The sequence below is a fragment of the Coturnix japonica genome, chromosome 1 (genome assembly GCF_054131305.1).
Source record: "Coturnix japonica strain WE chromosome 1, WE-NBRP24, whole genome shotgun sequence".
In the NCBI taxonomy this organism is placed as follows: domain Eukaryota; kingdom Metazoa; phylum Chordata; class Aves; order Galliformes; family Phasianidae; genus Coturnix; species Coturnix japonica.
Genome location: NC_140663.1, coordinates 19,722,972 through 19,775,810, shown reverse-complemented (window position 1 = coordinate 19,775,810; position 52,839 = coordinate 19,722,972). Strand labels below are relative to the sequence as shown.

The 52,839-nt window shown below is 37.6% G+C and overlaps 1 protein-coding gene across 7 annotated transcripts; it reads right to left on the bottom strand.

Annotated features, from left to right (window-relative positions):
- Positions 1 to 11,765: 11,765 nt before the first annotated feature.
- SLC13A1 (solute carrier family 13 member 1) lies at positions 11,766 to 40,098 on the bottom strand. Of its 7 annotated transcripts, none has more exons than XM_015852992.3 (15): positions 39,963 to 40,094; positions 38,832 to 38,960; positions 38,042 to 38,178; positions 34,446 to 34,633; positions 33,828 to 33,885; positions 33,431 to 33,497; positions 32,762 to 32,925; positions 28,312 to 28,431; positions 27,053 to 27,151; positions 26,862 to 26,963; positions 20,119 to 20,222; positions 19,218 to 19,327; positions 18,423 to 18,584; positions 16,895 to 17,032; positions 11,766 to 16,762 (listed from the first exon to the last, which is right to left on the bottom strand). In XM_015852992.3, the coding sequence occupies exons 1-15, from the start codon at positions 40,059 to 40,061 to the stop codon at positions 16,619 to 16,621; spliced, it is 1,821 nt and encodes a 606-aa protein (XP_015708478.2). In that variant the 5' UTR covers positions 40,062 to 40,094; the 3' UTR covers positions 11,766 to 16,618. The 7 variants fall into 7 exon arrangements, with proteins under 7 accessions (XP_015708478.2, XP_015708488.2, XP_085379944.1 ...); XM_015853002.3 differs by having other exon boundaries at positions 32,762 to 32,922; XM_085523818.1 differs by lacking the exon at positions 32,762 to 32,925 and having other exon boundaries at positions 39,963 to 40,098.
- Between the last annotated feature and the right edge of the window lie 12,741 nt (positions 40,099 to 52,839).

The following is a 52,839-nucleotide window of genomic DNA, read 5'->3' as shown; positions in this document are numbered from 1 at the left end:
TGAAGTCAGATGACTGAATCAAAAGTTCTTTCAACTTTTTTTTTTGTTTGTTTCTATTAGTGCCTTTGAGTAGGCTCATTATGGGTTGAAAAGTTATTTCTGAGAAAATATATGTGAGTTAGGATGAATGCCTTCATTTTGTTGAGTTGCTTTCATGTTGCTTTCAAAACTGATGGAAATGTTCAGAACAAGTTTGGACCACAAGAGCTGTGCGAGGATGTACATGGTCTGTGTTTTCTCTCCACGGTGACAGTGACCAGATCACAAAAACTAATGGCAATACTTACAATTTTGATATCTTGCTCATGTGAACAAAATTCATGAGTGGTCTATGTTTTTTCTTTTTAAGTTGACCTATAGGGAGAAATTTTCTCTTACTGAGCAAAATAGAAAATATCCTAGGGTTGTTTTTTTTTTTCTTCATAGCCTTGCACAGCCTGAAGATCTTTGTAATTTGAACCAGGTGACAATGATCACTTCAGGAGCCCAGGCTCTTTGGAAATTGCCATACTTTACTGACTGACAGTTACTTCTCCTATCTGTCTTAAACTGCAAAATGCCCTAAAGGAATTGCTGAAAGGGAAGCATAAAAACTGAGTGATAAGCTCTGTATCACTGTAGAATTGCCAGGAGAGTATTTATAGCCAAAAAAGGAGAAGTTAATAACCAGTAGCTATCAGGCTACTCATACTTGCTCCCAGACCACAGCCATGACCGTCAGTACCGATGGGTCATTGTCTGCACAACCTCTGCAACCTGCTCGTCCTAGAGGGAAACTTTGGGTCCATGACATTTGCCACCAAGTTTAATGGGCTGATGTTTTGTGGTTTTTTGAAATAAACAACTTGGTGCACTATTTTGAAGCAGGCTAAACCTTCAGCCATCTTGCTGCTAGATAAGCTGAACCATCCTTTTGCCAGTCTCTCCCCCTTCCCTCTGGATGGAGCCATTTCAGAAAGCTGAAGCTGCAAAATAAAATGAACCTTCTGGGGAACTTTCCCTCTCCACCTTTCTGAAATGCTTTCTAATTCACCAGGCTAGTGAATTAGTTGTAACACCTACACTGTGGCTGGCTGGAATGTAGTGAGAAGAATTAAGAGCAGAAAAAATTTTCACTCAGTTTTGATACCAGCTCCTACTTCAGCCTGTAATTTTGATTGATGAACTTCACATTTTGATTTCCTTTGAACAGCAACCATGGCTTTCAAGGGCAAGTATTTACCTTGTACATGTAAAGAAGGGGCCAGCGCTGAAAAGCAACCACAAAACTATTCTTATTCAACTCAGCTGAATCCAACGGCATGCCTGTAGTCTGTCTATATAATTTTGCACAAAGACACGAAAAAAAGATAAATTAGATGAAATAAAGCTGCCTTCTGGCAGTTTTACTTTGCAATGGAATAGATGGTTCAACTGACTGGTATATTGCAGACAGCATGGTTCCTTGCTGCGTGGCAGGGATAATACTTATTTTCATATGGATGGGATGTTCTCAAATAATTTCTTTGTGATTGAAAGCTCAGGTAGGGCTCTGGCGACACCACAACAGTAACTGTTAAGGAGGGCCACACCATGGTTATCTAAGCATGCACTCAAATGTGTGATCTTTCACTGCATTGAATGTATTGCAGCTCAGAGATAATGCTCCTTGCTGCTGAGGGCTGCAGGAGGAAGCTCAGGAGGAAGCTCAGGCCTTGTAGGGCTGTGATTAGGGCAGAGAAGAGGGTCTGTCCAGCTCTGCTCTGAAAATGTGCGGAGAGAAGAAAAGAAGGGAAACAAAAAAAGAGCCACAGTGCTGCTATGCCGGGAATGTGGAGAGGTGGATGAGCAGAAAATCATGAATGGCTTTGCAGGCTGAGGAGGTATACGGAGCTGAAGCTGAGTGCTGTCATCTCTGAGGCTACGTGAGGTGCCTGTGGGAGCCTGGAAGCAGGAGGAGTGCTCCACTGAGGGCATCACTTGTGACCAACATCCAACAGAGCCTGGAGAAGAGCTCCCAATAGTTGATTCCCATGCATATTGATTTTTTCTTTAAAAAATATCGTCAGTATTTATGAAATCATGTGGAAAATGCTCCTTGGCAAACATTAGCCACTTTTTAGAGTTTTCTAATGGAAAAGCAATCTGGACTTTGAAATTCATAAAATGTAATGTGCATGTGCAAGATCCACTTGTTTCTCTTTGAAATCCAGCTGAAAAAAGTGGCACTGTCGCCTCCAAATTGAATCTGCAAGAATACCCCTTTGGGGGTTATTCCATGATTTTATATGAATTCCCCTGTTTATTTCAAATTGCTTTCCTGAATTCCTACTATGAAATGTAGTGGGTGGAGGGAGAGAAACACTCAGCAGGGCATATTGGCCTCTAGCTCCAGATAATTAAATATTTAAATATTAATTCAGGGTGGGGTGTTATTGTTTTATTATTAAGTATATTATTTGTAATATTTGTGCAAGCAGCCCAGAGGCTGGCCAAGAACAGAAGCAATATCAAAACACACATGAGAGACAGGGAATGAAAGAAATGGGAAAACAGGAGAACAAGTGCCTCTGGGCATCATTTTACATTTTTTTAGATAAGTTTTGAAAATGTATTGACTCATTTTCCCCCATACTTATGTAGCTGCAGTCTCTGTGACTGTGTGGAAAGGGAAAACAACTGAGTGACACAGTCTTGGAGATGTAAATGTTACCGATACTACCGAAAGAGAACATACCATTTTACAGTTACCTGTCAGGTGGCTTTTTTTTAAAGCATTCATCCTGTCTGGCATTTGGCTCTCCTACAGAACAGGTGAATTTTAAAAGAACAAATATCACACTCTTCAAAGTAAATCTATTCATTATAAATTGTGAGGAAAACACTTGGATAGGTTCTCAAATACAATGAATACATTAAGTTACTTTTGGGTATGTCTAATTTATGTTATCTGTAAACTTCAATGGTACAACTGCAGCACTGAAAGCTGAATAGACTTTATCTTGTCTGGTATCATTGGCAGCTGTCCAGTAAAGCACTTACACATGGCTTAATTTTAAGGACATGATGCCCTGGTTTCAAGCCATAGTACCCACCAGCATACTGGAATAATTCAGTGATAAGCATTTTGAAAAGCCATGCAGCAAATATGAACCTGCTGCTTCTAAAAGACACCTATATGCAGCTGATTCAAACACCTCATTATTTTACCAGTATGTGTTGAAGATACACCTAGAATATTCCTTTTCTTTCCAGCTTTTTTTCCTTTTTTTCTCAGTGCTACAGAATTGTTTGCAGCTTAACATCATGATAAATAATAATTCACTTCTTTTGAATCTGTATTTGATAAAGAGAACAGGATAAAATGGAGGGCTAATGTGCATTTCTGAGATGTCAATTTTTCCTTGCTGTTCTTGCTGAAATGTAGCCACATCTTGTCAAATTAGGATTCCTGGAGATTCTGTGTGTGAATACATGTTTAATTCTTTCACCTTGTTATGAACATATTATTAGAGTTTCATATCTGTCATTTACTTACCGCAAATGCCAGCAGTTGCTTTTCCTCCCCCAACTATCTTTTATTTTTTTTAGCAAAAGAATATTTTGCTCCTCCAGCTTCAATCCAAATGACTAGAATAACAATAAAAATGCATCTCCTTGCAGCTTTTGAATTTATGTCCTGCAAAACTCATGATTTAGAATATCTTCCTTTATCTCAACAGAACAATGGAAGAGCCACACCTTTCTCATGATTGATAAGGTTAACAAGCATTAAGCGCACTAAAGGATAAATTCCTATCTCCAAAATCTGTGAAGGCAGGCAAGACATATTTACTTTTTGGCCTTAAATTCCATAAGTCACCTTCCTGGTGCACAAAGTCACTGTTTCTCTACAAAATGCAACTATTCGTTTAAACTGGATTCTGCAGATAAACTGCGTTTATTTACAGAAGTCTTAGTTGGTCACTTCTGAGATCTTTTTGGATGATTGTTTTCACAATGACCTATTTCATGTGGCACCATGTCTTCAGGAGCTGTTTCAGGAAAACAGTGTCTTCAGTAAGTGAAAACTCTTTTTTGATCTCCACTTGCTGGCAATTCTGTGTACGGGGGTTTGTCCTGATACCAGCTGGCATGGCTGGGGGTCACATGAATAGAAAAGTAGTGATGACCAAATTAGCTGCTAATAGGAATATTGGAAATCGGCAATTACAGACTGTATGGCAATTGCGTATAATGTAGCACTCCAGTCTTGCAGACATTTGTGCAAGATGGGTCATATGCCAAACCAGGCTCCAGAGGGATGTCTGGACAATTGTTTCCTTCTTTGTGCATGTGTATGAACAATGCCTTTAAAATAAAGGAAGTGAGATAATACAGAGGACAGGTTTGTTTTTATGAAGAAAATAAAAATAGGTTGCAAAATGAACTAGCTAGGAAAGGCAGCCAGCAGAGAAGAAAAAACATTTCTTGTTTTAGGTGCTAAAAGGAGATTTCAGGTTTTGTTCATCTATGGTGTACTTCTGAAAAGCTTCTACATTCCACCCTGAAGTTGGATGCTCTTAAAGCTGGACAGTGATGCGATGTTCCACACTGTATTACCCAAACAAGGAAGAATTTTTATTTTGCATACAGATTTAACAAGAAGATACTGAGAAAGTTTCAGCATACCATGTATTTTATTACAAGGTTCATAAATCTCATTTTTCTTTGACTTTTGTCCTTGATCCAACATAAATATTAATTCTAATCCTAATAATATGGAGCAATTTATTTTCAATGTCAGCAATCTTCAAAGAAGAATGTGTGTTGTTTTTGTTTTTTTTCCTGTTATCTTCAATGGCATTTATACAGACTGAAAACAAATGACACAGGAAGGCTGAGCTTGTTATTGGCATGAGACAGTATCAATACAGTGAAGGGATGCCCGTGCCGTTTACATTTTAGCCAGTACACTGAACTTCTGCAACTGAATGCTTTCATTGAAAGTTGGGCGATGAGTGCCATGTTGTTAAATGAATTTAATTTATTAATGGGTCACAAACTTGTTAAACAATTTCTGATGTGAATACAGTTATAGCTGATTGTGTGATGTTGCATAGCCTACTGGACTGTGATTATCTGAGGAAATGCTAATCAAAACTGAACTAAAAAAGTTTGTCAGTGTTTATGTAGTCTGATCTTTCTTGTGTGTTTATAACTGCTGCTTGCAGTACAATTAAAGGTATAAGCCACTAATCATTTCCAGGTCAAATTGTATAACCTTTCTTAAAAATAAGAAGGAAATGAACTAACAGAATTGGAAATATCAGCAAGGCAAAGCACAAGAATCCTAATAGATTTACTGACCTTTACTCTTCTGATGGGTTAATGGTCATTATAATGCTGTAAATGTTCCCTTAAATTATTCAGATGCCATTGCTTGCTTATTGGTGGCACTTCATCAGGGTTCCACAACCCAGCAAAGCATGGATAAATGTTGCAATTCCTCAAAAATAAAATAAACAAAATTGCTGCTCTCCTGCTTCTATATGACTTTGAAGTTCTTGTGGTTTAAACTGGCAGGCAGCTTAGCACCACACAGTTGTTCATTCACCCCCCATTCCCAATGGGGAGGGACAGGGAATAGAAAGGGGGGGGGGGGGGGGGGAGGAAACAAAAACAAACCCAACACCAACTAGAACTGGAGGGCTGAGATAAAATCTATTTACTAAGGTAGAAAAGGAAGGGGAAATAAGATAATAGTAATGAAGAAGTGATGCAGAAGCAATTGCTCACAACATGTTGACCAATGCTCAGCCAGTCCCTGATCAGCAGCTGCTTTCTTGGCCAGCTCCCCACCATTTTTCAAGTGTCTTTTTTTTTTTTTTTTTGCATAATGTCATATGGTATAGAATAGCCCCTAAACTGAGCTAAAGTACATCCCTTTTCCTTTGAAAAATTGGTGACAAATCACATCCATTTCACAGCTGTCTGCACGTGAAGCTCCTTCATGGGACCTAGATGCATCCTCATTGTTTCCTTAAGGCTTTGGACTCCCTTGTTTTTTGCACTGTCAAGGTCTAGGAGTTTAGGTCACTGATAGCTCCACAATTCTTCTGCCTGACATGCACAGAGCCACCAAGGTAAGCAGAAGCCACGGGCTTGGACTACTCACTTTTAGCTACCTGCTTACTGGCACCTGCCTACTCCAAATATTTCCCAGCCAATATTCAAAATGTATTGCAAGTAGTAAAGAACATAAGACAAAAAAATTGTTTTAGGCACTGGAAGGAATCTAAAGAAAGCATGGGACATAATCACATGGAAAGAGGAGAAATTAGTGATGACACTGGGAAGATGAAATTTCTGGTCATTTTAGTTTTGTTTTAATTTCAACGCAAAAGGCCAATTGTGACCTGATGCTAAATGGACTGAAATTATTTAGGATTAAAGAATGATTGAAATTATATTTAGATAGATAAGGTGTGCTCAGATCCGTGACAATTGATTAAATTTGCCCTTTCAAGTATTTACAGAATTTATGTGAAACAATTTCTGAATAATCATCACCTGTTTGTGAGACCTTATAGAAGTTGATGAAGTCTATCAGAATTAAAGAAATATCAGTCTAATATGTCAAATTCACTTTTATGTCCACAAAGCTACCAAAACATATAATTAAATAATCAGTGTTAAGTATTTAGAAGTTAATAACTTGATAAGAAACAGACAGCGCTAATTTGTCAAGAGCAAGCCATGTCAAAGAAGTAAATTTCTATCTGTGAAGACTCAGTGGCTTTGAGAGGTTGAGAAGCAATAAAAGAATATATCTTGGTTTTGGAAAGGCTTTGGTTCCAATAAATCCTCCACAAAAATTAGGGAGCTATGACATACAAGAAAAGTGTGGGCATGCATCTCCATGCAGTCTGCACTCAAAAGCAGTGACTACTTGCTATAAATTTGGCAGCATATATCCAGTAAATTACCTTGGATTAACTTGATTCCAGTAGATTTATTTATTATCTGATTTAATTCATGTGTAAGGAAATGCTATAATAAAATCCGACAATAACAGTAATGTCCTATGGGTTGAGATCTCACTGGGGACAGGTTTAGAATTCACTTGATAAATGATCAACAATTGAAAAAAAAAAAAAAAAAAGAAAGAAAGAAAGAAAGAAAGAATGAATGATTGATTTAGTTAAGGTAAATGCAGAGTACCTGATTTAGCAAAGCAAATCCAGCTGAACAACTGAAAAGATGAGGACTTTCTTAACTGCCTCTTAACTGGGCAGCAAGTTTAAAGTCAGTGTCTTTGGATCAGAAACAGACTGAGATATTTCTCAAAAAAGAATAAGGAAAGAAAGAAAGTCTTCATTTTGTCATTTTGAGGTCTAAAGAAATTATTGCATTGCAAACAGAATTGCTGGGGCCTTAGCCAGGCTCACCTGCTACATTAGCCTATGTTGTTTGGTCTATGGTGGATCTACATCCATATCTGTGGGCACCCCCATGGGGTGTGATTTGACAAAAAAAAAGGTAAAATGTTTAGAAAATGTTTACTGTAGGGTTAAAAAAAAAAAATAAATCTCACTACCAACAAAAACCAGACAAAATTTCCTAAGGTGATTTTATCAATGCAGAATGGCCAACTGTTGAAAAACCCTCCATTCAGACATCCTGCTGAGAGATTTTCTCAACCAGATATGTACCCACACTTTGCTTTAAACGTACATGGATTTACTCGCATGTTTATGGCAGTTTTCCCAGATGCTTCAGACTACTGAATTTCAAAAAATGCTACTGCCACCATACACAGATAATGGAGTTAGTTAGTAGCATGGACAATCAGACTCACCTACAGTGTGCTGTATAAATTTTCTCTACCCGTGACTGGCCATTGACATTATGTCCATAAAGACATGGATACGGCTTAGTTAGACTAAAAAGTAGCAAAATTTTGAATAAGGGACAAAACGTCAGCTTTATGTATCTAAAGGAGACAAAAAAGCTACCTGTACAGAGAGCAATGATCAGTTGGCCACCATGTCCTCAGGGATTAGCTGAGATGTGTCTACTTTCTGTGAGGAAGATCTGTATTACATATCAGGAAATAGAATCTGTATTACACAACTTCTCATAACTGTACTTTGATCAGTGATTCTGTAGATGAACTTAGCTGAAGTCAGATCTCCTTTCTCATTAATCTCTAGGTGGAGTGGTTCCTCCTGAGCTTAGCAGTGGCATTATCACCTGCAAATACTAAAACGTTAACCAAATTCGAACCATATAATTATTTTACGGTACTTTTTGCATTTAAGAGTATTGCTAACGTGGTTTCAATACTGTCTCAGCTATAATCAAAATTACAAAGCAATATTTCCCTTTTACATTTGAAGTAATAAATAGCTGCAAAATCGTCAGTTTCTGTCCTTTGAAGGCTTAGTAGCCAGAGGGAAAAAAAAAACAAAATATGAAAAACAAACAACCAAACCAAACCAGTTCCTCATTCTAATAAATCTGTAGCTATTTTCACAATTAAGAAAGAAAGCAATATAATGTTGGCAATGAATTATGCAGTCCTGCTGCGATGCTGAGTTTTATCTTAGGGGAGCACATTTCTTAGGAAAAAGTTCTATATAATTTGAAACCATAATCAAGTGATGTGATTTTATTTATGTAGGAAAAGTGCATGTATTTTATTTACAAATGGATTTCTGCAGGATATGGCTCGCAACACTGAAAGGGCTTAACCATTCTTAAGAGTAAAATGAGTGGGATTTCCTGTAGCTCTGATCCACTGCTAACTAGTTCACATCCTCCATTAATGTTGTATGCCACCAGTTTCTCAAAAGGTTTTTATTTTCACTTGCTTTGCTAACCTAAAGCACCTTTCTAATTATGCTGAGTACCTACATAATGCAACAGATAGCAATAATTATTACCACTGTTTTCTTTCAATATTTTTTTACATTTGAGTTAACACTATCTCCTTGTCTCCTTGGTTTATAATCAGAGGTAGCTTTGCATTTGTCATGTGAATGAGGAAGAAGAAGCAAGATGTACCTAGGGGAGATTAGCTCTGGAAACTGCTGAAGCAGCTGAATCTAGTTGAGGACATACCCTTGGACTATAGACTGCCAGTAGTGGTATCCACTATCAGAAGATTGCTTCCAGATTTCTTTCAAGAACTGTGCTTCCAGGTGACAGAGCAAGTTAAAGTCCTTGGGAGAGGCTGGGCTAGGGGCCAGCTGTAGCTACCTTTGATCGTAACATAGAACTTATAGACAAGACGCTTGCTTAGCTGGATAGAAATCTGCTGTCCCATGTTTTGCCACTCTGAATGGGGATTCAGAGAGCAGGTGGGAATCTCCATCTCCTAAAGAAAAGGGGAAGGTTTAGATTTCCTGTGATTTAGTCTGCACATGGCTGTGTAGCAGAAGCAGTGAACTGTCATACTCACAGTAGCTTCACGTATCTTTTATTGATTTTGTCTGCATTATGCATAATACAAACTGTTTTATCCATGTGCTCTGTAAAACCACCCTGGAAGTGTAACACTGGTTGAGACTGAGGTGGATGCAGGAAGGGACTGAGAAGTTTGACTCTAACCAAAATACATTATTCATAATCTATGATTACATGAAGTGTGTTCCACACTGAAGAATTTCAAGAGTTTTGTATAAAAACACCGTCAGTGAGGTATTGCTTAAGCCACAAATTCTATAACTGCTACATAGAAATTGTGTCATGCAAACACGAAGGGGTTAATGGCTTACTAGAGTTGAAGAATTGTTCTTAATGGGTGCAAAACTCCATCCGCTTTCACAGTGTGAACAGAGAAAATTATGGAACTATCTATCCTACCCATTTCCTTCTCCTCTGATGCATTAAAATAGCATCTAAAGAAAGCACAAGCCAGCACACAGTTTCCTGTATTATGCAAACTGAACTTTTCAAATACACGAAGGATGTCAGCAAAAGTTGTCAATCTTGTACATGGATCATTACCAGTTTTGAAAGGTGAGACTCAGAACTGCAAACTGTAGGTTACGTTCTTCTCTGTCTATCCGCATTCCTTCCTTTACTTTTTACCTGCTCCTTTTTTTCATTTTCCTTTCTCATTTCTTCTTCTTTTTTTTTTTTTCTTATTTTCTTTTCTTCCTTTTATTTCTTTATTTCTTTTTCTTTTCTTTTCAGTAACAGTGTCTGATAAAGGACAGTTGTTCAGAGAGGTTATCTAGGAGAGTAGAACATTCCTTTGCCATTTGTTAGGCATTCAAGCAAGTACTATAATAGACAAGCTACTTTTATTCTGTTTACCTCTCCTGAGTCAAATATTAAAAGCTATCAAATGTTTGAGGCTTAGCTACACATGCTTGAAATGCTTACATTATGTAGCTTTAGTACATAAGCTTTCCTCTTTATGTCTGCTTTGCTGGCTACACTCATGATGTGCACAGATGAAGATGGGTATAACATAGTATGAATTATAATATTCAGGGTGAAGCACAATTCATCTCAGCAGCGCTCTGTGCAGGGCCCAGGCCAAGCCTCTTAGTCTGATAAATCCCAGTGCATCACATGTTAAAAAGCCACCTACAATAAAGAAGTTTGTGTCCTAGAAGTCCAACTTCTCTATTTAAATATAAACTTTGGACTTGATTTTTTTAAATCATTTCTTATTATTATTTTTAATGTGTTTATGTATCCAAAGGCAAATGGAAACTAGAATCTGCCTGCCTGCTTTGTGCTAGAAATACTAAATCATTCTCTGAATCTACTCAGATTGGTTCATAATGCCCCTATGCCCCTGTTGTTCTCTGGGGTGTGGGACCAAAATTCTGCCATAGCAGGATTTATTAACTGTTAACTCCCAAGTAACAAAGTTCACTCCCCACTCCTTGAAGGGTTATAAGTAGGAAAAGGCAGTAGTGTGATCTGATGCCAGCTGCCAGACCCAGACATTCCCCTCACAGCTGTCCATGGTTCTGATTTACAGCTATACTTTTCGGGCTCATTACTTCTTTCTTGCCTACACAGGGTTTGTCAGGAGGAAAATACATCATATAGCCTGGTAACTTTTGGGTCCCTTCTGGGATGTAAAAAACTGTGGGTTCAAAACTCTCAGCATTTGAGTAGGGGGCACAAAAGTAGTTTTCATGCATCGTGTCTTGTTAGAGGATACTGGAGACAGAAATCGCTAAGTGAATGAAGCAGATTTCACAAAAAATGCCCTACAGCACTCTTGGATCGATGCCTAAGAACAGAATTCCGGGCACATGCTTCTTCTCAGTTCTTTCTTTTGGGTGGTTTTGGGGTATTAGCTTGCTGGTTCTTCAGTCCTCATGTGGTAACTATTTTATTCTCATGCTTTGAAGAGCTTTAAGAACTTATAACAGCAACACATGAACTTTAGTCCCAAGTTTCCACATCTGTCTCAGGGATGTGGCAGAACCTGAGGCTATTCATCAAAGAATAAATACATGAAATGGCTAGAAGTAATTCTTCCAGCCATCCTGGTTGGTCTGCACCTCACCCTGACCTAAACTGATACACTCTGACTTCATGGGGAACTGAATCAAGTACTGCAGCAACCAGGGGCTGTTTTGCATAGGTATGTGTGTCGCTTTCTGATTTTTTAATGAGGCACTAAGCATTTAGAAACTGCTGGAGGAATTTACCAGAAAGGAGAATTTATTTTCTAATTCTTTTAGAGGTTTAAATTATCTTCATCAAGTACTCTTCTCCACAATATTTATCAGATGTTGAGATATTGTAACAACAGCAACAACAAGAAAAGGTTTAAGAAATCTCAGGCACTTTTATTGCAAGACAACACACTGCAGTTTCATATCCTGTTAATTTATCACTAAACACATGATGGACTGTTCAGCATTTGGGAAATATTTCTTTCAAAATAGTGAATCATTCTTGTAAAGAAATGACATACAGTAATTGAACACAGCAAAAGTACAGTAACATACCACAGCTTCTTAGAACACAAGGCAAATGTATTAAGGAATAACACTTATGAAGAGTTTGGCAATTGTTAAAAACAGAGATCATCAAATTAACTCAGTACAGACAAAGAACTAAGCTGATAACTTAATTATTTATCACCAAGAGTGGCACAGCAATGTGAAATCTGTGCAGACCCGACCACTGAGGCACTTCCCTGGCCCCAATAAGCTCTGTGGCTGCAGTGTGTTACTGTAAGGCAGCCAGCTCCCAAATGCAGGCTGCTAGCATGGGATGGGAGAGGGCAGCAGGAGGGGATTTCTGTTTGTCTAAGGGTAAGGGATCACTGACCATGCAAGCAGCCTTTAGGTCATGCGAAACTTCACAAAAGATACAACTTTAAATTGTTGTCATTAGTATGAGAACTGGTATCTACACCTAATTAAAAAGTTGAAAGAAGCAGCCAGGGTATATGGTGTTTTTTTCACTCCACCTTTCCTGAGCTGCTGAGCTGCTTTGCTCCTCAGCCAGGCCTCAGGCTATAGGCTGTTTGCTTTTAAACTAGCAAGACCCTTACAGTAAATAATCCCAGGTACTTCTTTTTAAAAGTACATAAGGGAATTTTCACTGCAAGGTTGATCTGACCGATGTGCACTGTAACAACAGTGCAGAAGCTTTTTCCAAAGTATATGTGTTATGTGGTTTCTGATGATCTAAAAACACATCTTCCAAAAGTGAAGTGAAACTATATTAGATATAACACACCTATAGAAAAGGAGAACAGAGATCTGGCACAACTTCCCTAATGAAGCACATAACAAAGGCTCTATTTAATTTAGCAGGACTGAAACCATAAATAAATAGTAAATCATAAATATTACTTACATACTAATACAGTAGCCTAATTAGACTAATCTAAGACATAGAAAAATACATAATTTAATATGATAATTATGTGCAAAGTAATTTACAAATAGCTGACATAGTCATCATATATTAATCAACGCTTAACATAATTATAGATTAATTTGTACCACTTGCCACAACACTGACAAACTCTGGACCAAGCAGTGATTCTAAGAGCAACTAACAGAGAGCCTCTTTTCTGCTTGCAGCCATCACGGTGTTCTGTGCCTGCACTCAGAGCCAATTCCACCCAATGGGTACCCAGACAGCCAAGCACTCTGAGCATATATTATTCCTTCATCTCAACACTTTCCAGTGAGAAATTTCTATCAGTATTAACCTCTGCACTACAGAGATAATAATTTTGACTAAAACAGATTCTTAAAAGGTTGAAAAATAAGTTATCAACAATAACAGCTCATCTCAAAGATTGTCTTACCCCTTCATTACACTTCTAGGAAAACAAGAAAAAAATCCTAGTGAAACGCTACCTTTCCACTACTGCCAACTAATTTATTCATGAGTGGTCTGCCTACAGCATACAATATGTAAAAACTTAATGCTTGTTCATTTCATTTTTGTCACTAGTTTATCATATTGTGACAGCTAATATGCTGGTCACTGACAGTTTGTGTATAACACTGCATTTAATTTTGGTAAATTATAAACACATATGGTGCAACGAAAAGATTTAACTTTCTTTACAAATCCCTTCCTTCTCTCTTCACATATTATTCATTGCATGCACAAAATTGTAGTGAAAATAGTGTTTAAAGTGCGTTATTCATTAAATAATTTAAATCTTATTTTCTTGTTTACTGAGCTACTTCAGTGTTTCGTATGATTCTGAAAAACTAACTGACTTAGTTTGGAGGAAATTCTGTGATCTGCATTATGTAGGAGTTCAGATTCTCACATGGGCCTTTCTTAGCATATTGTCTGTAGTCCTCTGAATAAGCCAAGTAGTACAGCAATGGAACAGCTGAGAATTATCCAGCTTCAGTTTATGTTGATAACTGTGTCACTTACTTACAGAGTTGACATATTCTGCAAGGTTTATGAAAATAGTTTAAAATGACTATTTTCATCCATAGAGATATTCAACTCGAAGAGCAAATACTGACATCAAAGTATGATTACACTGTGCAGCGCATTCAAAGGTCTCTGTGAGCCTCAACGTCATATTTGAGGCTAAGGCTGCATCTTTCAGTTCTGTGCTGTGAACATTAATAAAACTGGGGACAGCTCAAAATCACTTAACAAAATTCCCCTCACTGAGTAACAGTTGTCACAGGATAAAAGTACCATCAGTTATTTTCAGAGAAGACCACTGGACACTGAAAATATCACTTTCAATAAGAGTAGTAAATGTAAGGCCACAGAGAGGACTTTCCACTATTTTCATGTTTCATTAAAAATAAGAGAGTTTTTTTTCACATAGAAAATAATATTTCCCAAATAAAAAGTAGGAAATTAAATATATTCCACTAAGATGAATACAGAATGTTTGTTCTTTTGTTTAAAGAAAAAAAAAATAGTCACCAAAAGAACAGAAAAGCACGGTCTGAACTCAGTGCTAGTCTTGCTTTGGGCAAGAGGCTGGATGAGGTGGTTGTCTGATGTCCCTTCCACTGGAAATATTCTGATGCACTGTTCCAGCTCTTGAGTAATCAGGAAATTAATGATACAACTGGAACCTTTAAGTAAAGGCACTCTCCCAGCTGGTTCTCCTCTCTGTGTCTGCAGAATCAGGGGTCTACATAAACCAAGAGCTCCTTGTTTCTGTGCTGCACATCCTTCTGCACAGACAAAAGAAGTCTTCTGTCTTGGATTAGTTATTTGTAAACACATTCTCCTCTAGTGCCTGCTGAGTTAGAGGCTGCATTTAGCCAAGCACTGCATGTCTGTAACCACAATCATTATTGCAAATGGATCAGTTAACATCTGTGTTGTCGTAATTCCTGATTGGTCTAGTCACTGACATAGCTGTATTTTGCTAGGCATTCTATAAAGAATACAAAAAAAAAAAAAAAAAAAAAGGAAAAGGAAAAGGAGAAGGAAAAGGAAAAGGAAAAGGAAAAGGAAAAGGAAAAGGAAAAGGAAAAGGAAAAGGAAAAGGAAAAGGAAAAAGTAGCCATCCTAAAGAGACTGCAGTGTCAGCCATGTTGACAAAGTGTGTTGCCACGTACAGATAGTAATTAGTACATAGAACTATTACCATTAAGAAAAAGTGTTTCCTTACTCTAATAATTTATTGCAGTGAATCTGCAACTAGTAGCTAATGGAAGAAAAGTATAGAAAAAATAATCCTTTGCACAGTATTCTGGCCTTAGAGATGTCATAACTGATCTCTCTGTTCTAAAAATGCGCTATCAAAAATAAATGTAGTAAAAATTGATCATTTATATTATCTGTAAAAGACAGATTAAGGCTTATATCCGTCACTGAGGTGCCCCAAGGAAGGACTCGGATCAATACATGGAGATATGGAGATTTGGTTCAGGCTATTATCTAAACACCCTTTATGAATTGCCATGGGTTTTTCACCCAAGAGGTGAAAAAAAACAATGACACAGTCCTTACTGTAAAAAATGTATTACAGTAATATAAAACATCATTATTCAAAGACATCTTTGAACTGCAATGTTCTTCTGAGTATACTACACATTTTTCTAAAATTAATACACTCTACTTAAACTAAAGTAGACTTAAACTACCACCTGCCCTGTAGAGATCATGCACCTCCTGATGAAGATCATGGAATCACAGTATTGTTTGAGCTGTGGACCCTTAAAGGCCATCTAGTCCAACTCCCCTGCAACACAGACATCTATGGCTTGATTAGAGTGCTCAGGACACAGCCCAATTTAACGCTGAATGTCTCCAGGGACAGGGGATCCACCTTATCTCCGGGCAAAAAATGAGCTACAGTCTTGCTTGATGGACTGAGCATTACATTTGCAGCGCTCCACCTTGTGCTTTTATTCATCAAGAGGATATGTCTCCACTTTTAACAGAGAAATGCAATGATAATTTAGGCTCCGTTCACAGAGACTGACTCAGATCTATCAAGTCATGTTTATCCAGGAAAATTCTAAACAACATGTACAACTACACACTTCAATGACGTCCTGGAAGGAGGTAGATTTTAAACATATGCTTAAGTATGTATTTTCCTTCCAGACTTCAAGGTGCTTAACAGATAAAGTGCTTTGTTAGTGGCTACCCTGCTCTTCTCCATTTCTTTGCACATTTGACAGTTCTGTAAACCACATGTCCAGTTCAACCCCCAAAGTTATCATTTTATCTTTTGTTTATGATCAACACCTTTTCAAACAGTATTTGAATGTAGAAAACAAAACCAGTAGGTTCTTGGACAATACCCAAATGTCACCAAAGATAACAGTAAGGATAGATATAAGAAATAATAAAATCTGTATCTCATTATTTCTCTACCATGAGCATGGGGGCAAACTGACAGCGTTTCTTTCAAAACATGGAGTTATAAACATTCAGACTAGCCCCAACTAGATATAACTCAGTGACATTTAACAAGTATAGCACTCTTCCTGATTGATTATACCCTCAGACCAGGTCATTGGTCTTTTGGTCTGTGAAATACAGCATTTACAATAATATGGTTCTCTATTGTTGTAGTGACAAAAAGCATTTTAACTGACTCACCACATGCCAGTGGAAAAGAAAAGAAACAAAAACAGTTCAAGCCAATTTGCAGCTTTTGTTGTTGTTGTTTTTGTTATTGTTTGTTTTGTTTGTTTGTTTGTTTGTTTTACAGCCCAGTGCTATTTGAAAAAGAAATGTTTGGTGCCCAACTTGGATAAGTATAGAGATCAAATAGAGGCACTATCCACGTCATTATTGCAAGCATAACTACAGCAACTCCGATGATGTTAATACCCAAACCAGCTTTCACCTAAAGGAGAGGAAAAAGAAAGAAAAGACTCATGTCAGGACTGTGAAGAAAGTTTTTAAAATGGTAAAAATCAGATAATAATGTTGCAGAGTGATTATCGGAACCTTTAAGGGTGTCTTGCTTAAAACTCACCATGTCCATTACAGTTAAATGGCCGTATGAAAATACAATGGCATTGGCAGGATTTGCTACAGGAAGAAGAAATGCAAAGGAAGTACATAGTGTGGCAGGTATCAAAATGAAAAGTGGGTTCACGTGAATGGCTTCGGCCTGCAGAAAGGAAAATAAAAGACAGAGAAGTGCTGTCAGTGGACACAACTGCTAAACGAAATACATAAATACAAACTTCTTATATTAGCACAAGCAAACTGTGAACTGACATATTAAGTAGTGAAAAATAACCTTTTCTGGTAATTCCTTTATAAGATTATAACTGGGAATGCCTCAGATGAGAAAGGTATTTCTAACACAGGACAGTTAATGAACTAGAGGCACAAAGATGAGGGGCCTGGAGTATCTCCCTGTGAGGAAAGGTTGATAAACTGTTCAGCCTGGAGAAGAGAAGGGGATCTTATCAGTGTTTATAAATATCAAAAGAGTAGGAGTCAAACAAATGAGGCCTGGCTCTTTTTTGTGGTCCCCAGCAAAAGGACAAGAGGCAGTGGGTACAAACTGGAACACAGGGTGTTCCAACTGAACATGAGAAAAAAACTTATTTACTGTGAGGATGACAGAGCACTGGCACAGGCTGCCTACAGAGGCTGTGGGGTCATCTTCTCTGGAGGTATTAAAAACTTACCTGGACACTTTCCTGTGTAACTTACTGCAAGGAATCTACTTTTATTGGGGGGTTAGACAAGATGATCTCCAGAGGCTCCTTCCAACCCCTAAAGTTCTGTGATTCTGCAACTCTAAATTCATGCGTGATTTTTCTCTAATTGCAGTTAAGTCACAAAGATGAAAGATTCTTGCAAAGATTTTGAGCAAAGCTTAAGCACTAAAAATTAAACAGTACAAGAAAGACGATTATACTGAATTGGTATATAATGGGTTGGAGGAATTCAGTGAAGAGATAGATAACTGAATTTTCTTCTGTGAGTGAGAAAGAGAATTAGTATGTGTCTAGGCTGGCCAAGAGGCAAAGTTACAGACTACAAGATGACCACGGTAAGTTTTGAAGAGGATGAATTGGGTGATATGATAAAGATGATAAAAAAGAGAAAAGGAGAGAAGAAATGAGGAGTACATCTAAAGTACATCTATTAGCCCTTTCCTCTCTTTGATGATAGCTTGAATGTTGTGTTAGCCATTTCTGTCACAGATGCTATCCTGAACTAACAATGACAGAGCTGGTCTTTTAAGTCTTCATTATTCTCAAATAGGAATAACAGCTTCTATTTTTGAGTGTTACACTTTTATTTTCATTTTCCTGAATTTATAGCATCTCTTATAATGAATTCTCAACAACCTACTCAGTATATACTTCAACACACCAACAAAACACAGCAACAAAACAAAACAAAACAACTTAACAAAGCAAAGAAACAAAAACAACAAACTATTTTATAGAGACTTCTTAAAAACTGATTCTTTGAGAAGCTATATTATTACATGGATGATAAGGCACATTCTGGTTAAAAATAACTTCTATTATACTCACCAAAGGAGACAGTATGGGCAAAAATATCGTAATGGTGGCAGGATTGCTGGCCACTTCTGTCACTGACGTGACAATAAGACATGATATGAGGATAACCAGCCACAGGGGTAATGATCCTAGAGGGGTCAATTTATTTGCTACCCAGGCAGACAGTTTTGAAACCTGCACAAGGAATGTGACAGTCTTAGTTTTACAGAACAGTGAACAGAATTACAGTTAAAACATATATAACAAGAATTTACTCATCTATTAATTGTGATGTATTTGTAGATAAGAGAGAAAAAAATCTGAAGTATTTTCCATGTTGATACCACATGTTTTTAAGTATGTTTTTCTACGTCACTGTTGTACTGAAAATAATCAAACTACTTCCCATTTATTTATATTCACACTTTTGAGAATGTTACAAAAGATGTACTCAGAAGATTTCTAATGTGCACACACTGGGCTTCATGACCAGAGCCTGGGCAGAAATCTGCTTGATTTACCAGAATAGGCAGCAGTGCTGCATATAGGAATCACCTTAGGAAACTGGACAACTCCTACTGCCATCAGGCTTTAATTTGAGCAAATAATAAATAGTAATCATCACTGTGTGTAGCATTTGAAGACAAAGAATAATTTTTATTTATAACTCTGCTTTCTGAACATCTTGCATATTCACAATTATCCTATTCAATATCACTTCTGAACAATTTGCTAAAATAAGCCTATAATCTTGAATCCACGGCATGACTGAATTCCTTCTGATGTGGGTCATGGTAATTTCTCAGTACCATCTATAAATTGCATTACCTCACAGCCGTCTGCCAATGCAAACCCACCACCAACAAGAATAGCAATTTCCCAGGGCATGCATGACTGAAATTCCTTCCAAGTAATCAGTGGAGTATAACCAAAAGCAGCTAGAGAAAAACAACAACAACAACAACAACAAAACACCAACATTTAAAAACATCTTGCAAAATATCTTGTATAATTTCTCCAAAGGAATACTTGGGAAACTCTAATTATTATAACTTGAAGAAAATCTTTGAGAGGAAAAACAGATACCTCCTGGTACCTGCTCTAAACTATCTCAGCTTGACAATGACAATTACAACAGTTTCCAACAGTAGAGCATTGGCACTTCTGCCTGTAAGACAGCTATGGGGTAACAGTAAGATTAACTTATTCCATAAAATTGTACTGTTCAGACAGATTACTGAGCAAACTCTCTTCCATTTAGGGTCTGGACTTATTTTCTCTGGGTTTCATTGATGTCAGTATTAGAACTTAATGCATAAAGAAGACAAGACAGAAACATACATTAATGGAAGTAAATTCCATTTAAGGGGATAAAAATAGGAACTGATTCATTTTCCATTTGGAATTTTACAGGGTACATAAAATAAGCATAACACTTTCGAAATAAACACAGCCCTGCCCAGTGTAGCCCTATTCAAAGCTCAAAGCAGTCAATGGAAAACTGGTTTCTATTGTAGTTGGAGGTGCGTAGGCAGCAGGCTGCTATGCAGCACCAGATCTTTATGCTCACATTGCCTGAGCATTACTTTGGGCTTCTTCTAGGACAGAGATGCTTTAAGGCATTATTCTGCATTAACATTAGCATTTATGAACATTCTTTGACATAATGCAATTAATTACATTTATGGTTACCTTATTGTAATAAAATCCACATTGAAATTTACTTAACTGTTTTCTCCATTCGACGTCTTAGTCAATGTTTTTGCTGGAATAATAAAGAAGAGGAGGCCAATCACTAAGGCAGTTGTTGAATCCGTAGCATAGCCTTTATATCTAAGTTAACAAGAGTAACACAAGAAAAAGATGTGTAAGTAGATATAGGCAGAACAATAGTCTGTTATATTGTGTGTTTGAGACCAGGTGCTGGCAGTGGGCATGCAGGGGTCTCTCTGAGGAGAGGGTGGGGCTGCCCCATGTCAGATGCATGGACCCAGCTGTCAAAATGGCGCCAACTTTGTGCAAGTAGATTTAAGGAAGGGTAAAGCACCTCATAGAGTGAGATGTGAAGGGAAAAAAAAGGTTGTGAGATACAGCCCTGTGAAAATTGAGGTCAGAAAAGGGGGAGGTGCTGCAGGTGTTGCAGCACAGGTTTCCCTGCAGACCATGGAGGAAAGCATGGTGGAGTAGAGAAAAAAGTATGAGGAAAGATGAACATAAAGGAGCTCTTTCAGACATCAACATCAATTCCCCCTCCCCCTATGCCACTCAGAGTGGGAAGTAATGTTGCCAGGGGTGAAGGAGTAAGTTTGAGCCTTAGGAAAGGGAAGGGTGAAGGTGCTGTTTTAAGATGTCTTTGTTTCCCATTATCCAAATCTGTTTTAATTTGTAGCAAATTAAATAATTTTTCCCTGTGTTGAGTCTATTATACTCATGGCAGTAACTGGCATCCTTGTCATTATCTGCACTCATGAGCTCTTCCACAGCATTTTCTCCCTCTCTCTTGTTTAGCAGGGGGACAGAGAGAGCAGCCAGGTGGGTATCTGCAAGCAGGCCAAGGTCAACACACCACGTCCACAGAATTATCATGTCAGACCTGTAAATTAATCTGCTTGTGTCCTGAGGAAATGTGTATTATTTTGTCATACAGAAAAATAAGCTGGAGGAGGGAAATATTTAGTAATACCTGGTGTTTAAACTCATTTTCATAGTTCAATGATAAATTTAATGATTTTAATATGCTCTGTAGTAGATCCAGTCCAATAGGCCTGGAGCACTGTGCCTACCCATGAAGGATGATGCTTCTGTAGCTAAGAAAAAACAGCAGAGCTTTATTATCATCCTCCCTTGTCTGTCACCTCTAGGGTCATAGACACAAGCACCATGTTTACTTTGATAATTTCCTGTGCATGAAAACTCTTTGCACCAGTTCTTAAGTTGATCCAATTTCCTTCAAACTTGTACAGAGTAGCCACAAGGTCAGGCAAAGTGAAGAGCTGACATCTAGAGCTGTTTTAGCACATCCATCTGATTCTATTACAAATTGATAGATGGCAAGAAATACCATCTTATTTAGTTAAGACAGTCATTCAACAAAATATAATTTTGCTGAAGAAAATTAAATCCAACACTTTTTAAGGTCTGTATTTTTTATATACTTTCTGTAAATTATTATTTTTCCTGAACAAATGTATTTGTCCTCTCAGCCTGATATCATGTACCTTGCTGCACATGCAGCTGTAATAGGTATAAGCATAGCTTCCCAGAGGATTTCAGCCTTTTCACTAAATAGGAACGATCATCCCCTATTACAGGTTACAAACATATAATCTAATAGTTCTTTTTGCTTCAACAGTGTTCAACAGAGATTCACAAAACCTTAATGTGCATAGCACACTGACTCATAGGGGGGTAAGGCACCAGCAAAGGCTGCCCAGAGAAGTTGTAGATGCCCCATACCTGGAAGCACTTAAGGTCAGGCTGGATGAGGCTTTAGGCAGCCTGAGCTGGTGGATGGCACCCACAGCAGGGGGTGTTGAAACTGGATGATCGTTGAGGTGCCTTCCAACCCAAGCCATTCTATGATTCTGTGAGATATGAGATCACAGCCAGTACAGCTTTAGATAAAACTGTCTCAAACGGAAACTGCCAAGAAAGGTGAAGTGGCTCTTTAATACATTTTGTCTCCTGTTTTCTATTGTCTGCTAGCACTGAGGATTATTTTAAGAAAAACAGTTTATTATTTTGTAATGGTACTTTAAGGCAGAGGGTTCTGCTCATATGACACCTTTAGCCTAGGTCCAGGTACACTGGAGCTAAAAAGCAGAAAATACCTTCTTCTGGCATCCTTGGTTGGAGTCATGGAAGAAAACAGGATTTAGACAGAAACAATTCACGCTGCCACATTCTTCTCTGCAGCTGTATTCCCTCTGCATAGTTCCATTACTCAATGAACCACAGAAGAGATGAGGGAAAGAAACTCTGAGTCCATCTGCTTCAGCCACCTCTCAAACAGGGACACCCAGAGCAGGGTACTGAGATCCATGTCCAGGTACATTTTGAAGTCAGTAGACTTCACAACATCTCTGGGCAACCCATGCCACTATTCACTTATCCTCACTGTATACAGCATTTTCTAATGTCCATACACTTTTGTGTTTCAGTTTGTGTCTATTGTCTCTACCCCTGTTGGTCAGTATCACTAGAAAAAGCCTGGCCCCATCCTCTTTGCACTTGCCCTTCTGATCATATCATAGTATCATAGAATGGCCTTGGGTGAAAAGAACCTCAAAGATCATCTAATTTCAACCCTGCTGTCATGGGCAGGGTCACCAACCACTAGATCAGGCTGCTCAAAACATATATGCATTGATAAGATGCCCTGGAGCCTTCACAGCTCTCTCAGATCTTCATCAAAAAAAAAACTGCTTCAGTTTCCCTGTATTTGTGGCCCTTTGATGGACTCTCTCTAGTAGCTGTATGTCTGTCTTTTACTAGGGGGCCCAGAATTGGACACAGTGTTCCAGGGGTGGCCTCACCAGTAGAGGACAAGGATCACCTCTCTCAATCTGCTGACAATATTTTGCCTAATGCAGCCCAAGGTACTATTGGCCTTCTCAGCAAGGGTCCATTTCTGACTCACATTTAAGTGTCTACCAGGACCCCCAGGCCCTTTTCTGCTGAACCATCTTCCAGCAAGGCATCTCCCAGCATATATTAATGTATGGGGTTGTTTCTCCTTGCATGCAGGACTTTGTCTGCCCCTTGTGCTGTTTTGTTTACTCACAAGAATTAATCATTCTTCATGCCATACAGTTCACAGAAAGCCTGGGACACAAACACAATATCCTATCCTTCAGTCTTACTTTTTATGGAGACACATGTGACAGCAGACAGCAGCTCTTCTAAGATAACTGAATTTTCAGGTAAGCATTTTTCAAGGTCCAGTTTTTCCAAGATGTAAAGCAACTGCATGTACAACATTTACCTGCTTGTATAACTGCAAATTTAATTGCCCAATAAGGAAGTAAAAAAAATCAACTGGTTGGGGAAAACTCTGTGTTACTCTAACTGATACCACTGTAGAGGAAAGGACTGTTGGCAAAAGTATGCAGTGGTCGTGTATTAGCAGAAAAGAAAAGAGGAAACCGTAGGAAAACTTTATATACCCTCAGGCACTAATGTGAGGAAGAGTGAAGGAAGATCAACTTGTGTGCATCAGGTGCAGCCCAGAGTTGAAATTTTTATTTCTGATGAGGTTTGTAAAGTGTTAGCCAAAGGCCAACTCGAAATTCATCTAATTGAAGCCAGTATCCCACAGCCTGGAATTAAGCCAGGACATGGTTGGAAACCGCTGTAGCAGAAGTGATGTGTGACCCTTGGCTGTCAACAGATGGAGAGAAAACAGGTATTTTTACCCTGCACTTCCCTCTGTAATATTATAAACATAGATTAAATCATCCTGCTACCTTCCTCCAAAGAGAGGTAACTGGGGCTCAGGGCAGCACAGCAATGTCTTTGATAGACTTACAAAATTTCCATGAGAAAAATTAATTTATAAATGTTACATAAGTTAGAAATGCACTGACTTAGTATGACCAACAATGCTTCTTAAAAATGAGCTCTACTCAGTGCTGATATAGCATAAGTATGGATAAGAAAGGCCTGATGTTTCAAAAACTAGACCTTAAAAATGGAGATGATAACATCATTAAATATCAACCTTTCTGCTGGGTTCCAAGAAATCAGTGTCTTTAATTTAAAGGGGTATTCAGTAACTTGTGAGGATGAACAGAAGGGGCTGAGAACATGAACATGAGTGATTAGATTGGCGTGAATTTGATTCTTAAAGCAAAACTTAGAGCATTCCATGTAGTTTGTCAAAAAAAAACTCGTAATATGATATAATTAAACCAGGTAAGTATACTCCGAAAGTACCTATCAGAAGATTTTAATCTAGCAGAGAAAGAAAAGAACAGATGGCTGGAAGCTATATTCAGACATAAAACAAGGCGTAAATTTGTCTTGTTTATTTTGGCAACAGCAATGATTATCCACAAGACCAAACTCAAAGAAAGCAGTAAACTCCACAATACGAGGAACCTATATTTTTCCACCTGGAAATCAAGCCTGGTTGCTTTCTTGGAATTCATGTTCTGATAAAATAAATCTCTACCAGGCCTGACACACAGAACAATATAGCTGCTTCTGACCTTCAGCATGTTATAACAGGTGAGATGACAGTACTGTTTGGCTCAAGTTCCTGGGAGTGTGGTGAATACTACCTATGACCCATCCATTGGCCCAGAGGGTATTTTAGCTCTGACATTGCAACTTTGTTCCTCCAGTCTAATAAACAATCTCATAATAAGGCCAAAGCTCATCTGTGCAGGTGACAGAATTTCCCTGAGACAGGCTCTAGACTGGGATAAAATCCTGTGGAAAATAAGTACTGTAATAAACGTAAGGGAAGAAAACATTTTGTTACAGTTGTTTTCTTTAGCATGTAATTAAGAAAGTTCTGCACATACTTGTCACTATACTGAAATCCAAAGGTTAGTGAACAAATACATGAGAAATGTAAGCCACAGCTCATGCACTGTAGAAGCCCCTGGACGTAACAGAGATGAGTGCAATCCATTGATATAGGTCGTTTGCCCCTCTTTTGCTGTGTTGAAACATGATGGCTCTCTATCACTATACCTGTGCTGGCTCTTTGCATCCTAACTGGGAAGCTGCCTGGTGATCAGAAAAGTAAAACCATAAATTCCAGATTGGATGCCTATTAATGCAAATGATTGATAATTTTAAGCTATCTAGAAATGGGAAGGCCTGAATAGTAAGAAATACTTTATTTATTTTTTTCCTCTTAAAGGTTTTGTTATAGATTAACACAGGTCTTGTTTCTCCTCAGGTTACCTCACACAAATATAAGATTATGCAACATGGCATGTACTTGTATTCCTTCTCAAGGAAGACATTAGAGGCATCCACAAAGTAACATCCCCATGCAGTAACCACACTTATTTTATAGATGTTCCATTTCTTCCCTTTCAGTGAACGGAATCCTTTGACAGAGGTAAACAGACAACTTCAAATAGGGAAAGTGTCGATTTCTGGACTGGAATAATCCATTTGAGTCATACAGCCCAAATCTGAGAGGTTGTTTACAAGGTCTGTTTGTCAGTATCAGGAGAATTTCACTAAATGGTGCTCAACGAGCACTGAATGTTAATGTGAAGCAGAAAGGGAGGCAAAGCCAGCCTGATTGCCTAGCTGACAGATTGCTTGATTAGGTCAACACTAAAAACCCTTTAAGAACCCCATGATTCATATGGGACGCTGATCATCAGTTCTATTGTCGTGATGTTGAGATGAGGGAAAACCTGTTCCTGTTACTAAAAAGTAAATCATTTTAAAACAATCTTAGCTTTTATGCACTTCTTAATGCTGTTTTCACATAAAAATATTTTTTTCACTTCATTTTAAATCTTCAAAGGGCTGCAATTATTCCTTGTAACAAGAGAGAGAACCTGAATGATGGGAGAACGCTTGAAGAGGAAAGGGATGATGGACACATGTGATATGTCATTCATAGTGGAGACACAGAAACACAAAATGGAAAATTACCATCCAAGTCTATTTCTGGCCTTGGACAGAGTAACAAATGCTGACTCTGTAAGGTCCTAAACAGCACAAAGTCCTGCTCCTCCCAACTACTTCCCACTACTCTAGAGCAAAATTCAGACCTTTGTAAAAGAAAGACAGCACCAAAATTACAGTAATTACAGCAAGACATCCAGAACTATAACAGGCATCACAGCATTACAGATTTATGTAAGACCAAACAATTTCTTAGTGGAAAAAAAGAAAAAATCTAAAAGATCCTGAGAAGGGGACAGCGTAAACAAGCTGCAGCAGAGGGAAAAACAAAACAAAAAAAAGAAACATAATAGCACACAAATAGCTCCTGCTTTTTGGCAACGATTTAACTGTGACTTTTCACAAGTTGTATATGAACAAACAGAAATTTATATTAATAGCAAGAGAGCTATCAAAGCAGAGGATGTTTGCCTGTACTCACAGAAGTTGGACTGCCAGTAATGGCAGTAGATAAAAAAACCCTATCCAAAGGTATTGTTCTTGTAACTGTAGATTCGATGAGGAAACAGGAAACAAAAACATCAGTCATTATGCCTTCTCTATCACCAGATCAAGTCTAAGAGGTGGGCATAATTACTTTTAGTAGACATTTTGTTTCATCTTGCAATGTGTTTGGGACATTTCAGATGCTGCACACATAGATCTATGAAATCACTGGAGTTGTACCTTCTGCATATATACTACCAAGGTTTTTTAAAAATTGGAATCTTTCCAGAATGTGAAAAGCATTATTTTTAATATATTGTCAAGAAAATAAGCTACATGTTTAAGACACGGTGCTGCTCATGTTAGTGTATTAAAAAGATGACTTACTTTGGGAAAAGTGAAGACCATCCTGGAAAGAAGCCAGGATCTCTGGTAAACCACAGCAAGGTCATTAAGATGAACAGGACAAATGTAACAATTTCTGGGTAGCTATAGCAGAAAAACAATATGTTATACATCTTCTTGAAATCATATTTGGATTTACTTGTTCTTGTTTGCTAATTTATAGTGTGACATACCTCATTGGTCCAAGCTTCTTGTATTCATCCTGAATCACCTTTGCTGAAGCCTCTTCTCTGGCTGTTTTTTTCTTGCCGCACTTGAACATATTTTTAAAACTGGAATGTTAATCAACAATATTAGAGGAAGAATTACGAGTGTATACAGAAGAAAAAATGTTCTCTCTTTTCAGCTAGTAACAGCACTTTATAAAATAAGTTTTTCACTTTACAATGCAGTTTCTCCCATTTAATAATCATATACTAAACTAAGTATATTGGAATTAATAGACAAAGTCCACTGGGAAATTGAAAGAGGCAGCAATTAAATGTGTCCTGCTATTGACTAACTCATTTGTTTTCTCCTGTAATGGGTTTAGGACATTTCAGATACAGCACACAGGAAGGATGAAGCTTTAATCATGGGAACTAATTGAAACAATTAAGTGCATAACCTATCTATGAAATGAAATTCATCCATGATTTTGTTCTACTCTGCTTTTTGATGAAAAAGTTAGCAATGTATAAGTAGCCGGAATACTGATCAGAAGAACAGTTACTACAAGCTAGGTTTTCATTCTCACAGTGTTAACAAGAACACTATCAAATCAGTCAAGAAAAATGAATACATAAATGTTCAGATATGGAGCGGTAGGTTTGAGATAACATTATGTCTGCTTAAGAGTAGGCAATCTCAGTCTTCATCTCTTGTACCATACCTATTAGTGAAGCTGTGGGAGAATCAGCCAGAAGGGAATAGTCCTATATCAAACCTTAAAAGCACAAACTTTAAAAGGAAGAAAAAACATTCCATACATATACATCTTAGAAAAAAAGGAACTTCTTTCCTTTACATTCAGAACTGTAATCATCCAGCTTATAAAGCTGGTATTGCTCAAGTATTCATGTCAATCCCTGATTCCAGATAAGAGCAATGTCTGAATGTCTTTACCATCTTCAGGTCCCAGACTAAAATTCATATAATTTCCATATTCATTAGCTTTGCATGCATACACTACTTAATGATGATGTGTGTGCTTGAGGGGAAGAGATATAATTTGCAATATGGACTTTTCATACTGGGCTGAGTAGTCAAGGATCTTTATTTTAGAGAATTCTTGTTTCCTCCAGAGACTCAGCTGTATTAATCAGAAAAGCAAGAACACTGTTGCTGAGTTATATTTCTATAAGCCAGTTAAGCTTAGATACAATATATGATACTGGTACAAGATAACTTATATCATACACCTTTAGCTTTATTGACTGCAACATTTACTTACTCAAATCCAAGGAAAAGCCACTGGAGCCAGACCCAGCACAGCAGCAGAATAATAACTGCGATGGGGATAGAAAAGACAAACCAAGATCCAAAATTGATGCACTGGCAACCTGGATAACGTCTGGATTAAAGCAAAAAAGAAAAACCCAAACTACATTTAGTTCAGTTTGGCAAAGGAATATAGACATGTGAGAAGTACCAGAAAGCCCTGCTCCAAGAGAGTTCTTTTGGTTGGCAGCTGCCTTCAGAATGAGGTGGCCTCTGGTATCATCTTCCTTCACCCTCCCATTCTGTTCCTGATCATCATGACTACTACAGGAACTGACCCTGCAGCTATGCCACAGTTATTTAAGCATCTTATCAGCAACAGGTCTGTGCATCTTCCTCTGATCTAGGTGTGTCTCACCTGAGTTGAGAAGGCAAGGAAGAGCCAGTCACAGTATTAAGGGTCTTTGGGACTGCAAAGAAACAGAACTTGAAAAAAAATTGTTCTCTGAAAGAAGACTTTTAGCACAAGCAAATATATTTGAATTAACAAATAAATTTGAATGAACTTAGAAGAGAGCAATAGAGACAACACTGAGATATTTATTATTAAAGGTTCCATAAGGGATTAAAATCTCATTAGAAATGAATTTATCTCTACTACTTTCCAGGACAGGTGAGAATCTTTATTTGTCAGTTGGATTGTTTCTCAGATTGTGTTGTCTCTATGAGGCGGCCATCATGTACTGTTTACAGATGTGCATCTTACAACCAGAACTCACCCTGCCAAGTGTATTTAAAAAGAAAGAGTAATGGGCTTAAGTTTTCTGAAATAAATACATTTACTGTTTAAAGAGATAGATGCCAGGAAGGCAAAAGGGCCAGTTAAATGAATTCTGCTTTAGTTGGCCAAGTCACTCTTTGAACAGTTTTCTCCATCTTTGAGCACCTCCAGCTCTGCTGAGAGACTTTTCTGCTAAAAGTGAGAAAATTCTAGCCTTCGTCCTTGGTTCAAAGATTGTATGAAAAGGAAAAAACAATGTCCAGAAGGAGCCTGCAATGACTATTTCCAATTATTATCCAATCTTCTATATTTCATGCCTTGCCATATGAAAAAGAATTGTGATGGTCACAGAAGTCATTGAGGTGATACTTATAATGGATAATGTAATAAGTAATACTTATTACAAATGTTACCTCATATGTTGTTCAGTTCATAATATTTATCTATATTTTTATGTTTACATACATTGCAATTAAACTGGCAGCTGAGACTGAAGTAAAAGTCCTACCCACTTCTTGGGATGGGTGTTCTAAATTCCAATCGTTGATAGTGCTGACAGTGAAACTGGAACTTGAGAAGACATTAAGCTATTACATACAATTTATTGATTATAATTTTGAAAGCAAATATTCCTGGGGTAGATCAATTTAAAAAGTATATATTATATAGCACTGGTTGGATTATCTGTTACAGTTAGATTACAGGTCTTGCTTGAGGCAAGGATGGAAAAGACACACTGAAGTCATTTCATTGTAGGATTTGCTCTTCTTCAAGGAGGAGAGAGCACTGTTTTCTCCATTATGCTATATTTTCTGGTGACTATTTCCCCCCAAAACCTTCTCTCAGTTTTCCTCTTTCTCTGCTTCTAGGATCCCTGGTGCCACTCTCACATGGTCCAGCTGCACACCTTTACCTGTAGCTCAGGAGAAACATCTTGGTCATGTAAAAGAGCTTTGAGAAAGTCTGTACAGCAAGACAAGAGAGGTAAAACTGCTGCTATGGGATAACTGACAGACTTGAGCAACATGAACAACTCCAGAGGAAAAGCACCAGTAGGGAAAATGATAAAATAATAAACAGCATTAAAATATGGAGTCAGAAAAAGGGACAAAGCACAACCAAAGATCTGTTCAGAAAGCAATGAGGTCCAATCTATCTCATTCCCCTGGCAAATAAAAGCGTCTGGGAGTCTTATGGAGGTGATGAGCAGGCAAATGCTTAACTGTTTAATGGGCATCTTCTCAGTATCATAGTCAATTTTTTGTGTCTCTGTGTACGCAATTAAAGAACTGCAACAGATACAAAGAATATAATAACACTAATGGAGAAAATCCTCAGCCATAGAACGCTCTTTTTTCAGCAGCCATCAACATCAGCTGAGTATTTTCACTAACCATGAACAAAAATCTGCATGATGCACTTGTAAAATTCTGAACCAAAGGAGGCAACCCACTGTTGCTGTCATCACTGCTGAAATTCACCACCTACCGCCTCACTGCGCTCACAGCTACTGTTTGGCCTCCACCAGCAAGTGTCAGTGAATATCAGTGGGTACCATATTTTCTGCATGGAGGAGCTTAATGACACACTTCTGCTTCACGTGCACTTCCATGTGAGACACCATTTTGTCAAATTACCCCTTTGCTGCCATCTGTCACACAGCAACAACATGTAATGGGATATCGGTGAAAAGGTTCAGTTTCTACTGCTGTAGAAACTACCACCAACATCCACCTCTGATGTCCTGGGCTGACATCATACAGAGCAGCCTTCATAATATATATATTCTGTAGTTAATTTACATAAATAACAAATCATATTTTAATTTTTAATGTTTGTTGTTAAAACATATACAAAAGAGAGCAACAAAACCATAAAACCAGTGAGATACGTGATCCTGTTTTTGTGAAACTACGGAACTGAGCTGGTTTGATGGCAGTGACTGCCATTCTCATTGAGCTCTCAAGTTGTTCATCAAAGATTTTTGATGAAATTTTACTCTACCTGTACTTCATCCTTGAAAATACTTATTCAAAAAAGCACATCCACCCAAAAGCCGTGACATGAGTGAGAGGTGACATCAACATTGCCACTGTGTGCTTCTGACCTGTGGAACATGGCTTCATTGCTATCCTTGGTGTGTACAGCTCTCTTGCTAAATTGTCTTCCTTATGATGCTCCTTACGATGCTTATGAATTATTGTCCTTATAATGCTTATGATGCATAAAAATGGACTGCAAATGTGTGCAAGTCACACTAATGGGTCAATTCCCACTTCATTCAGGACATAAATACAATTGAGACCTCATACGAGAGAGGTGCAAGACAGTTAAATAGAAAAAAATATTTGCACAGTGAGATGGTAGATACAGCTTCAGTTAAGGATTAGGCTCAGTGGTTGTGTAAAGATTAAACAAAAAGCTGGGGGGTATGACACTGGATTACACACAGTGCTCCATGTACACCCTATATTCCTAGCAGATTATGAAGACCCAGTCAGAGAACAACAATCTGCTTATTTTTTTCTTGGAGAGGTTGTTAACAGTTAAGACAAACTGGAAAAATTACAGCTGCAAGACAGTTTGTGTCAAGTTCCCTAAAACTCAGGGCAAATGAGCATGAACAGTTCTTAACCCTAGTAATCAATTCTGGATTCTGCTGGGCTGGTGAGTACGAAGCCAGCTTGAACCAGAAATGACTGTATGTTTAAAAGTTTAAGTCTGAAGACTTATAATGCCACAGTCTGACCTTTTTATTTGCCTCTCCCCCTCTCCCCCAACAGGCAATTTCCGTATTGTTTCTCTTGTTGCTATCTGCACCAAAGCTTCTCATAGCACAGACAGATTTACAGACCATACTTCAGATCTCTTTAGAAGTTCGCTGAAGCCAAATTTAATCCATTCACAGAACACAGATTGGAAGAAAACCTGTCGGTGCCTTGTCTTTCAATGTCTCACTGTCCTTAATACAAAAAACGGGCAGAGGTTAATAACAAGATTGTTGTTTCCTTCTTTTTTCCCCTATGTTAGAGTTGGAATTCTTCTGACAATAAGTAGTGGAATAATTAAAAATAAATAAAGCAGTCAAATAAGACCTACTGTTTTTTCAAAGCATCTGCCAAGTTTTACTGAGAAAAGGAATGTTAAAAAAATAGTGATCTAAAACCAAGGCGTCCAATTGAATACCCAGTTTCTGATTGGTTTGAAATCATTTCCTTTTTCTTTGACTGACTGACCTAAATTCCTCATTTCAGCAATGCACCGAGCATGGCCTCCTGAAAGTCTCCTAATATGTTTTGCCAAGAGGACATGAACTGAGCTCCTGCTCCACTTAGAAATGAATAACTTTCCTAGTTAGTGTCTCTCATACTCATGTTAAGGTAATGCCTTCATCTTTTTTGCATACAGCTATTCAAAGATCAGAGTACCACTCAAGCAAAGAATGGCCATCTTTTCTGTGCCTATATTGGATGATCATTTACAGGCTTTCCCAGGGTAAGTTAAATACAACCATGCAATCTCTTTAACAAAAAATAATGAAAAGAAAGTAATAGAATAAAGTGCTGTGAAATCAAAGGGTAAAGTTTCTAATGCATTTTAGGGGAGCCATGTGAGAGCTCAGGAAAGAATAGTTGAAATTCTGGATTAAGAAGAATACAAATAATTTAATGTAGTCTCTTACGTATTGAAGTGCTCAGCAAAAATCAAATTAGTCGATGTTCCTGTGATTGTTGTCAACCCTCCAATGGTAGCAGAATAAGCAATACATAAGCACATCACTTTGAAAATCCCACTGTTTTTGTCCTCTCTGCTTTTTCTCCCTGTTTCAGCAGGTGGTAGGTTCTGCTTAGTAAGAATATAATAATAATAATCAAGCACAAAAATAGGACTCAAAGATGTCCCAGAACAGTGTGATTATTTCCTGGTAATATAGCCATATGCTATGTGGTTTGGTTTGCTATTACTACAGTACTCTACTACAATTATTCATGCAAAGAGACAGAAAGGAGAGTCAAATCCTGAAGTCTTTTGCCTGATCTGTCTCACTCTTTTATGCAGGAACTTCATTTATATATACTTTATACTTCTTTTATATATAGCAAGTGATATATAGAGTCTCTTTACTGTAATTACGTAAAATACATCCACAGCACAAAATCACCAACAAAATAAATAAATAAGCAACTGAACGTATATGGGTAACTACACGTATATATCTTGCTCACATGAAACTAACTTAATCAATAGCAGCGCTATGTAAGATGGAATGAGATTTGGGTTAAAGCCAATTTGCACATATTGGCAGCATAAAAATAAATAAATAAATAATTAAAATAAACAATTTAAGTACCTGTTCCTTTTCTTTTTCATTTTCCTTTTCAATTGTACAAACAGTGCTCCCCATATCGTTGTCATACCTGGGAAAGCAAAGGTATTAATTGTAATAAACAGATATTCTATGATGGCTTACTTGAAAGTAATACCTCCTATTTCATTATGTCAGCTTGCAACATGAGAGGCTGATGTTGGCATACAGGCTTTTGTTCATCCATGGTGAAAATACTAATAATAGTGACTACACTGAAAAACAGTTCTTAGTAGTTGAAAATTTGCTCTATCAAACAGTGTTACTGTGCTCTTTGTATCTGTTGTAGTTTCCATGGAAATAAATAGGAGGCATTACTTTCAGTCTGATCAATGTACTTAGAAGAATTCTTAAAAGAGAATTTAGGAAATGAATAACCTACCCATTCACTTGTTTTCTCTTCTCTTTCCAGTCACTGTTTTCACTTTGTCCTATATTTTCTGTAAGACATTGACAGGAAAAACAAATAAGTGCTTAAGGGTACCAAAGTGGAACATCTCCATCAGCATGTCTCTTTCCATGCAACTTTTTATCATCACATGAATAAATCTGAAGTGCAAAACAGTTTCTACATGACTCTTGTTACTGCAGAGTCTCAATCTTCTAATGATGAGGAATCTCCTAAATTAAAATTCATCTGTGTAGTTTAGATTTATTTGTTCTTCAAACATTGCCCTAGAGCTGAAAATGCTCTTTTCTCTTGCAAACACTTAACCTCCAGTGCATTTATGTTCTGTAGTCATATGTCTTACCAGACTTAGTTTTACTAGTCTGGGCAAACCACCCTCTTGTCTCCACTTCTCCTGCTGTATTCTGCACTTGGTCAGTTTGAATTCAGGTTGGTGAATGGGAGAAGGCTCATACAAAGCAGTCAAAGAGACATCTCTCAACAAAATGCATAACGATGCTATTACTTCCCTAGCCGTTCAACTTCATGTTAAAAGATGTCTTAGCACGCTGCAGAGTGAGAGTGGGCAAACAACCTGCCCTGCATGTCTACCGTCTAGTTCCAGTGCCAGGTTGGTGGAGCCATTGGAGCAGGACATCTCCAGCATGTCAGCTTCTGCTTCAGCTCGGGTGATCTGCTGAGCTACAGCCTCCACAATTGGCATCACCATGGCAGCAGCCGAAGTGTTGCTGAGCCACATTGACAAGAAACCGCAGCTAACCATGAAGCCCAGAGTAAGCCTGGAAGAGGAGAGAAGAGTCTGTTACTGTTACAGCAACATCTCTTTACTGTAAAAGGAAATCTTTTTCAACAGAAAGCTTGAGTTTAGGAAACGATAAACATCTTGTAATTGACTGCTGTGGAAATTGATGAATTAGAATGATTTTGATCAAATACATGTTTTCTCTGAAATATATTTAGTAATATGAGTCAAATACATTTATAAATGGAAATGGAAGCAGTAATGTTTATTCACAGAATGATGCTGTGTACAAATAATCTCTGAAGAAAGAGCAAATAATCTCTGAAGAAAGAGCACCATGCATATCACAAGCTCAAATGAAAGTTAAAATGGCTATACCAGCACTATTAGTGCTGTAGTGTAGAGGCTAGCTCAGAACTCTAGGCTTATCCCTTAGGTTCCACCCTCTGGATACCAATACAGATACTGCAGGGATAAGTATTAACAATTTAGTAGCTGGTGCTTAGTTCTTAATCCAGTCCCAAGACAGCTATAGGGATTATTTGTGCTTCAGTAAATGTTATATTAAAAGAGGAAGCAAAGGTCATTTTAAGTCCCAGTCTTGTCTTGGATCAGCTTATGCTAAATTAACTTCAAAATAAGAACTGCACCAGATATTCGTAGTCATATCTGGTGAAGTTAGGTTGATACAGACCAGAAATTAATACAGAAATACAGAGCACATTGTCATTTTTAGTGCATCTCTTGGAGATGTAAATGAGAGTATTTCTCCTGACTTTCCATCCCAAAGTGTTGGCAGCATCATTAGAATTCTGCCACAAATCACCACACTAAGACAGCAACTAGTAGCAGGGGACTGTGGCGTCACAGTATTCTCTGAGAACTCTGTGCAGTTTGCAAAGATCCTTTCATAGTTTCATAGTTTCGTGCGGGTTGGAAGGGACCTTAGAGATCATCAAGTCCAGCCCCCGGGATTCGAGCCTCTGTGTAGCAGAGCGGCACTTCTACCACTTGCGCCACAGGGGGATTCGAACTCCGGGCCCCAGTGTTGCAAGGCGGTGTTTTTAACCACTGCGCCACCGGGGCACACATCCTTACTAGACCAAAAAGCTTCCCAAAGGCTGCACAGGATTCTGCACAAAAGTAATGTAAGCAATGCATTATTACATAAAAACAGTTTTCAAAATGCATCTCATAGCTCTCCATTTCAGTTATTGAACTTGTTTGTTCCTCAACAGGGGCACAAAAAGTTCAGTACCTTTACAACCTGCCTTTTCTCTATGCACTTTTAGTTGCTTAATGATGAAATGAGCTGCAGATCTGCGACTGGTGGGCCTAATTAACAAACTGTCAGTGATAGTGTGAATCCTGCTAACTTTATTCAGCTTTCAGTTACGCCCTCGGGTTAAAGCTGGGTAAGAATTTTGTTTTCAGGAGAAACATCTGTGTAAAAAACACTGGTCAGGATAAGTACAGTGGGTATGAATGTTTACTTTGTAGAAAAACATGATTTTAGCACAACTTGAAAGACATTTTGAAACAAAAATGAACAAAGCATTTGCTAACATCTGGCTTTGAAGAAATGTTTTCAAAACATCATAAATTTCCAACATCTGATGGATTGATGGTCAAGTGGTCATTTTGTTGAGTGTGGTGCACACTAAAACAGCTTTAAAAATAACAAAATATATCTTAACCTGTTAACCCACACTTTTTTTTTTTTTTTCTCTAAATTATTCTTGCTGAGAGTTTATAAAAGATATTCTGCACAAAACCTTGGATAATAACTTCACTGATGCTCAGCTCTGCTGTATAATGCACAACCACTGTTCTAGTTCTGGTTTCCACAGGTTGCAGAAGTGTATGGCTTATTAGTCTGCCGACCATTTAGCACAGCTCACATGATGGGAAGCCTTTTGGGACTGCTGCTGCCCTACACCCAATACTGCATTCTCCATATCCTCTGCTACAGAAGCCTCCTACATCTCCTTCCTGGTCTGGATACTTTAGTGAGCACAGGCTGTGTGGGAGTTCTTGCCTGTGGCAGTGCAACAAGAACAGCATGCAGCTCTTTGCCAGGGCACACTACTAACAAGCAACAGATGCCAAGAGACAGGAGGATCCTCTCCTTTAGAAAACACCTTATCATAATCTTTATCATAATTAGGAAACCTGAGATACGAAGGATGATGCTTTCTCAGGACTACAAATTGGAACTGCTGCAGGTTTCCTCAGCAGCTGGACACAGATTTCAGGGTCCACAGCACGATCATCATCAGTGCTCAGCACACCATCTACTTGTGTTCTCCTTTTCAAGATTTGAACCAAAATATGGGAATTCAGAACTGATCAAGAAGAGAGTGTGTAGTAATTAAGCCTGCCTAGCTGAAGAATAGAGTTAATGTCATACAGCTGAATAAGAATATAAAAATAATTTAAAAACAAACAAACAAAACAAAACAAAACACAAAGCTACTAGCTGTCAAGAGATGTGGGAAAAATCAAAGTACATGTTATAGTTAAAATTAGGAGAGACAAAGTTATGATGGAATAGAAAGAATCCAGCATTTCTAAGAAGTGTCATTATATCACTCAAGAGGCACTTCATGTTTTAAACCCTGCTTTCTACTTTTCTGACTTTTTACTTCTCATCACTGTCTGTTTCCTGACAAGGAGTCATAAGCATTGTTTGTTGTGGGAAGCCAACTTTGCTCTACAGATCTTCTCCAAAGCCTCACTGATGTGCTGTCAGATGAGTCGGGGTGCCTAAAGCTTTCCTGAGTGCTTGTAAAGCAAGAAAAGTTTTCACTTACATACATATATGCTGACAGCAAGTCAGTAGAGTGCATAATTTCATTTCCATCATCACCTCATCCAGAGGAATGTTCCTATCCCATTGATATTTTCTTCACAGGTAGACAAAACAAAAACAACAACAAAAATACCCCCAACAAAACAATAACAACAGAAACCCCATAGAGACATTGCATTGGGTGTGTTTTTCATTTGCCACCTTGACTTTCATGATGTTTTATTTTCACTTCTTGAATTATTTCTGTGTATTTGTGAAGCTTCCAGAATTGTGCAAACAGTACTTAAATATGGATACATAAGAAACACAGCTCAGATATTTGGTTGTAGGCATCAGGTGTACGAACCATCATTAAGATACAGAACCCTTATATTAATCACAGACTCATCAGGTTTTTGTTCAGAAAGATCCTTATAATGAACAAAGTCACTATAGGGAGCTTTCAGTGTTGTAATTAGTATTTCAGTGAAATAATAAAGGTGTCACCTACAAATCAATCATATCATTTCAAATATCTGTGTTGTTTCAGTAGAAAAGAATGGCTGGATTACTACTGCAGAATGAGCAATATGCAATTATTTCTGGAATTCATTGCTTTTGACAAGAATGATTGTCCTTCTGCTTAGGACTTACCATGCAGGGTTGACACCCACCAACATCACCATTTTTAAAGCCACTCTTTTGTGGAAATTCCATTTTTCTATTGATGTTGCCAAGCAAATCACTCCCATCAGCAGTAGATGAAAGTCTTTAAAATAAGCAGATGCCACCTGAAATTCAAAAACAAAAACTGTTTTTGTAAATTAAATGATGACCTCATATTAGTATTTGGTATTACCGTTTCAGTACAGACATATATTTAAATGAATATGGAAAAAGAATAGTTGGTTTAAATGAAACTGTTAGGTTTCATTAAAGCTCTTAATTTCATTTAATCTAAATAATGGTAGGTTAAGATGCATAATGAAAAGCGAGGCTTGTGCTATAACATCCTAAGACTATCAGTTATACCTAACACACAATCCAGCCAGTGAAATGCTGCCAATCCAACAGATAAAAGAACAATTTTTTAACATAGAAATGTACAATATTATCATCTGTGGTACCATCTCTTTGATATGGAGATTGATACTCAGCATTTTGAACATGGAGTCTTTATTGTGTCCTATCACTTCTGTAGCATTAAAGATATTTTACTTCTACCTAGCATTTTTTTACTGACTGGCATCCAAGTACTGAATAACAGTCTAGAAAAAAATATTAAAAACAAAGATGAACAAGTCCTGAGGACAAAGTCTGTGAGCTTGAGGTAGGCCTACTGAGACTGGCACTTATCAAATCCATGGATTAACCCATCAGGATCTTTCTTGAAACATTTTGACACTGAAATGTTTAGTATGACAGGGAAAAAGAAAAAGGTTACCTCCTTGGACCCCATTATACCAAACAATGGGAACATAAAGGCAGGGAGCAATGCTGAAACAGCCAGAGGCAAAGCTTCCGTGAGCCAAAAGATGGCAACTACAAACAGCGTGTATGCACATTCTGCTTCCTAGAATACAAAAAGCACCAGTAAGAACAGGTTCACCCAGGGAAAAACAAAAACAAAAACAAAACAAAACAAACAAACAAACAAACAAAAAAAAAACCAAAAAAACATCACAATTGCAAGAAGTCTGTCTATGTCAGCTGAGAGATCACCTGGACCTGAAACTGGTATGACTTACAGGAGTTGGATTCAGAGTACATTCCTGCTATTGGTAATCTTGCTAAGGTATGAAACTGTCTGTAACCAGTTTTAAAGAATGTCTTGAGACAGTAAAATCACTTAAATTCCACCACTTATGAAAGAGCAGAAAGACAGCTACTTTTTCCTTCTTTTCCTTCAAGCCCAATTAACCATAGAGGTAATTCTGGAGTCTCCTCTGACTATTAAAGTTGCATGCAGAATGCAACATTTAAACCTCTTGCAGTCAAAAATAGGTCACATTTTGTCTCTGCTGAATCAATTAGATTTTGTCATCAATATCAATAATGTGAGGACAGCATCTAATACAAAAATCAGAGAGATTTTCTCAGATCTTTCATTCCAGCCATTTGCTATCGTAAAACACAATATATGATGAACTTAACAAAATATATAATCAAATGAAAAGGTAATTGCATCTGTCAATTCAACTCCACTGTCAAACATACATAGCTATTTAAAAGTGGCCAAAACATAATGGACAGGACTGTCAAGGGAGTCAAGGTGATGTTAAATATGAAAAGTATTTCCTAAACAAGAAGAAAAAATAATTCAGAACTTCATACAATCAGTATGGAGTCTTAGATTAAACCTGTTGCCTTCCACGTATTTCTATGAAAACACTCTGAGCTGACCAAAGAAACACACATACAAAACAAAACAAAACAAAACAAAACAAAACAAAACAAAACAAAACAAAACAAAAAGTCCACAATGCAAACACAGTGGAATAATTCTAAGAAGATTTGAGTACCTGAAGATTTAAATACAGTGCAAAATAATTACCTCTCATAGCAGGTCACTTACTTTGGTTTTGATGATAAGCGGGAGTGGAAGTAAAAGGAGTGGGGTGAGAACAATGAGCAAGAACCTTCGATAGACCAGGAGGTATTTAAGAATCTTCATGGCTGATGGCTGGCGCTGAACTTTCCTGAAGAAACTGCTGAAAAGATAGGTCTGACTTTAAATAGCTAACTCTGATTAATATTTTTCCAAACTATCACCTTTAGCCATTGCTAAAGTGGACCAGTAAAACAAGTTAAAATTAAATCCTGCTCTTGATGGTCTTAGTGACTTTATTAACAGTAGGTTGATAAGATAAGTGTTCATCATAAACCAAGGCTAGCTGCCTCTCTCCTCATGACTTTCTCCCTGTGCCCTTCCTCATGTAATTGGAACAGGTCTTAGGCAACTACATAACCCAACTTTTCAGGTGTTCTCAGAGTCAGTGCTGGCTTCTTTGGGAAATCAAAACATCTTATATATATATATATATGTATTATATATATATATATATATATATATATATAATATGTGTTCACCAGCAATTGTGTCATGATGTGAAAACTTATGTAAGGTAATTTTGCTGGACAGAATTAAGAATATTCATCTCCATGTTTGGAGGTTTTGAGAACTTGAGAAGATACGGTCCTAAACATCCTGACCTCACTTTGAACTTGGTTTTGCTTTGAAAAAATGTTCGGACTGTATGAGCCCCAGATGCACATTTCAGCCTTAATCTTTCTATTGATTCTATCTTTTCAGAATTTGAAATACAAGAGAACAATATGTTCCCTCTCTCTTGTCTGTAAAGAGGCACGCAATTGTTTGTTTTCTTTTCTCCTTCTATTTGGGAAAAAATAGGATAAAACGTAAAACTTTGAAGAATGTTGAGAATGGTAGAATTTTCAAAACAATAAAAAATGAATACAACCTATTGTTTGATTTTCCCATTTTCGATAAAAGAAACATAGTGCAGTCTTTGTTATACAGCAGAATAGTATCAAATACAGAAGAAAATATAGGAAAGAGGTTTGCACACACTGTCCGTGGGTGAGAATCAAAAGGGGAAAAACACACTGTTTCAAGCTCAAGATCTAAAGTGAAGTAGAAGATTGGTAGTGGAGCCATGAAGGAATCTTTGAGCTACCCTCTGAAACATGAAAGAGCCATTTAATAAGATAGATTTTTGTTATCCATATAACTTTTGATTATATGGATCCACTGTATCAGGATACAGACAACACAAGTGCTGAGATTACTAGTGTTGGGGACAAAGTTTTAGTTTCTGAAGATACGTCTTTTTTTTTTCCTTAGGAAGCGGTATTTCAAACCTGGCATAAAGAAACTGAAAACCCAAAGATGGAAAATAATTTGAAGTTGAAGATGATCATGAAAGAACAGCCTTTGCTAATTCACAGAAGGAAAAATTAGAAAATAGACTTGGCACAACTCAAAGAACTGGAACTGAAACATCCTGAGAAGATGGTGTAAGGGATAAAGAAGTTCTGGAGGATTAGTGGTTTTTGAAAGGCTCTGTTCTAAATACATAGTTGTAAACTATCCTAGTTTAAAAAGTTCAAAGATGGTGGGCATAGAGGGAAACTATGGTCACAAAAGGTTAAAATATCCAGAAATTTAAAATGAATTGTTTGAGATTTGGGGGAAAAATCATTTGTGTCTGAGAACAACCATATAGGAACAAGATAAAGATGGGAGAATAAATTAGGGTAGCTTGCGATATATTTCAGTTGTAGATAACATGGAAAAAGTCTGCAAAAATGTCAGAAGAAGAAAACAATGGAAAGGGATTTAGGAAAAAGAAGGGAAGGCAAACTGCAGACAGTGCTGGAGTATTCCATACATTTTTTGCTTGAGTATCTGCAAGAGTAAATGACAGTCAATTCTCTTATGAAATTAATTTTGATATGGAAAAAGGAATGCACTGTGAGTTTGGTGCTGGTGAGAGAGCTGAACATTTAGACTTCAGATATATATTTAAGTCAACAGTTCCAGATAAAATTCACCCATAATTTATTGGTGAGAATTCATGCAGTAATCTGAGAACTATTTTGGAATATATTTGAATACATTCTGAAGTGGCATACATTTGAAAAACTGTGGAGGTTTACAAGTTCCTAGAAAATTGGTCAGGCATACATGGAAATGAAATTTGGCTAAAATATTCCATGTAAAATTTTCTTCTTTTATGGGACAACTAACTTAGCATAAAACATCAAATATATGCATTTCATTTCAGCTTAGTACACTTTTTAGAGAAACTAAGAGCAATTCACTATCAAGCACAGAAGAAATGCTCAAGGGAAAATTACATTTGGGTGAACTGGTAAAAAAAATAAAGTTGTTATTGAAGAGTACTTACAAGTGTACAAAACTTTCCTTGTTGCCAGGATCCAGAAACAAATAAGGACGTTGAAAGCTGATTAAAAAGACCTTAAGCATACATCTGTGTGTGGGGTGAAGAAAGAGGTTTTAATGTGATCTGAGATATTATTGTTAGCAGCAATGAAAAGAAAAAAAAAGTAAAAAGGTGAACTCTGGGGAGAGAAAGAATATTTTTCATCACACCAGCCACTGTACAGTCTGTGCCAGTGCTGATCCTTCACTCCCCACCCTTCTTGGTATGCCTTATTTACATCTGATATGTCTTGAGAGAGCTGTGGAAAATTTCCTTGTGTTTTCTCAGTAACCAATTTGACTTTTGCAGTTTATTGTTCTACGCTTTGCAGAGTCCTGTAAGTCTGATACTTTTATGCTGAAGCTTTGTCCAAGTTAGCTGTATTTGCAGCTTAGCTGAGGACCACTATTTCATCTTCATTCGTAACGACACGTTGTGTGAGGCAATGCAGTAGATGAAGTGTTTGTAAAAGGGAAAAAGGTAACTCAAATTTTTCTGAAAGCTGGTTTTGCTGTAAAATGATGTGAGGTCAGAGGATACACATAACAAAGAGTTTGGGGGAAAATCATATGGAAAAATTGGCATTTTCACATCTCAACAGATATGATCAATAACATAATAACCATACATGCACTAACTAACAAAAAAGAAACCCAAACTTTTCAAGGCGTTGTGGGATTCCGGAGAACACGTAGTCAGCTTGTAAGTCTTCTCTACCAAGTGAGTTGAAAAAATTATTTGGCTATAAGTATCAAAAGATACGCCCAAGTCATGGACTGAATAAAGTCAGTGCACATATTAAGAAAAGCTTAAAGTCGTGGCTGTTAGGCAGAATGATATTTACATATATATCAAAGGAGGGCAGGAAAGAGAGTGGTTGTTAACAAATATTTACTGGATGGCGTAGGAGTCAATGCAGGTGATATGGAATAAGGGGTGTAGATTGCACTGGCTCTGACTGGGTTGGATTTTTCTTCCTAGCAGTCTGTATGGTGATGTGTTTTGGATCTGTGACTAAAACAGTGGTGTTAGCATAACAGTGTTATAACTGAGAAGTACTCATAGAGTGTCAAGACTTTCTAGCTCTTCCCACTCTACCCCCTCATAGTGTAGGCTGGAGATGTGGAAGAAGTTGGGAAGGGACACAACACAAAGGACATTCCCTGTTAGAGGTTGTCATGCTGAGGAATAAAAAACTGGGGAAAGCTCTGAGATATTGAGGTATTGCATTATCTAGCTGGGGACTGGTCTGCTTGTGGGAGGTGGACAGAAATTGCCTTTGCATTACTTGTATTTTCTGTTCTTTCTTCCCTTTCCTTTGCTTACTAAGCTATCTCCATGTATGTATTTTCTCACTTTTGCTCCTCCTATTCTTTTCTGTGGGTGGTAGAGCGAACAGCTGGGGTGGTGCTTAGCTGCTGAGCCAAGTCAATCAACTATATCTTGTGAACAGCCTTGTAAGCTGTACACTGCCACTCTCCATCTTACTTCTGTCTTTGGACATTTCATATATAATGGCAACAGTACTCTACAAAACTAAGAGGAACACTCCAGGTACATCTTCAAAACCAAACAAAATTTTAGTACAGGATTCACTAGGTCAGCATCCTTGGAAATGCAGGGATAGGAATCAGGAAAAAGATCAGTATTTTATTATCAAATGTTGACCATCTGGGATTAGCAGGATACCTCTATAGAACGAGATGATAAGCAACATTTTTCAGCAGCACATCTAATCTAGAAATAAAGTATCTGTTATATCACTACATAACTAATTGTTGTAAGAGGAATGCTATATAGCTTTACAACAGCTGTAAAGTGAAATAAAGTATGGGCCAAAGGGAAGCAGAAGAAAAACAAGGCAAAGTAACATTAGAAAAGCAACTTCTAAGAAAAGATCTTGTGTGATTTATGCTTTCAAAAAATTATTTATAATCATCAAGATGATACTTGATAAAATCAAGAGGCACCATCAACAAAATAAACATTTTAATACAAGGAATTGAGAGCTTTAATTCTGAAGTTACCATATTCTGAGAAATTTAATGGGCAAAGAAGAAAGCTCTAGAAGAGGTCTGAGTCAGCACTGTGGTGGAATTCACTTCTAATTTTACATGAACCTGTCAATACTAGTTACAGTAATCTAATTTTTTCACAGTTTGCAGTGAGATATAAGTACTCTCAGACTGGTTAACAGAGCTGCTTGTACCAGACTGAGGTTAGTTGCACTCTAGAGATGGCTGTTTCTCCTCACTGATTATAAAAAGCCCTAGGCAAGTGCACTGCAAGCACAAACGTTAATATTTCTATGCTAGGACAGATATGTATTATTCTGCTGGGACAGATATGTATCGAACAAAAAAAAAAAAAAAAAAAAAAAGAAAAGGAAAAAAAAAAGGCTTTATGAAATCAAGAATGGCTGCAAGAGACTTGGGACACTCTGCAGAAAGTACTGCAGAAAGTAATGACTACTTTTGGCTGGGTTTTCAGAGTTCATGTAAACAAAATTTAGCACATCTCTACCAATTGTCTATTTATTCACTAATGTCTGGGATCAAGGTGTTTCTATTTTTGCTGGAGAAAAACTACCTATCTTTAGTACAAACCCAATATCAATTTGAAAGATGCCACTGAGACTTTATGTTTACTAAATGGAAAGTTTGGAAATTAAATCATGAGAACTAATTTCCCAAGATCTTGCATGTTCAGCAGAACTATCAAAAATCTCAGGAAATTTTGCCTAGCTGCTTCCCATTTTTACATGTCATTAATTTTCCTCAAAAGCATAACAGCTTTTGGGATTGAACGTTTAGTTCACATCCCCAGAAAGTACATTTGAGGGGGAAGTAACTCTCCTCCCTCTCTTTCTCCCTGTTAGAAAGGTGAAAGCAGGAAAGTGAAAACAATCAGTATTATGTCATGTATTATTAGTTAAGGATCAGTGGCAGAATTGAGAGGGCAGTCATAGATGTCTCCCACCATGGAGGACCTCCCATCAAATCAGTGGTGGGGAGAAATGATGATATGAATGTGCTGGGCCTCAATCAAGATTCCATTCTATTTAAGAAAACAAAAACAAAAACAAAAAACAATTCAAAGGAATGAAAGCACCAGATGTTGGGGAAATGTAATAGTACATCTAAGATTTAGCACTTAGGTGGGTTGGTGGGATGAAATCGCATGCTGAAGTGCTCTCTTTTCCAAGTAAACACCCAACATGATGGCAGGCAACTGCTCCAACAAACTAAATGCCCTAGAAACACTCACATTTCACAAATCCTTATGGAAATGTGATATGTTGCATGTCAAACTTCTTTGGTTTTTTGTTTGTTTTTAATTTTCCCATTGGTCTTTTTTTAAACTGTCTTCTAAGGATCATTATCTATCTTCTAAGCTTAGCAGAATGCTATCAGGGACAATGATATCTGTGTGGAAAAGGATGTAAACCAGCATGCAGAGCAATGAGGGGAAAATATTTCCACAGAGTTCTAACATTATGATGTTCAGCACTCTGGACAACACGTGGCTTTATCTCCAGTCAGAGGATGGAAGTTTCTGAAATAATTTGGATAATGTATTCCTATGATCTCGGCATGATTTGCTAAAGAGTAGCAGTTAAAAAATACCTACAAAGCACTGTTCTCCTTCCAATTTTCCTTGCATTTTTGCTCCAAAATTACAGAACTGCTGGGAAAGTGATAGCTGTTTGGAAGAGATTGCTGACAACTTTTGGAGAAGCAGTTCATAGAAACCAAATGGCATCTGTTTTTGTCATGTGGTGAGAGAAGAAAAGACATTTTGTACGTATACTCAGGCTGTACCTCTGAATGGACAGAATGTGATATACACTGTGTAGATTTCCAGATTCCTTACTCTGTAAAAGCAAATAAATAAAAAGAAGCAAAGCTCAGTGACTTGAAACCTTTTTACTTTAAGACTAAAACCTATTGAAACACTATTTACTGTAAGTTCAGTGTATCACTCCTTTTAGTCTTGAGTAGAAACCCATTGCGCCTTGAAGGACATTATTGCCATGATTTTGCAAGGTGACCTGTACTCACAGACTAGTTCCTTGAATCAGTTTATGTTCTTCAGCAATTCCTTATGAAACTGAGTCCTCTCTTATAATGATGACAAATAGTTCTGAACCCCTCTGCTATACACATCCCAAATTGGCTCTATTCCTGTGGGTTCCAGGATTCCCATCAGAATCACTGCCCCAGTTCTAATAAAGTGACACAAAGTAGCATTTCTGAAATGCAGTTTATATGTAAACTACATCCATATCTGCTTGTAAAAATGTAAAATACAAATGAATAATATAAATGATTTTAAAGTAAGAACGGGTCTAAATAATGGTCTCTCATACATAAAGAACACCCTAAGAGCTTAGCTGAGGTTCAAACAACTCAATAATGTTTCTCTTCACCTCTGAACGAGCAGCAGACAAGTGCGCTTCAGAACTGGAAGCAAATTAGCTTCATCACTTCAATACTGTGCCTCTGCTATATTAGTTCTGCTGAGAATATTTCCTGGCTGCAGCATGACATTAACCAGGTGAGAGCAATTCTATATACTGGAATCCACTCTGGAAACCTGCCTGAGAAACCTGACATGCAACTTCCACATCATACACTATTTACTTGTTTAAGACCAATCTTTCAAGCTCAGTACGGTCCTCTTTATGAAGGAACCACCAGAAAATATGACGCCCATGTTTATTCTTGTTGAATGATGGCCATGTAGTTGACGATGCACCAGTCTAAGACTGTTGTGTGCATGAGACTCTTTAACATGGAGTGGGTCTTCTTGGGCAAGTGCTTTTACCAGAATAGGCACTCCCAAAGCCAGGGAAAGTCTCTGTATATCAGAGTGGCTTTGCTGTCTTGTGTGGTCTAATGCTCTGCTGGAGTTTTTATACAGACTTTTCAGGCTTCTCCCCACTCAAAGGGATACAGTTCTCCTGTATCAATGTGCTGCTGTAAATATGAATTTTTAAGCCTCCTCATCTAATTGCTAATAATACCCTCCTAAATTACACGTCACAAGTTTGGCAATGAATTTCAAAATATGTTTGTGAAAGTAGTTCACAATTTTTTACAAAGATAATCTGAGCTATAAAAATTCAGGTGCCACCTGATTAAGCATGCTTTTAATCTTCAATCTTTAATCAGTTTGGAAGACAAATTTTACTTCAAAATTAATGGCATGATACGACTCCCAGGAAAGGGCTTTCTCATTTGAAAGACTTCATGTTTCATCTCTCAGAGGGCAAAATAAGCAGGAAAATAAGTCTGCCTAGCATGGCGCTGTGGATTGTAAAATGTGGTCTTGTTTGCAGGGAGCTTTTCTTTATGACAGCAAAATCTACTTTATGTGGTCTTCCATCAACGAAAATTTGAGTCTATAATATTGAGCCATAACGATGTGTGTTGAGAAGCAGCAATATGAGAGGGGAAAATATTTAAATCATTTCATCAGTTGTTTGCTAGCTTAACAGGTTTTTGTTGTTTAATTATTTCAAGAGATGACAGCTAACTAGAAGTGGTATAATTATACTTTCTGCAATTGATGCTGTCTGCGTGTTGATGGCAGAGTAATGTCATCAACCATGCTGACTTTTGTCTGAGATGACTGATCAGTTTGTGATATTCTCGAGGAAAGAATTTAATCAGCCAAAATCACTGGCTGTTATGTTTGATTTATCCTCAGAAATACATTCAACTTGCACTTCCTTGGAAGAGCAGAGGATAAATTACTGCAAAGAAGAGTACTATGTTTATTCTGGTGAAACACAAATAGGATCAAGATATTCTGTAAAAAATATATAGGAATATATAGTATATAGGAAGTTTTAACCAATCAGTGTCACTAAGATGCCTTGGTGGAGTGATTCATCTGAACTGATAATTCCTGTTCTTCACCATGTTTTCCCACCTGTGGGAAAAGAAATGTTGGTGGCTTTTTTCACCGATTGACTTTCCCAGGAGGCACTTCATTGATCGGTTTTCATGTATCATTATATTACCTGCGTGCTCTCTACATTCAAACCATTTTCTCAGTGCAGGTTTTTTGAATTCTTTATTAGATCTTCTCTTGCCTTGGCCCCAGACTTAAAACTAATACCTAAATCTCCAGAATGGTGTGTGTTTTTCATAAACATTCACATCCAAAATCATGTGAAAAAAAAGAAACTTTATATTACAGATAGTTCTGTGTAAAGTTTGGACTTTGTATTATTTCTGAATTTGGAAGTATATCCTTCTCTGTCAATAATCTTATTTACTTTTCATTACAGTGTTTATAAAACTGCTAGATGAGCACATCCAAAATGTTCTCATTGACAGGCATACATGTTAGCTAATCTTCAGTCCTCTTATTTTCATTCCTTCCTTCAACTTTCAGTCATCCTTTGCCTTCCTGTGACTAGGTTGTCACCAGTAAAACTGTGGCAGTCACTTAGTTTATATGTCCTGAGAATAATTCTTTCATAGCTAGATCAAAGCTGGGTTTATCTTGATCAGGCTTTTACTTCCTAATCTTTCACTAATTTTGGACAATAAATGCAGACATATTTACTCAGGGATTCTTGGTAATCTAGAGTCTCTCAAAAAAATCTCTGTGAAATCTCAATGCAGAACAAAGCAGACAAGTACTCCCATCTCCCCACACAAACTAGACTTTCAGTAAAATTACCTTGTGCAGTCCTGGAGCACTGAATATATTTCTTATTCAAATTCGCACTGGTGTCTCTGTCAACACAAGTAAGCACCATAGAGGCTTGGCTTGGTGGAGATGGTGGAATTACCAACTTTTAACTCCAAGTTTTACCTTACCTTAGATAAACAAAGTGTTTGCAGTTTACTATTTCACTAAATCTGGGAGCAATCAGCAAAATGTGCTATGAGGTAGGCATCAGGAGGCTTCCTGTGCCATGCTCTGAATGTTTTTCCTTCCAAGAAAACCATTTCTTGTGGGATACAAGAGTCATACAACGAGAGAACATTTGTATCCATGTTATTTAAGCAATAAAGAAGAAAATCATGTATTTCATTGGAAATATGTACTTCTAAGAAAACAGATTTCAGTGATTAAAGATCAAAATCCAGATGTAAAAACTCACCATAAATCTCCCTCTGAATCCGGCAGTGTGCTTATTGATGTAATCAGAAGAGAAAACTACTAATCAGCAATTGCTTAACCATTAGTATTTTCTACTAAAATAGCCCAAATACAGAAATCAGGTCCAGAGTTACATCAAACCATATTTTAAGGCTCTTCCAATTTGCATCATTTGAATTTGAATTGGTACTGAACTCTAACAGACTGAAAGATCAGGGAATACTAATGATGAATTTTGGGTAGCAACGATCCCTTCTCCCTTCTTCTGAAATAATTACTTATTTCAAGTTCAAACAAGCTGTAAATTAAGATTGCAGGGCCATGCTGTTTTTCTGGAAAGAATCGGAATTCTTCTTAATTACACCTAGGAGGATACATGAAAAACACAGAAAAATGCTAATACTTTGTTGTTAAAAGTCATTTTGAGCCTGCACTAAAGATCTTAAGGTATTTTAAGTGTTTCTCTTTCCCTAGGCATGCATTTCACATCTTCAGCAATTGTTCACTTACAGCCTATCTGTGTCATCCTTTGAAGCCAGCAGGAGTTCTGAGTATACAGTGGGCACCTAAGAAATAACAAATCTGTTCATCAATTATAGTGCCACACTGAGGGGTATTTGCAATGCCCCAGGAGTTCATTATGATGGCGGGAGGACAGAAGACATATTGATTCACCTCATAAATGGCTATATGTTAGAAAAGCTATCTAAGCACAGCCAGGATGTTTGAAATGTGCTCTTTAATTGGACACCCTCCATCCAAAGCCTGGAAACATTCTGAAGATGACGCTCAGTCCAAGTGATGAATTTTGGGCTCCCAGTTCCCTCCAGCTCAGACAGGAGAAAACAGGCCTCTGGAGCAGGGTCAATGGCCTAACAGATGTACTTCGGTGCTAGGCCAGACCCCTCCAACAAGTCATTGCAACAAAGCTAAGAGGTGGATTTAGACATCAGCTATTACGCAAAAGAAGGTGCCCACACTAGATCTTGCAGTACCAATAACTGCAACACAGAAATTTGCTTAGGTAGCCAGGCTACATTTCCAGCAGCAGCCAACGCTGTCCTCACCTGGACAATTTAATTTTGGAGATACCTCATGGCTTAGAAAGATGAGCCCTCTCTCCAACTTCTTAACCTGCAACAATTTTTGCTTTTATTCTAGTTTCACTCTGATTCAAAACAAAAGTAAGTTTTGATATTAACTTCTCCTATGAACTGGAAATATGTTGCCTTGACCAACTCCAATGACCTACTTTCCCAGAGGATCTGCTTGGGCCAGGCAATTCACATCAGTTCATTCAGATCCAATGGTTGGGAATCAGGAACAAAGGGATACAAATTTATTTCAAAATATCTTTTAAATCAATAGCAATTTATTTATAATATGATGATAAAATTATAATGTATTGTTATAATAATCAATATTTTATACAAATGACTTCCTTTGTCATATATCATTTTCTATTCCCAAGAAAATATTCAGGAGCAGGAGTATATACAGATTCAAGTATATTTAAAATGTGGCACTCTGAAATTCCTGAATGAAATTAGTTATGGAGAGACATTAATCACTGTGCCCTCCACCTTGGCCTCAGGTCACTACCTTTATTCTTAATCTTTGCAAAGATTAACATTCAGCCGACTCACATGTAAAAGATTTACAGACTGAGATTGTAGGAATGAGCTTCAGATACCCCTGCAAGCTTCCCGTCTTTCTGGTTCTTCGAAATTAAACTCTTAACTGTGTTCTCTTTCTCCTCGTACTCAACACATTTTTCATCTAGCTATCATGGAGTAACAGTAACAACAATAATAATAAATTATGAGTAAGACTTTATCAGCAGAGGGTCGTTTTTTTTCTATGGCATGTCCCGAGTGATTGCTACTTTACCTATGAAGAGGAGGCAGCAAATACTTCAGGAAAAAAAGATGGTAATTGTGTGTGCTGCTGGATAGTGAGGTAGCAGCAGCCCTGGGCTCTCAAAGGCTGTGTTCCTACAAAGCAAACTAAACAGTAGTAGTTTAAATCACTGGCAGTGTTCAAGAAGCATCTGGATAGGGAGCTAGGTGATATGGTTTAGGAGTATTTCTGTAGGTATGGTAAAGGGAGAACGGTTGGACTAGATGATCTTATAGGTCCTTTCTAACCCTGTGATACTACGATTCTATCATTCTATGAAATGAAATTATTGGCCAACTGTTGGATAAATTTTAAACACGTTGTCAGTATTTCAATGAAATTAACTCTTTCCCCCCCACTTTCCTATTGTGGGACACAGTCATTTTCATGGGGAAAAAAAATACTATATAATACCTGGTCAATTTCTCTTATATTCTAAAAATTTTGTGTTCTATCTGAGTCAGTAGTTCAGCCTCATTATAACACACCTATATGTTCAGTACACAGGAGAACAAGAATAACATTCCCAGCTCTGGCATTCTGCGCCTGATGCTGTACCAACTATTCAGACTCACCTGGTCCCATCCATCAAGGGTCAGTACTCCTCCCATTTGGTACTATGGTTTCCAAGACCGGATATATCCCTTCTTATAAAGCTTATAAAGCTGAGATAGTTTTCAATGGAGATTTCTGCTGTGTGTGTTAACAGCATCCACCAAACAGGCTCCCATTTCCCTTAGGGTCTTTATGCTCTAGTAGCACAAAGACTGCAATTGCTGCTAACCTTCTGCAGCCAAATGTGCTAAAGGGCAGTGATAGCAGCTCTCACTTACAGGATATATATGTAGTGTGTTCATGCAGACACGCACCCATTTCCCAAATTATTTAAAAAAATGATAATGGGGTGTTCATGAGCGTTTTTGTCAGATTCTGGAAAACTCTCCTGGCAAATCAAGCAACCTGTAAATTCCTCTGTCACAAGGTCCAGTGCTTCCACATTCCTTTGCAAAGTGTCAGGGTGATCTAGCAACAAGAAACCTGCTGCTGCTGGTTGCAGAGCAACCAAGGAGAGAAATACTGTCTATTTTACCACACCGGTCTTCAGCTAGACTCAAGTTTGTGTTGCTGGGGCTGAAGGAATAGCTGACCACAGCCAGGTGATGAGACTGAAAGCTGTCTGCTTCCAGTTCAGCTCTGTGGTTCTCTCCCTAGAGCAATTCCACAGAGTGGGAGTCTCAAAGGCAACCAAACCAAACCAAAACAAAACAAACAGAAAATTAGCTAGGTTACTAAAATTAAATCTATAATCAATTATATAAATATGTATTCATAGATAATATATTGATTTGTAAAGTTTCACGACTTCCTGACTATAGGAAGATTTCCACGGGCTCCAACAATCTGAAGGCTTCTCTGCAGCCCTGCAGGACTGGCTCCCTTTCCCACAGCTGTTTCTGCCTCAGC

What these genes read in the sequence shown, in the direction of transcription:
- SLC13A1 (XM_015852992.3), bottom strand. Translation starts at nt 40,061, where the DNA reads ATGAAGATTCTTAAATACCTCCTGGTCTATCGAAGGTTCTTGCTCATT. An exon ending in GTGGGTGTCAACCCTGCATG is followed by an intron (nt 34,634 to 38,041) that starts GTAAGTCCTAAG and finishes CTCCTCTTCCAG; the next exon opens with GCTTACTCTGGGCTTCATGG. An exon ending in AAGAGAAAACAAGTGAATGG is followed by an intron (nt 33,498 to 33,827) that starts GTAGGTTATTCA and finishes TTGCTTTCCCAG; the next exon opens with GTATGACAACGATATGGGGA.